This window comes from Panthera leo, chromosome D4 (genome assembly GCF_018350215.1).
Source record: "Panthera leo isolate Ple1 chromosome D4, P.leo_Ple1_pat1.1, whole genome shotgun sequence".
Taxonomy (NCBI): Eukaryota; Metazoa; Chordata; class Mammalia; order Carnivora; family Felidae; genus Panthera; species Panthera leo.
In genome coordinates, this window is record NC_056691.1 from 58797676 (window position 1) to 58858623 (window position 60948).

Here is a 60948-nt window from a genome sequence, read left to right on the forward strand (position 1 = left end):
CGTTTTACTTTTAGATTCCACTTAGCAAAATTGAGAGGAAGGTACAGAGAGTTCCCATATACTCCCTTTCCAACAAGATGTACAGCCTCTCTCAGTATCAACACCCTGCACCCGAATGATACATTTTTAACCAAGGATGAGCCTCCACTGGCACATCATTATTACCTAAAGTCCACAGTTTACATTAGGGTTCGCTCTTGGTGTTGCACATTCTGTGCATTTGGACAAATGTATAATGACATGCATCTACCATTAGAGTATCATACAGAGTTATCTTCATTGCCTTAAAAATCCTCTGTGCTCCGCCTATTCATCCCTCCTGATCTGCCCCCCACCCCCACAACCACTCATCTCTCTACTGCCTCCAGAGTTCTGCCTTTACCACAATGTCATATTGTTGGAATCATACACTGGGTAGCTTTTTCAGATTGGCTTCTTTCACTTAGTGATATGCACCAAAGTTTCCTCCTTGTCTTGATAGCTAATTTCTTTTTAGTGCCGAACACTATACCATTGTCTGGATGCACCACAGTTTACTTATCCATTCACCCACTCAAGGACATCTGTCTGGGTGGCTTTCCGGTTTGGGCAATTCTGAACAAAGCTGCTATAGACATCCATGTGCAGCGTTTTGTGTGGACGTAGGTTTTCAACTCCTTTGGGTAAATACCAAGGAGCTCGAATGCAGGATTGTACGGTAAGAGTATGTTTAGATTTGCAAGCAACTGCCAAACTGTCTTCCAAAGGGGCTGCACCATTTTCCATTCCCACCAGCAGTGTATGAGGCTTCCTGTTACCACATCCTCACCAGCATTTGTTGTGGTCAGTGTTCCAGATTTGGGCCATTTTAATGGGTGTGTGGTGGTATCTTGTTGTTGTTGTTTTTTAATTTTTTTTTAACGTTTATTTTTGAGACAGAGAGAGACAGAGCATGAACAGGGGAGGGGCTGAGAGAGAGGGAGACACAGAATCTGAAACGGGCTCCGGGCTCTGAGCTGTCAGCACAGAGCCTGATGCGGGGCTCGAACTCACGGACCGTGAGATCATGACCTGAGCCGAAGTTGGACACTTAAATAACTGAGCCACCCAGGCGCCCCTCTTGTTGTTGTTTTAACTTGCATTTCCCTGATGACCTATGACGTGGAGCATCTTCCCATATGCTTATTTGCCATCTGTCTGTCTTCTTTGTTGAGGCGTCTGTGAAGGTCTTTGGGCCATTTTTTAATTGGATTGGTTTTTTTTTTTCCTTATTGTTAAGTTTAAAGATTTTAAAGAGTTCTTTGTATATTTTGGATACAAGTCCTTTATCAGATATGTCTTTTGCAAATCGTTTCTCCCAGTCAGTGGCTGGTCTTGTCGTTTTAAAGAGCTCCATGGATCAAATAAGTGGACTCCAAGCACCCTTTGAGCTCTAATGGCCTAGAGAAGAGGTGGGGAAGGGAGTGCCTACTTTCTCTTCCCCAGCTGGGTTCAGAGGTCAAGAGTCCTTGCAAACTGGAATGGGCAGGTTTGGAATGGAATGGTACCTCAAAGGCCACTGCTGGTGATGGCCTCATTCATGCATTGCAGAGGCTTTGGGGATAGAACTGGCAATGTCCTAGTTACAGACTTCTCCTGTCTAGTCTCCTGGAAGAGGTCTTTCTGACTCTTTGTAGTGGATGTGTGATTTTGTTTGCAAGTTTGCTTGGGAGAACCACTCCTCCCCACCTCCATGAGGCTGTCAGTCATGATGGCTCCATCCTCCAACCCTGGCCCCCTGAGGCAGATGATCTCAAGATCACTCTGCTGTGACTTCAGCACAGTGATCAGTTCAGGAGTGGGCATGTGACCTCAAGTAACCAATTAGAATCCTTTCCTGGGATTGTTCTATAGTCCCTGGGACAAAGCAGGAGGGAGGCAGTGGGGTTCCTCCAAGAGACTGGGAGAGAGAGAGACAAGGCCCTGCACCACCGTCTGAACCCCCACATCAAGTCTTGCCTGGTTGCACACAGACTTCTACTTTTGAGAGCCAGTGAATTCCTTGATAGTCTTGAGTGAGTTAGACATCTCTTACTTTCAGGCAAGAGTCTTTTAAAACCCACTCAGGTTTGTACTGTGTAACTGAAGAACTGCGTTCTTCAGCTGAATGTAGTAATGATGCTCAGTCATCACCTCCTCTCGGAAGCCCTCCTTGATTTCCCCAGGCAGTCAGTCACTCCCTCTTTAATACTTCCCAAGTATCTTGTAAAAAAGATACATTGTGGAGCTGATCCCTCTATATTGCAATTTTACATAATATACATCTGCCTGTCTTCGGCGTAGGGACTAGATCTGATTTATCTCTGTTTACTCAGTGACCCAACCAAGAAAGTGCTTAGGCATTTATTAAGTGAATTATATCCAAATCTCACTACAACAAACAACTGGAATATTGCATCTAGTTAAGAGAAAATTCCCCTTGTAACTCTCACAGAAAAGTACTGTAGATTAGGAGTTGACAAACTTTTCTGCGTAAAGAGCCAAATTGTAAATATTTTAGGCTTTGCAGGCCACATAGTCTGTCACAACCACTCAACTCTGCCGTTGTAGCACAAAAGTGCCACAGACAGTGTGTAAATGAATGAACTTGATTCTGTTTCAATAAAACTTTGTCTATAGACACTGTCATTTTATATAACATTTGTGTGTCACAAAATATTCTCCTTCTTTTGATTTTTTTCCAGTCATTTCAAAATGTGGGAAACCATTCTTAGCCCGCAAGCCATACAGAAATAAGTAGCTGGCAGGGTTTGGCCCAAGGCCTCACTTTGCCGATTCCTGGCGTAGCCCGTTCCTGGGCATCTCCATCCGCAGGGAACACTAGGAGAGAGTTGCGTCTCCCTGACCATGCGTCCTAGAGCTGGAATCGTGGTCACCTCCCCTCACTATGTAGACTGGAGATTTGGAGCAACCTCTGTGTGATTCCCAGGCTGACAGCATGCCAGGGCAAGAGGGGCCTCCGGTGACCAGACGGCACCACCTCCTTACTATAAACCCAGGGAACGGAGCCCACTTAAGCCTGCCAACCTGCCCAAGGACAAACGCCCGTGTGGGTCTGGGTCCCGGGGGGCTAGGTCTGCTATCCTCTGGGAGGCTTCCCCAAACCACACAGAAGGGGCAAGAGGAGCTTTATTTCTTAAAGCCATAATCCTCCCTGTACTGGTTTCACAGTCACACCCTCTCATGTGTGTGGCTCTCGGCTGCACCCGCCTCCCCTCATCCCAAATTCTGCCAAGCTGTGATAGTGTGACAGTGGCCCTCCCCACTCACCAGTGAGGCTCCGGTCTCTGCTGCCTGCTGTGGACTTCACACTCCAGGTCCTTCCCACAAGCCTTGCTCTTGGAGCCAAGAAGGCACCTTTGTACAGGGTCTGTTTTGGAGGCCCAGATGGCTCCAAACGTGTCTTCTACATCTGCAGAAGATAACAGACGTGCATTTAAAAAAAAAAAAAAAAAAGAGGAATAAATACATATTTAATGATTTAGTTTAAGTAGCTGGGCAAATACTCATTTTCTTAAAATGTTAATACATAATTAACTGATAATAAAATTAATTGGGTAAAACATTCTAGAAATAATGCAGTACTTATTACATGAGGGAATATAACTCTGTCGAAAGAGGTTTAATTGTGCCAGAGACTGACAAGTCTGCAAAAGCAGAAGAAAGAAGGGGCTTTGTCCAGCCGCTGGAGGAGGCTCTGGGGGCGAGGCTCCCTGCCCCCCCTGCTGCAGGGGCTGAAAGTGAAGACTGCCGCCTGTAACGCGGCAACTTGACAGAGGATTCAGAGAGCACCCTGGTGTCCGCCCCAGCCTGGCCGGCATCCCTTTGCCACCACCAACTCCAAAACAAGAAAGAAAGAGAAGAAGAAACGCACCATATACATCTTTTTGTTAGATTATAGAAGAGAAAACTTTCAGGGACCTCATGAACTCATCCCTTCCACCGAAAAGTGCCAGATCCCGGACTGGAAAGGGAGGGGAGGCTGCCTGGCTGTTTCTCCTCTAGGAGGTCTGGGGTGTTTAGGGGAAGAAGATCTGGGCACAACATTCCACTACCAGATGCAGAAAGAAGTGAGCTCGTGGGGTGGGTGGGAGGGGGAGGGCTAGCAGAGGAGAGTGGGTGGGGGATCTTGGACTGGCTGGGACAAGTGGGCTTTCAGAGTGCTGGTAAGGGAGGAACAGGGCAAAGTCTACGAGGAAACAGCTAGGGTTTGGTCTGGCTGACACAGGACCCAGGAAGGGCATGGTGACAAGGGAGGCTGGGGGGCAGGCTGTGAGAGGGGGTCTCAGGTGCAGAAGAAAGCAGCCCGGCTCTGGCTACCATGCCCGGACAGCCTGCCGTGGCTCTGGATCCCACTGCAGGCCCTACGTTTTATTATTCATCTCTCTTGTGAATTCAGGTGGGGAAAGGTCTGCTGAGAGTCATGCCAGAATTCACAGGAGAAAGATTCTGTAATTTCTTTTAGCTCTGTGACTCTGGACAAAGTATTCAGTATTAATGCAGTTGACCATGACGTCTTCTGTGTGCGCGACTGACAGACCAAATTACCTTTCCTTATCTCCTGGGGAGAAAAAAGGACCATTTATTTGACATATTTCATAATCATTTCACCTGCTTGCCCCCTACAGAGAGCGCCGGTGACCCGGCTCCCTCCCTCCTGCACAATGCAGGAAGCATGTCGGCTAATAAAGCCCAGTTTCTAAAGAATGTTTTTAATCTTGAAACAGTGAGCGTGATTTTCAATTGTATTTTTAATTCTCTATCTACTTTTTTAAAACCCACGTTTCCATTCTCTCTAATTCTCATCTTAGTTCATCAGAGTCGGGAAGAAACTCGGACATCACAGGATCCTATCTTCTTGGCATTTGCCACGTGGAGAAGGTCGTGGGGAGCAAGCTCAGGATTCAGGCACAAGGGCTCTGTGCCCTTGGTGCCCACTTGGACACAATTCTCTAGGCGGCGGCTTGGAAATCCCCAGTTTGGGCAACTAGAAGGCCCCAAACACATTTTTTTTTTTTAATTGTGGTGAAATACACATAACAGAAAATTTACCATCTTAACTATTTTTAGGTGTGTAGTTAGTTCAGTGGCGTTAAGTTACTTTCATAGTGTTGTACAGCCATCACCGCCATCCGTCTCCAGAACTCTTTCCATCTTGCAAAATTGAAACTCTGTACCCATTAAATAATAATTCTCCAATAACCCTCCTCCTACAGCCCTGGCAACTGCCATTCCATTTTCTGTGTTTATGAATTTACCTACTCTAGGGACTTCATATAACTGGGATCATATAGTATTTGTCTTTTTGTGACTGGTTTATTTCACTTAGCATGTTCTCAAGGTCCATCCATGTTATATAGTTTGTGTCACAATTTTTTTTAAGGCTTCCTTTTTAAGGCTGAACAATATTCTTTGTGTGCATATACCACACTTAGTTTATCCATTCGTCCATTGAGGAACGCTTGGGTTAAGTCCCTATTTTGGCTATTGTGAATAAAGTTGCTATGAATAGAAACATCTCTTGAAGTCCCTGCTTTCAACTCTTTGGCGTATATACTCAAGAAGTGGGATTGCTGAATCATATGGTAATTCTGTTTTTAATTTTTTGAGCAGAACCAATATTTACTCACCACCTCTCTGGCCTTCTTCCACTCTTTGGGCTGGAGGTCAAGAGAGGCAGCCCATGAAAGTTTGAGAAATCAGCCCTCACTCAGTTTCCTGGGCCCGCCAGGCACCTTAGGGCTTGTCGAACAGAAGGGAAAACCAACCGTGGGGTGGTTTGCACCCACTTGCCAGATTGTGTACATGGCCTCTCAAGGCTTCCTTTGTGGATTTTAAGTCAGTGTTTCCTGGGGCTACTGAGACCCTGGCTCTGGACCCTGCCTTGGGAGTTGGCAAAGGCTACATTCACACATCACATAGAATAATGAGCACCAGGGACCTTTCACGCAGGGTGCCATTTAATACTCACCTTAACCTTGGGGTGTAGTTATGATCATTATCCCATTTTACAGATGAGAGCACTGATAGGTTAAATAAGGGCCCAAGTCCCCAGTTAGAAAATGGCAAGGCTCACACTCAAGCCCAGCTCTGGCCACATTCTTTCCGCTCCCTCCAGCTGCCTCTAGTGGTGTTGAGGTGCATTAGTGAGAAGTACAAATTTCATGCTGTAGAAAGGGCAGGGGTGGAGGGAGACTAAGTCTGTCCAAGGAACTTGGAGGCCACATTTTAGCAGGACCTTGAAGAGGAGGTTGATGTGGGAAGGTGGAGAAGGTGGAGAGAACTGTGGGGAGAATTCCTCGGATGGACACAAAGAAAAGTGATAGATCTTAAGTATGGTGGGGATTTATTTTTAATGCTAAGTGAATAGATTTTAAGATTATATCAATGGATTTGAAAGGTTTACAAAATGGATAATATTCTATGAAAATAAATATTTACAAGATTGACTCAGAAAGAGGTAGAAAGCATAAAGATGCCATTGAAGAAACTGGAAAAGTTTCACTTTCTGCATTGTATATTTCTGTAATATTTGAACTATATAATGAAAATATGTTACTTTTGGAAACTGAAAAATAAATATATAAAAATTAAATATACTATATTGGAAAATATGTATGATATATTATTAAGTACAAAAACCAGATTGCAAATTGGTATGTGGAGAATGGCCCCATTTATGTAAATAAATGTGAGAATGGGAGTGCATATTTGAAAGGATATACACCAAATTCTATCAATATTCATCCCTGGTAGAAGTAGAATTATGTAGGACTTTCTTTTTCTATTATTTATATTTTACCACTAAGGGAAAAATAATTAATTGGAAGAGGAAACCTAGATGACCTTGGATATTATGATACCTTTTTAGATACAACACCAAAAGCACAATCCATGAAAGAAAGAATTGACAAGCTGGACTTTATTAAAATCAAAAACTTCTGCTCTAGGGAAGACAATATCAAGAGACTTAGAGGACCAGCCACTGACTGGGGGAAACGATTTGCAAAAGACATATCTGATAAAGGACTTGCATCCAAAATATACAAAGAACTCTTTAAAATCTTTAAACTTAACAATAAGGAAAAAAAAACAATCCAATTAAAACATGGCCCAAAGACCTTCACAGACGCCTCAACAAAGAAGACAGACAGATGGCAAATAAGCATATGGGAAGATGCTCCACATCATAGGTCATCAGGGAAATGCAAGTTAAAACAACAAGAGGGGCGCCTGGGTGGCTCAGTCGGTTAAGTGTCCGACTTCGGCTCAGGTCATGATCTCACGATCTGTGAGTTCGAGCCCCGCGTCGGGCTCTGTGCTGACAGCTCAGAGCCCGGAGCCCGTTTCAGATTCTGTGTCTCCCTCTCTCTCTGCCCTTCCCCTGTTCATGCTTTGTCTCTCTGTCTCAAAAATAAATAAACGTTAAAAAAAAATTAAAAAAAAAACAACGAGATACCACCACACACCTATTAAAATGGCCCAAATCTGGAACACTGACCACAACAAATGCTGGTGAGGATGTGGTAACAGGAAGCCTCATACACTGCTGGTGGGAATGGAAAATGGTGCAGCCCCTTTGGAAGACAGTTTGGCAGTTGCTTGCAAATCTAAACATACTCTTACCGTACAATCCTGCATTCGAGCTCCTTGGTATTTACCCAAAGGAGTTGAAAACCTACGTCCACACAAAACGCTGCACGTGGATGTCTATAGCAGCTTTGTTCAGAATTGCCCAAACCGGAAAGCCACCCAGACAGATGTCCTTGAGTGGGTGAATGGATAAGTAAACTGTGGTGCATCCAGACAATGGTATAGTGTTCAGCACTAAAAAGAAATTAGCTATCAAGACAAGGAGGAAACTTTGGTGCATATCACTAAGTGAAAGAAGCCAATCTGAAAAAGCTACCCAGTGTATGATTCCAACAATATGACATTGTGGTAAAGGCAGAACTCTGGAGGCAGTAGAGAGATGAGTGGTTGTGGGGGTGGGGGGCAGATCAGGAGGGATGAATAGGCGGAGCACAGAGGATTTTTAAGGCAATGAAGATAACTGTATGATACTCTAATGGTAGATGCATGTCATTATACATTTGTCCAAACACACAGAATGTGCAACACCAAGAGCGAACCCTAATGTAAACTGTGGACTTTAGGTAATAATGATGTGTCAGTGGAGGCTCATCCTTGGTTGAAAGTGTACCATACTGGTGAATCATAGATAATGAGGGAGGTTTGTATGTGTGGGGTCAAGAGGTATATGGGAACTCTCTACTGTCCTTTCAATTTTGTTGTAAACCTAAAACTTCAAAAAATAATAATAAGTCTTGGGGCGCCTGGGTGGCTCAGTCAGTTAAGCGTCCTACTCTTGATTTTGGCTCAGGTCATGATCTCGCCATTCTTGAGATCGAGCCCTGTATTGGGCTCTGCACTGACAGTGTGGAGCCTGCTTGAGATTCTCTCTCTCTCTCTCTCTCTCTCGTTTGCTCTCTCGCTCTCTCTCTTGTTTGCTCTCTCGCTCTCTCTCTCAAAATAAATAAACTTAAAGAAAAAAAAGGATTCTCAGGAACCTGGGTGGTTCAGTTGGTTTAGTATCCAACTTAAGCTCAGGTCATGATCTCATAGTTAGTGAGTTCGAGCCCTGTATCGGGCTCTGCGTTGACAGTGCAGAGCCTGCTTCAGATCCTCTGTCTCCCTGTCTCTCTGCTCCTTCCCAGCTCACACTCTCTCAAAAATAAATAAACATTTATATATATATATATATATATATATATATGTATATATATATGTATATAAATAAACATTTATATATATATAAATATACATATTTATATATATGTATATATATGTATATATTTGTATATATATGTATATAAATAAACATATATATATATACATATTTATATATATATGTGTGTATATATATATATATATATATATATATGATTCTCTCTCTGCCCCTCTCCCCCACTTGTGTTCTCTTTCTAAAATAAAAACTAATTTTTAAATAATAGCAATAAAGTCTTAAAAAATAATTTGAAAAAGGAGCAAAAGTAAAGCTTGTTAAAGCAGTTCTCTTGCAAAAGGATGCAAGAAGTTCTCAGGATGAATCTTGTCAAAGTTTCATGTAACAGCTAATGCCTATGCTAGTTAACCTTTTCCAGAGCTCAGATAAAAACTAAAAGTTTTCCAATTAGTTTTACACACTTAGAATAACTCCAAACCAAGATTTGATTAAAAAAAAAAAAGAACACAAGATAAAGTGCATTTATCTAAAATCAAGAATCAACATCATACTTACACTCAATGACAAACACTAAGCTCTAGTCTAAAGGGATTCAGATTCGAGTCAGAATTAAGACAAGGGTTGTCAGTTAGGAATCAGCAATACTAGCTGCTATAACAAACAAAAACCCAAATCTCAAAGGCTTAACACAATAACAGTTTATTACTAATTCACACAAAGAACGATGAGGATTCCTGGTCAGCAGGCACCTCCCATGTTGCCTCCTGGGGACTGAAACTCTCTCTGCCTTCTGGCTCTGCCATTGCCTAACACCCCTGCTACAGCCTCTACTGGCAAACCAAAGAAAGACAGGAAAGAATCCTATGGGAAGTTTGATGGGCCCAGCAGAGAAGCCCAATACATCACTTTCACCCACAATCCAACAGCTAGGACCCAGCCACGACACCTCTAACAGCAAGAAGGCCTGGGAGGTATAGTCTACTTCTCTGCCCTGGAGAAAAAAGGAAACAGGTGATAAATACAGCTAAGAGTGCTTCACTCTTGCCTCCCCAATTTTTCTTTTTTTTAATGCTTATTTAGTTTTGAGAGAAAGAGAGAGAACATGAGTGCACAAGGGAGCAGGGAAGGGGGGGAGAGAGAGAGAGAGAGAGAGACAGAGAGAATCCCAAGCAACCACCCCACACTGTCAACACAGAGCCTGACATGGGGCTTGATCCCAAGAACCATGAGATCATGACCTAAGCTGAAATCAAGAATCAGATGCTTAATTGAATGAGCCACCCAGGTGCCCCTCCAAGACATTTTTTTACAAGTCACGGACACTTTCTGCACATTCTGATGTGTGACTACCACCTGAGCTCCAGTGATTATAAAGGCACCCCGATTTCAGAGATTTAAAATGTGAAAAACTTAGAAGTAATGAAATATATACTAGATGAAATTACAAGAAATGCTGTGTTTGTAATAGCTTATGGATGAGCACGGACTTTTCAGCAGTGACCCCAAAGGCAAAAAGCATAAAAGATAGGCTCAATTATATAAAAATGAAAAATCCCTCACATCAAAAAGAAAATTAAAAGCAGAAGGACCTACAGAGGGGTGGGAAGGGATATTTGTAATATGTGTGATAAAGAATTAGTAGGCTTACTATTTTAAGAGCCCTTACAAATCAATAGTGAAAAAGATGAACACTCCAAGATAAAAACGGACAAAGAACTTTAACAGGAAATTAAAGAAGAACTAAAAAATGGCTAAATATAAAACTATTCGGTAGTCAAAGAAATGCAAATCAAAATTCCAGTATGATGGCTTTTTTTTTTAACCACCAAATGGGCAAAGATCTGAAAATTGATAATGGTGTTTGCAAGATAAAGGTGTTTCAGCGCTGTGGCTGAGATCTTAAATCCACAATGCCTGCTGACCCAGCAGTGCCACTTCTGGAATCTATTGGGAGGGGAAGGGGCTTGGCATGAAGAGATCTTAAAGATATACATATGTATGAGGCTGCAAATCATGGGTTTTTTTTTTTTTTTTAGTTTTGTTGAAAATTATACGTGCACATAATTTTAAAATTTGAAGAATTCTACATGGTTTATTATGGAAATTAGCAATTCCCTGCAGCCCCACCCCACCCCCACTGCCAGCCTTCCCCCATCTCTTTCCCAGTCCCAGAAATGCTGCTTTCAGTTCTTTTGTTATTTACAGTATTTTCTCTAAATAACATTTGTTTGCTACTTCTTGATTTTTCAGGTTTGGGCATTACCTAATGATTTCTCATCATGGAAAGGGAGGATTTGGTCTCTCTCCAACCCCCTGCCCTTACACACACACCCCACAAAACATGCACATACCTCTTCCTGCGTCCATCATCAGCCTCCCAATACAGTGATTTGTAATTCTGATCAGATCAGTATTAGTTATTTGCCTAAGTATGATTGTGAATCTATGGTCATTTAATGAGGTGTAAAGGATACTATGTTTTTTCCTCTGGAATTAATAACTAACTTGTTCTTGTCATTGACTTAGTTTGCTAATATATCTCACCAATTTAACCACAAACTCTTTCTTTCAAAATGTTGGACATATTACTACTCCATCGTGTTCTGGCTTCCAATGATGTTTTTTGAAAAATCCAATGCCATTTTGAGCCATAATCCTTTGCCTACAATCTACTTGTTCTCTGCAAACATATAGGATCTTTCCTCTGTCCCCCCACCCCCTATTAACCCCAGTTCCCAGCTCTGAGACAACTGGCATGCCTGGTTCCCGGGCCACTTCCTGGTCTGTGGTATAAATCAGCTTCTTTTTCAAGTTCGGGATTTGGTTTCTTGGGCCTGTTAAATCCATCTACTTTCCAACTTCCGAAGTGCTGTGGCTGATGATCCCTCTATTGTTCTCTTCCTCTCGGGTTTTTTCCTTTTTAAATCATTCTACCAGAGTTTGGGGAAGAAAGAAGATTACGCCAAGGGTAGGCCTTTGGAGGCCTCCTTTGTGTGGAGGGTCCCCCATACACAGTGCCCTCAAGACCAGCTGTTGTTCAGCCAGAGGCAAATACCCTCAGAGCAAATTAATGACCTAAGTGTCCAACCTAAGAAACAATATAAGCAAGGAGATGCTACAAAACAAAATGGAATCAACAAAATAAAAACCAAAAATGCAATAGAGACCAGCAAAGGCAAGAGTCGATCCTCTGCATTGAGCAGACAGACACATCTTGGGAAAGACTGATCAAGGAAAAGAAACAGAAGTAACATCATAAATGAAAAGAATAACATGACTATAGTTAAAGAGGAGGTTTAAAAGATAAGATAAAGACAGCCAAATATCTGAAGATTTTGTCTTTTCATGTAGCTATATTCTCAAATAAGATTATAATTTTTTTTTAATTTTTTTAAGTTTATTTTTGAGACAGAGAGAGACAGAGCATGACCGGGACAGAGAGAGAGGAAGACACAGACTCTGAAACAGGCTCCAGGCTCTGAGCTGTCAGCACAGAGCCCGACGCAGGGCTCGAACTCACGGACCGCGAGATCATGACCTGGGCTGAAGTCGGACACTTAACCGACTGAGCCACCCAGGCGCCCCTCAAATAAGATTATAATTAAAATAAAAAAGATAAAAGAATGCTATCAAAGACATTAGGCCAACAAATTTGAAATCTTAGTAGAAATAAACTGCCACCAAAATTGGAAAAAATATTCTTAATAGTCCTAAAACTATGAAAGAAATTGAAACGATAATTAAAAACTTCCCTGCAAAGAAAACTCAAGGCCCAGATGGTTTTATAGGTGAATTCTACCAACACTTCAAGGAATAGATAATCCCAATCATATATGAATTCTTTCACAGAATAGAAAAATAAGGAATACTCCCAAATTTATTCTTTGAGGCCAGTATAATCTTCATACCAAAATTAGACAACTAAAGCATGAGAAAGGAAAATTACAGGCCAATGTAACTCATGAATGTAGATGTAGTGATCCTAAATAACATATTATTAAAATAAGACAACTGTGTATAAAAAAGATAACATACCATAACCAAGTTGAGTTTATCCCAGGGATACAAAAATAGGTTAATATTTGAACATCGATAAAGGTAATTTACCTTTATAAATTATATAAATATATAAAGGTAATAGCTTAAAGAAGAAAAACCATACAACCATCTAAATAGATGCAGAAAGGCATTTGGTGAAAGTATATACAGGTATATTTGGGAGATATTGTGGATTTGGTTCCAGACCACCACAATAAAGCCAATATCACAATAAAATGAGTCAAATTAATTCTTTGGTTTTCCAGTGCATATAAAAGTTGTGTTTACACTACACGGTAGTCTACTAAGTATGCAGTAACATTATGTCTAAAAAGATAATGCATATAACTTAATTTAAAAATACTTTATTTCTGGGGTGCCTGGGTGGCTCAGTCTGTTAAGTGTCTGACTTCGGCTCAGGTCATGATCTCTCAATTCATGGGTCCAAGCCCCGCATTGGGCTTTGTGCTGATGCTTCAAAGCCTGGAGCCTGCTTCAGATTCTGTCTCATCTCCACTTGCACACTGTCCCCCTCTCCCTCCCCGCCCCCTCTCTCAAATACAAATAAATATTTTTTAAAATTTTTAAATAGAAATACTTTATTGCTAAAAATGCTAACCATCATCTGACTTTCAGTAAGTCATTATCACTGATCACAGATCACGATAACAAATAAAATAGTAATAGAAAAGTTTGAAATATTGCAAGAATTACCAAAATGTGACACGAAGACACAAAGTGAGCAGATGTTGTTGGAAAATGGCACCAATAGACTTGCTTGACACAGGGTTGGGACAAACCTTCAATTTCTATGAAACACGGTATCTGTGAACTGCAATAAAGCTGTGTATTGCAATAGAGCAACGAAACAAGGTATGCCCGTACTGACCGATGATAAACCTCTAAGCAGATTTAAATAGAAGAAAATTTCCTTAATGTAAAAAAAAGAAAAGTAAAGGAAATATTACTTGATATGTAAACAATAGAAGCATTTCCTTTTTAAATATTTTATAATATTTTATTTCTAGGTAATCTCTACACCCAACGTGGGGCTCAAACCCAAAACCCTGAGATCAAGAGTCACATCCTCTACTGACTGAGCCAGTCAGGTACCCTGAAACATTTCCTTTAAAATCAGGAAAAGATAAGGATGCTCACTGTTACCTTTTTAATTCAACCTTATCTTTTTAAATTTATTTTTCTCAAATAAATTAATATATTTAATGGCAGAAGTTTTTAAATAAATTAATAAAATTTTAAAAATAAATCAATGGTATTATACATTTGAAAAGAAAGAGAGAAACTCATTATTTGGAAATGGTAGGATTGTCTATCTAGAAAACCCAAAGGAAGCTCTAGACCAATTGCTAGCTAGCAACATCACTAGATATAAAATCAATGGGCAAAAGTCAGTGACATTCCTTGTTATTGAAGAGAAACACAGATGGTAAGTAAACTTAGGAAAATATGTTCAACCTTCATAGCCATCTGGGAAATTCAGATTTAAACAAAAATACAGTATTTTATACTTACCAGGTTAGCAAGTATTTTTAAAAATCTGACACCACCAAATAGTGGACAAGAGATGGAGTAACCAGAACACCCACACATCGGTGGCGAGAGTCACTGGTATGACCACCGTGGGGAGCCAATGGCACCACCTGGCTAAGTTAAGTCCAAGATGCCCTGGATCCGGCGATTGTATACAAGGTGCCTGTATTCTATGCCAGGTACATGCTCCCGAAGATCTTCCAAATGCACACAAAGAGATATTTATAGGAATGCTTATGCCAATATTGTTTATAATGACAGAAAAAGAAATCTTAAATGTTTACTAACAAGGGAATAAATGAAATTGGTGCATTCATAAAAATGAAAACTGTAAGACTGAGTAAATAAGCAAGATATAGAAGGATATGATTCTACTGAAAATTGCAACATTCACCCCTCTGACTTTATTTTTCTCCTTTGCACCTCTGATTCTACCATATTATAGAATTCACCTATAATTCATAAATTTTGCTTCCCGTTTGGGGTACCCCACGGGAATATACACGCCATGAGAACAGTGATCTTGTCTGTTCTGTTGACTGATATTCCCAGGGCTTTGAGTGGTACCTAACATACAGCAGGTGCTCAATAAATATTTGTTGAGTGAACTTGTTGAATGAATGCTAGATGGTAGGAAACCACATATTCAAAGTTTAAAAGCATGCAAAACAATACAACTTAACGTTTGTGGATAAACACTCAATTCTGGCTTGGTTTACCTCTGTGACAAAGGTGGGGCACTGGATCAGGAAAGGAGTGCGAGGAACCTTCAAGTGTCCCTGTGAGGTTTTATCTTCTAAGCTGGGCTATGGAGATGGGAGTGTTTGTTATATGATGAGCAACAATTTTTGCATGATGGAAAAATTTCACATTACAACCTTTTTTTTTTTTAGTAATAGGAACAACAAACACCTGCAGTGGGTATTAGAGTTTCTAAGGGTTTTCCCACATGATCTCATGGGTCAAGTATGTAGAAGGGGCTTCCTATAAGCCAGCTCAGAGCAGGCTGGGGCCTGGGACTGGGGGTCTTCCAGATCTGCCTGGGGGAAACCCCAGCCTGAGAGAGAGGAAGGGGCCGCCCAGCACCACCTCCCCTACACGAGATGGGGAAGAGTGAGTGAGAACGGGGTGTTTTGTCTTGCACTGTCCTCACCTGGGAGCTGGGGACTGCCTCAGCAAAGGGGCTTTGCGTTCTCACCCCCGAGGCTGGAGGCCTGATGTGGGGTGTCTCTACGGGAGAAGAAATAACAGCCCTGTATTATCTCCTTCAGCGCTGTTGTAAGAACCAAAAATCAAGCAAAGAAAACCGCCCTGACAGTTAGAGACCAGAATCTCTGTGCAGTTTCCCATTTTCTCCTTCAATATGAAACCTTTGAATGTAAACATCATCCTGTGGTCTTCAAAATGATCATTTTTATTGGCTGAAGGATCATGAAGGACTCAGGTGTATTTACTAGATCATCCCCCTACTGTTCTAAATTGAGTGTGTTTACCTTTTCTTGAACTACAAACAACCCTGTGAGTAGCACCCTTACGTGTTCAAATTTTGCTTTGCTTTTTAAGAATTATTTCATTAGGATAAATAACTAGTCAAAGTGCGTAAGGGGCCCTTATGGTTCTGGGTGTGTTTTGTCAAAGTGCTGTTTCCCAAATGGTTGGCCCTGGTGACACGTAGGTGCATATAGAATCACTACGTCTTATGCCAAGAAGGGTCTACTCCGGCTACCGCATCGTTCGAAATGCACCAAATTTGAAAGATGGTGGAGCAGTTTGGGGGCAGCTGCCTGTGGCAGACGCAGAGATGCAGATCTTTGTGGAGACCCCGACGGGCAAGACCATCGCGCTCAAGGTTGAGCGCAGGGCCACCACTGAGGATGTCAAAGCCAACGTCCAAGGCAAAGAGGGCATCCCGCCTGACCAGCAGCATCTGATTTTTGTGGACAGACAACTGGAAGATGGCCGCGCTCTGGCAGACTGCACTACCCACAAAGAGTCCACCCTGCCCTTGGCGCGCCTGTGGGGTGGCATCGTCTCCGTCGTGAACATCATCTCCGGCGTCACCGTCATCTCTGCCAGCTGGCCCAGAAATGCAACTGCGACAAGAGGATCTGTCACAGGTCTTATGCTCACCTGCACCCCCGCGCTGCCTACTGCCTCAGGAAGTGCAGCCACCGACAACCTGCCGGCCCCCACCTCCCAGAAGAAGGTCAAACAAGGGCCTTCCATCGGCTCTTCCTTGGCCGGCAAGGTGGTCTCCTGCATGAGTCCCAAGGCCCTGGCGCCTCAGTTTCCCTTTCGTTGAAAAGCAACAGCAACAAATGCACCAAGTTCAAGGCTAGTCCTGACAAAAGATGAAAGGAGGCATGGGTATTTGTTTGCCGGGTTAAGAAATGCCCTACCTGGCAATATTGTAAATCCAGTTGACAGCTCTCTTAGCTGGACAGCTTCAAAATTATTTGTTTCTTGACGTACGTTTTGAAAGGTGGGAGAATTCAGACAAAATGAGCCTTTGATTGTAGTCACCATTTCATAAGGTATTTGCTTTGCACATTTAAAATGCTTGCGTGGGGCACCTGGGTGGCTCCGTTGGTTAAGCGTCCAATTCTCGATCGCGGCTCAGGTCGGGATCTCACGGTTGTGAGATCGAGCCCCACGTCAGGCACTGCCCTGACTGGGGAGCCTGCTTGAGATTCTCTCTCTGCGCAGCCCCCTCCCTGCCCCACACACTCCCTCTTTCTCTAAAATTGAATGAAGATGCTTACAAAATGCTCCCACACTGTGCTAGTTTTGCCACATCATCTCCACCATTTGGGCACTTTTATTTTAATTGTTTTTCCCTGAAACAAATAAATGTTCTTCTAACTACCAAATCTGCAGCTTCGGGCCTGTGAGACCCGTTTGTAAGGCAGGGAAGGAAGAGGCAATGCAATGTATGTGCCCCTCCTGGAACCAGCTAATAGCCATATGCTCCACTTACTAAGAATTTGCTCTCTGCCAGGCACTTTCTTGTGTTATCTCAGTTAACCTTTGATTCTCTTAGATTGGTACAATTTCCCCACTTTACAGATGAGGAAACAAAGACACAGTTCCTAGGGATATAGACATTATGGATGTAGCAGGTAGACTGAGAACAAGGATAGGACTGATGTTAAGAGGCAAGGGTCCTGCTCCCAGCTCTGTCCCCACCTCTAGCTTATCATTCAGCCCTTCTGGCCCTTGTCTCTGCCCAGGGGGAAGCTGAGGGCCAGGGATGGGCACCATCATTCGGGTTCTTCACATCCCATAGCTGGGTCCCCTGGACCCCTGGGAGGCCAAGTACTGCCTTTTCTTTCTCCGAATGGCACACGAGGGCAGTCACGATCTCCAGGCTCAGCCAAGCATGGACAGGCCACCCAGATCAGCCCGAAGTGGGTTGGCACATGCTGTGTTTACAGGGTTTTCATTGCTCACTCAGGAGCTCCAAAATTCAAGTTTGCCCTTTTCTTCATTCTCCAAACAGGTTTTGAACATGGACTGGACTCTGATGGTGCTGGCCTTGGGGCCAAGGAGCCCGCTGCACTCCGCCTTGTGACACCAGCGAGGGGCTTGGGTAGGTCACTTCTGCGGCCTCTGACCGCAGTTTCCTCATCTGTAAAATGACTGGCTCAGAGGGTTGTTGTGAGGCTTAAGTGAGGCGAAGTGTGTGACTGAGGCCCCGCAAGAGGCGCTCCGGGTGCTCTCTGGCTATGACTCATGTGCATGCTGGGGAGTTGGCCTGACACTGACACCCAAAACAGACCGGCGGGGGGGGGGGGGGGGGGGGGGGTAGTGTCAGACAGGGAGGGGAGGGGGTAAGCTTTCCCTGAGCCTCTGCGGGCGGGGTTCTGGGAGGTGCCGGAAGGGCTAGTGTTTGCACCAAAAGAAACTCAAGTTCTGTTGAGTGATCCAGCCGCTGTCTGCGGCCGGAACTTCCATTTAGAACCCGGACAGGGGACTTAGGGAGACTTCACACGCCCAGAGGGGACGCCCCCAGCACACCTTGGGGGACTCTGCCCACCCTCTCTGTCCAATGACAGACGCACTTCACTCATTCATTTGATAAATATGTATCGTGCATCTGATATGTGCAGGCACTGCTCTTGGTACTAGAGATATGTCAGTGAACAAATAAATCCCATGCTCTCAGAGCTTACATGCTGGTGGAGAATAGAGGGAAACTGGACGATAAACAAAAACTAAAGGTATCAGATTGGGGGTGAGTGCGAAGGGGATAAATAAGGCAGGATGAGGGACATAGGAAATGGTTGGTGGGATACGGTCAGGGAAGTCTGCAAAGGGCTGATCTGAGAGTGCGATCTGTAGGAAGTGAGGGTGCAGACTTTGGGGACGGGGAAGAGAGTGCCAGGCAGGGGTCCAGCAGGAGCAGGAGCCCTCTTGACAGCGTATAAGGCATCAAGGACTCCAGGGAAGTGGGAGAAGTGAGGGAGTGCAGGCAGAGGCAATTGTGTGGGCTCTGTGGACTGGGGTGGGGCTTCGGTGTGACCCCCCAGGGACACAGGAACCCTGGGCGGCTTCTCAGAGGAGTGCCACTATACTCTGGCTGCCCGTAAGAGGCCCCAGGCAGGGTCAGGTGGTCAGGAAGCCACCGCAGAGATGATGGAATTTGGACCAGGGTGGACGCAGTGGAGGCGATCCTACGTGGGCATAAAGGTAGAGCCAGAGTTTGTTGAGCCAGAATCTGCCCCCCAAGTCCCTCCTGGGGATGCAAGTTCCCCTGTGGCCTCACCAACTACCACCCAGGAGTCTCCTCATTCGCAGGTGATTGCAGAAATAAGACTTTAAAGACTTGCCCCCTCCCCTCCCAATAAAACTAAATGTAATCACTGGAAGGAAAACTCCACCCCCCAGGGCGCTGCTCCCTCCGGTGGAGGCAGAAGATTAGACGAGATTTGCAGGACTGGGTTGACTTCCAGTTTAGACGCTTTCCATAAATTAATTACAGAGGCAAAGCGGAGAGGGAGGCCCTGGGGCAGCTCCTCCCTGCTTCCCAGACAGCTGGGCTGCTGCCTGCGGGCTGGGAGCTGCTGGAACTCCTGATTTCGGGCCAAAGGTTCCTGCTGTCAGCCCTGCAGGTTAAGCATCTTAGTCTCCAGGAAGGACACAGAACACTGGGGCTTTGGTCTTTCTCCTGAGGGCAATGGGGAGCCATGGAAGGTGGCAGGCAGAGAAGGGACAGGACCAGATTTGCTTTCCAGAGGATACCCTCTGGCAACTCCAAGAAATTTAAGTGGAGGAAGAGAGGCTGGAGACCAGGAGGTCCAGGTGGGGCTCTGAGAGAGGCGGGGTGGGAAGGGAATGGGGGTCAACTAAAGGGGTAGGAGTTGCCACTAATACACATCCACCTTCCTGGGCTGTCCACAGTCAATCGTGGCTCTGCCCTTTGGGTGCCAACCTGACGCCCAGCTCGTCCAGGCCCTGGGCTCCTCTCAGGGTGTAGCCTGCAGCCTCTTGGGCCCCAAGTCAGGCCAGTAACTCATTTCTGAACAGTTTTAACTGAATATGAGCGTTCTACTTCTCCTGAGCTATTTATCCCTTCTCGTCCCAGATCAGGGTTTTCAGCCCAAACAGCAGCAGAGGAGACGGATTTCCAGAGGTGGTTTATGGGACTTCTGCTGAAATAGTTGAATGAACTCCACACAGAGCCTGTAGGGAGCTGACTCATCCCTCCGAGCTCCATGTTCCTCCTTGTCATTTATTTATTGTTGAGACAGAGACAGAGAGCGAGCAGGGGAGGGGCAGAGAGAGAGGGGGACACAGAATCTGAAGCAGGCTCCAGGCTCTGAACTGTCAGCACAAAACCTGATGTGGGGCTTGAACGCATGAACCGCAAGATCATGACCTGAGCCGAAGTCAGACACTTAACCGACTGAGCTACCCAGGTGGCCCCCCCACCCCCTTTTTTAGATCTCCTTGGCCTGTCTTAAATCAGGGTTAGGGCCTTGGTGCTCATCCAGGTAGAACATGACAACCTTGGCCTTCCAGCAGTGTGCCTGAGCTCCTCCCTCAGGTCCTGCTCACATCCTTTCCCTCCGCAGAACCTGCCTGTCCTGCTCTGCATCACAGGGCCAGGCCAGGCCGCCCCCTCCTCCAGGAAGCTATACTCGGCCCAGATCTCCTTGGATGGTGCTGACTGACCGTGTGCAGGGAATAGAAGCCCAGCTCCCTTGCCTGGGGTTTCAACGACCCTGAGATGTAGCTTACACTCCAGAGACAAACTACCACCAGAGCCCTCTGCATTAGGACAGAAATGGCACCATTTACCTTCCTCCCCTCCTTTCTCCTGTGTCCCCCTGCTTTCCAGGCTCATTCTGGGAATACTTCCTGGATAAATCACTTGCACATGGTCCCATCCGCAGCTAAGAGCCTGCTTCTGGGGAACAGACCGAAAAAACCTCCACGCTCTTAGTCCTGCTGTTTCCTTTTCTCAGACCATCCCCTCAGCAGCTGCTTCCTTACAAACTAGACCGATGCTGATGCTGGCCAGGTCCCACACAACCTCTCCTCCTGAAGGGAACCTTCCCAGTGGGGATGGCCCAGTTCTGAGGTCCCCAGGTGCCTGATGGCTAGCCCAGGCTCCTGGGAGGTGGCCCCCTCTCCCTGCCTCCACCCCGCTGCGGCCACTGTCCCGCTGCATGTGGAATTGTGCTACCCCTAACCTCACAGCCTCCCTGGGCCTCTGTGGCTCCATCGGTTTGAAGGGGGCTCTGGCCTCTGGTCCTGTGTGAGCACTGCTGTTGTTCAGGTCCTGGAGCCCTGCTCTCCCCCCGCCCCCAACTCCTTGGCCAGAGCTGAGCTTGGCCATCAAGAAAGCTCATTTAAGAATGAACCGTCCTTCCCTGATCACAGAACCAAATACTCTGGCTGTTACAGCTCATTACGAAGTCCCAGCCATACCCTGAGAAGGATTAAGGAACTGGCTCTGGTAAAAAAAAAAAAAAAAAAAAAAAAAAAAAATCCCTAGCAGAAATAAGGCGCCCCCACCACAGGGAGCCCTAGAAATCGGACTACAGTAATCTTTGGTAATCTTCTCCTGTTCTGTTCCCACTAAAGCACATTCCTGGTGTCTGCACAGCAGCTGGCTTGGCCGACCTCTGGGTGACAGGCCACCTGGCGGGCAGAGCAGTGGCCCGGGTGCTGGGCTGTGGACCCACAGGCAGCCGGGGGAGCCCTGTTAAGCTCAGGTCATCCTGTGGAGGGAACCTGAGTCTGGACAACAAGAGGCCTGGGCAGGTCTTTTCTCTGCCTGGAGATCGCGGGTGACTCAGGCAGGTCACTGTCCCCTGCTCACACTCAGTTTTCCCATGGGAGTGGTGTCTGTCCTCGCAGGGGTCCACTCACAGACAACATGTTTACTGAGTGGCCTCCCCAGCCGGGCGCTGGGCCTCGCAAAGGCTTGGACCCCACCCTGTACTTGCCCTGGTGTAGCAGCTCCTGGTGCGTGGGGAAGATGCACAGGTAAGTGGTGAGGGTCAGAGGGAAAAGTGGGGTGTGTGTGGTGGGGGTGCTAACACAAAGCCAGAGGCTTGCAGCCAACATCCTGGGTCTTAGGGAGGGGGTCTGGGCAGAAGCAGAAGCTCCGAGAGATGCACGGAGGCCATGGATAAATCAATAGCTGGGGAAGTGACAGAAGGAGCCATTGGGGTTGGCCAGTGGGTTGGGTCAGGGCAGTCATGGGTGCTGTGGTCAAATGCTTTGGTGTCACTCTGTCCTGGGCTTGAGGCCCTGCTCAAACTTGGTGAACTTGGGTAAGTCCTTCTTTTCTCTGAGTCTCAGGGTTTTTTGGTTTCTGGTTTTTGGTTTTTGGTTTTTTGTTCTTTTTTTTAGGAATAGTAACAGCGACCACTGTCAGGACTGTGTGGCAGGGAAGATCCCATAGCGTGAAGCCTGACAGAACTGGGCTCAGTCCTGGGTGGAGGTGGCTCCCCCATGCCCAAGTCTCCCAAGCCAGGGTCCCCTGCTTTCCAGAAGAGCCGGCCAAGGGGCTGAGAAAGGGAAACGTGGCTTCCTGTGCCAGATGCAGGACTGCAGCAGAGCTGAAAGTCCAGAGGTGATCCAGGTCTGCTGGGACAACTGGGTGACCCCCCCTATCCTTCCGTCTTCCCCGGTGAGTCTCCCAAAGGTCTCCTGAAAGCCTGTGGGGCAAGTCCTGCTAAGCCTCCCTTCTTTCCTCAAACAGGCCCCAGCACTCTGCCTGCAGATCAAACACTCACCCTATCCCTGGGGACATGCCTCACTGGGAAATAAAATTCAAACACATTTCCCAAAGGCCTGGGCTGGCCAAGGGGGACCAAGTAAACCCTCTGTTACCCTCTGTGGCTAGTGTTCAGGCCTGATGTTTGTAGCATCCGTTTCCAGCAATCAGATGGGAGCCCAGGCAGGGGCCAGAATGAAAGCCACACTGAACCTAGCTTGGTGTGCATCATCACGGAAGTTCTTTTTCCTCTCTGAGCCTCAGGTTCCATATCTGTGTAATGGGTGAGTAAGAGATCTCTGAGCTTCTCTCATAAGTCATTAAAACTATTGTGCTCTGTGGCCAGAGAGGTTCCAGGACCATGCAGCTGAACAGAGGGAGACTTCTGGGTCATGTGCTGTCAGGACGCAAGAGAGTGGAGAGGAGCAAACATCTCTGGGTGTCTGGAACCCCAGCCCCTAGTTTCCTACATGTGCTCCACCAACATGCCCCCCTCCAATCACAAATCAGAGAAAGGCACTCCCATCAGGGAGGAGATAATCAGATGATCTAAATTCAAATCCAGTTCTGCCCCTTACCCTTGAGCAAGTCACTTCTCTGATCTATGCCTCAGTTTCCTCATCTGTAACATGGGGCGTCCTAAAATCTACCTCGCTGGCCTTTCCAGGGATTAAATGAACTTGTGTGTGTGAAGTGCCTTGCGTGGACCAAACATTCACTAAGTAAAAGTTCCCTTTCCTTGGGGCCTCTTCCCCTCCTCCCATGTCATCATGTGGCCTCATCCTCCATTGCCTATGTTAGCGGCTTCTGCTTCTCTTCCCTTTTGCCACATGCCCATGCTTTCCAGCCTCCAGGCCTTTGCTCGTGGCATTTGTTCTACCAAAAGTGCCTTTTTTCCCTCCCTCTCTCTCTTCCATCCCAAATCTTCTTGCCTTCCTTGTTCAGCTCAAATGCCATCTCCTCCAGGAAAGCTCTCCTCCTGTGCCAGCTGACTAGAACACAGATAGTGTGGGCACCAGAAGGGGCAACTCCCTGCCCACAGTGGCCTCTGCCTTCTCCTGGGTCGGAATAAAACATGCAGAGCGTTGTTCTCCCCCACCCCGCAGTACACAAAAGTGACCACTAGGTGGTGATACAAGGACAGTGTCCCAGCGGGGATGAGCAGTGAGGGAGGCCACCCAGGCGCTGGGTGCATCATCTATTCGTTTCCTCCACAAATATTTTCTGAGTACCTGGCATGAGCGAGATTGCAGGACAACAGCAGTAAACAAAGCAACCAGGTCCTTGCTCTCAAGAAGCTTATGTTCTAATGGCAGGAGGTAAGAGAAAAAACACAAAATAAGGAACTTTATAAAGCAAGAGAAACATGGGACAGAGGTGAAGGCTAAAGAGAACATGCTGGACCCCACTTGTGTTCAGGCCTCTGAGTGAGCTTTTCTTCACTGAATAGCAGGATCTGTAACCAGAGTGTCACTTAGGATCTCAGAGAGTGGCCAAGCTGGAAGCTGCCCCAGCCCCTTGCTAATCAAAGTGTGTTCCATGGAACAGCATCAGCATTATTTGGGCGCTTGTAGGAAATGCATATCCTCAGGTCTCTCCCAGGTCTACCGAATTAGACTCTGCATTTTAACGAGATCCCGAGGTAACTTGTGCACGTGTTAAAGTGAAAAGCTTTGCTCCAGTCCAGAGCTGTAGGGGTGACCCACAGCCATGGGCCAAATCTGGTCACCTACTCTCATACAAGAAGGGTCTTGTTAAAAAAAAAAAAAAATCCAAGGACACCTGGCTGGCTCAGAAGAGCGTGAAACTCTTGACCTCGGGTCCTGAGTTCAAGCCCCATGTGGATGTAGAGATTACTTAAATACATTTTTTGAAAATCTAAAGAGTAATACTTTATGATGCATGAAAATTACATGTAATTCAAATTTAAATATCCATACATAGTTATTTTGTCTGTGGCTGCGTTCAGGCTATCATGGCAGAGCTAAGTAGAGCTGCAGAGACCATAGGGCCCACAAAGCCTAAAAGATATACTCTTGGGCTCTTTGCAGAAAAAGTTTCCCAATCCCTGCTCCAGTGCAACCTCCTCAAATGAGAAATCGGGGCTCAGAGAGAGGCAGTATCTTGTCAAGGCCTCAGAGGAGCCCTGCTCGTATTTCCACATGCCACTCGAGGCCCCGTTTGCACAGCATCTGGTTTGGGAAATTGAATTGCCCGCACCTTTTCTATGTTTGGAGTGATGGCCTGTTGGAAAGTTTTTTGTCTAAGATTTATGATGTACTCAAGACCTCGCAATGAGATTTCCATTTCAAATGAAGCCGGTATGGAGTCTAGAATGAGATGTGGGTACCCATAGGAGAACTGGGTGCCTTTTACTAGGGTGTGCATGACTGGTATTAGGCCTTTTCCTGAGAAAATGGGAACCCTGGGATCCTGAAAGGAGGAGAGGCTTTCAGGGGTCTCAGGGCAGAGAACAGGAAGCAGGCTTTCCTGCCCCTAGCCCCTCCCCCCCCTCACCACCCCAGCCAAGTGAGGGATTCCTGTACCCTGTGGGGTGCTCTGAGGCTTTGAGCTGAATGGCAGCTGAGCACCTATATCGAGCGAGTGAGCGACCAAGTAGTTCCCTGCTATCTCCAACTGCTGTTGTTGCTGGTAGGTGTGCAGACCCTAAGAGGGGGCAGCAGAGAGCAGTGGTCAAGGCCTGGGCTGTGTCTGGGGATGCAGTCCCAGTGGCTCTCCCCTGCTCAGCCCCAGCCATGGTTGCCACCGTCCTCGGGCTTGAGGGTAATCACAATACTTAGATTTAAATATCAGCTCAACCTCTTAGTCGCTGTGATATCTTGGGCAGGTTTCTTAACCTTTCTGAGCCTCAGTTTCCTCATCTGCAAAGTGGGAGCGATAACAGCACCCACAACAGAGAGTTGCTATGGAGATTAAAGGAGGTAAAACACAGGTAAGGACAGCCACAGACACACTGTTGCCTCACAGTGAATGTTAGCTCTAATAACATGTTGGAATAATATTACCCATCATTTGTTGAATGAACAGGGGGGCAGCACATAATTCCTAATCAGAGATTTAACCAGCATTTATGAGCACCTGCACTGTGCTCGGTACTCATGGGCACTTTTCTTTTCTTTTTAATGTTTATTTATTTTTGAGAGAGAAACAGAGTGTGAGCAGGGGAGGGGCAGAGAGAGAGGGAGACACAGAACCCAAAGCAGGCTCCCGGCTCTGAGCTGTCAGCACGGAGCCCGATGTGGGGCTCAAACTCGCGAACCGTGAGATCCTGACTGAGCCAAAGTCAGATGCTTAACCAACTGAGCCACCCAGGTGCCCCTCGTGGGCACTTTTCTATAGGTTACCTCTTGCAGCCCTTTACCACGGCCCAGGAGGCAGCCACACTCCCTGCCTCCCAGCAGGCAGCTGCTCCCCAGCTCTTCCATCTTCAGGTGTCTCTGGGTGCATGCCCCGGCCGTCACTCTGTGCTTGAGTGGGGGAGGTGGAAGGGGCTAGGTGCAAGGCCAACCCTGGGGTGCCGCAGTGGGCCCCCCCCACCTGGCTGGACTCTAGCCAGGCCTGGGGGCAACAGAGGGGAAGAGAGTGAGGCAGGCCCCCAGGACAGTTGGTCAGGACTCAGGAGGGTTACCGGGTTGGCTCAGGTTCAAGGTTGAAGATTCCAGAAGGCAGGGTGGGGACAAGTCTTAGAGATGGGGTAGAAGCCAGATGGCCAGAAAAGATCCCAAAGGCCGAGCAGACCCATCAGCTAGGGTGACCTAATCCAGACCCCTGAGTCCCCTATACCTCCTGACCAAGGGCAGGAGGGGTCCAGGGCCCGGAGCAGGGGAGGGAGTTGTAGGGGACAAGTGCCATTGCTACGGGGGTGAAGCTGGAGAGGCAGCAGTGCCTGACATGGGCATGACTTGGGCCCATTTTCTTCCCCTAAGAGGTGAGGATCGAAGTCAATCCCATTCGGTCAACATTTCCTGCGTACTTCCCAGGCTCGGCCCTGGGCTTGGTGCATACCAACCACCGTGACATCCAATGATTGGTCCCCCACTCTGGTTTGGAAACCAAGGACCAGACAGAAGTGCTTTGCCTGGCACCGCCTGGCTAGTTTGTGGCCAAGGCGTATATTCCGAGCCAGCCCTGTTCTCAAAAAGCCTCAGAAATGAAACAGGGCACGAGCACCTAACTCTCTGCTTGTAAAGGGGCCCTGAGATGGCGTCCCCACTGTGTTATGCTACTCCTGCTTACAGTACACTGAAACAAATAACCGCACAACAGAGCCCCTTTACCGCCTTACGTGGACTGGTCACAGAAGACTAGCTAGAGAGCTGAACAGGACGGTTTAGAAATAGACTCCAATAGGCGCACATCCAGTATGTGATAGTGGGGGAAAGACGGATCGCTTCGTTAAGAGTGTTGAACAACCTCAGGGGCGCCTGGGTGGCCCAGTCAGTTAAACATCCGACTTCGGCTCAGGTCGTGAGGTCGTGGGTTTGAGCATCTGGCTCTGTGCTGACCGCTCAGAGCCCGGAGCCTGTTTCGGATTCTGTGTCTCCCTCTCTCTCTGCCCCTCCCCCACTCACGCCCTGTCTCTCTCTCTCAAAAATAAAAACATTAAAAAAAATTAAAAGCGTTGAACAACGTGTCCAGTGTGCACGTTCAGCCCAGCAGCCTAGCTGAGGGCCCAGCCGACAGCCACCATTGATGAGCCGACATATGAGTGACTCCAGCCCAACCACCATCTGACTCCATGAAAGAGCCTGAAATAAGAAACTCTAGCTGAGCCCAGCCAACGTCCAGAACCGTAAGAGATGGTAATACGGCGATTGCTGTTGCTTTAAGCCATAATTCATGACGCAGCAATAGATACCCAATATGCCACGTGTGACCAAATGTAGAAGCCATAGGAATAAAGAATTTGCGCATTAAAAATAATCAATAAAATCAGGGGCACCTGGGTGGCTCAGTCGGTTCAGTGTCCAGCTCTTGATCTCTGCTCAAGTCACGATCTCACGTTTTGTAAGATCAAGCCCCGCATCGGGCTCTGTGCCGACAGTGCAAAGCCCGCTTGGGATTCTTTCTTTCTCCCTCTCTTTCTGCCTCTCCCCTGCTTTTTCTCTCAGTCTCTCTCTCTCTCTCAAAATAAATAAATAAACTTAATAATAATAATAATAACAATTAACAAAATCAAAAGACTAACACAAACTGGGACAAAGACCGTATTTGCAACTCATATTACAGACAGAGGGCTAATTTCCTTATTGGACAATACAGTGCCTGTAAATCACTCAGGGAAAGATGCCCAGCTTATCTGCATAGGCAAAGGATACAAATAGTTTATAGAAAAGGAAATGGCTTCAAATGTGTGGGAAAGTATCATTTTAAAAAATAACACCCTGGAGAGATAGGTGCTTTTGTACATTGCTGGTAGGAGGATATATTGAACAACTGTGAAAAGCATTTTATTAGAATCTGTCAAAAGTTATAGTGCATCTATTTTCTGACCCAGCAGTTTTGCTTCTAGGGATTTATCCTACAGCTGTATTTATACATGCACAAGATGACATCTGCCAAAGGTTGTGCCTTGTGGCATTGTGACAGCGAAAGGTGGGAAACAACCCAACTGTCCTTTAATAGGGGATTCTTCATTGTTTATGGTTCACTCCCGCAGTGCAGTACTCTGCATCAATAAAAAGAATGAGGCTTGACGTGTGCTCATGTGGAATGATCACCAAGCTCCACTGTTTGGTAAAAAACCAAGTGATGCAAAGTGTTTGCACGTGCGACCATTTCTGTGAAAGCATACGCGTGTTCTCGTAGACATTAAACACCTCTGGAAAGATGTGACTGCTTCTGGGGAGAGGAGAGACAGCTCCGCCTTATACCTTTGTGTGCCTTTGGGAATTTGCATCTTGTGCATTTGTGATCTATTCCAAAATTAAAGAAAACATTCATTTAAAAATAGTGCTTGAGTAACTGGTTAACCATCTGAGAACATTCAGGTGAGCCCCTCCTCAAACCATATGCAAATGTTCCAACACGTTCCAAAGGGATTCAAGAGTTTTTTTAATGTTTATTTATTTTTGAGAGAGAGAGTGCAAGCAGCAGAGGGGCCAGGAGAGAGGGAGACACAGAATCCAAAGCAGGCTCTGAGCTGTCAACACAGAGCCTGGACACAAGGGCTCGAACCCACAAACCGGGAGATCATGACCTGAGCCGAAGTCAGACGCTTAACCGACTGAGCCACCCGGGTTCCCCCAAATGGATTCAAGATTTAAATGTAAAAGTGAAATCATAAAAGCCCTACAAAAACTCCTTTTCTTACTATCATTTTGAACTTCGGTGTGCTCTCAATCTCAGTCTCCCTGACAGAACTGTGGCCCTGCCTCTCTGTTGCCCAGGTGTCCCCTAGGCTACATCCCATGCTGGTGACTCTAAAACTATGGCTCCAGCCCCCACCTCTCCCTGACCTTCAGACTCCACCTCCCTCCTGGGCTCTCCCAAGGGAGCTCTCCTGAATATAGCTACCTCTCTCTCCCCTCCCCAATCCTTACACCTCCTCCTGGATATCCATCAAAGTGACAGCCATCTCCAAGAGTCCCCCTAAGCCAATACCTTAGATGTAGCTCCCCACTCGCCCCCTTTACCTTCTGTTAGAGACTGAATGTTTGTGTCCCTCCACCCCATTTATATTTTGAAATCCTCATGCTCAATGTGATGGTATTAGGAGGTGAGGCCTTTGGGAGGATTAGGCCATGAGAGTGGAGCCCTCATGAATGGGATCAGTGCCCTTTTTTTAAAAAAAATTTTTTTTTTTTTTTAACGTTTATTCATCTTTGAGAGACAGAGACAGAGCATGAGCAGAGAAGGGGCAGAGAGAGGGAGACACAGAATCCGAAGCAGGCTCCAGGCTCTGAGCTGTCAGCCCAGAGCCCGACGTGGGGCTTGAACCCACAGACCGCGAGATCGTGACCTGAGCTGAAGTCGGACGCCCAACCGACTGAGCCACCCAGGCGCCCTGAGATCAGTGCCCTTTTAAGAAAGACCCCAGACAGCTCCATTGCCTCTCCCACCGAGTGAGGACGCGGCAAGAAGATGGCCATCTATGAATTAAGAAGCCCTCACCAGACAGTAAACCTGCCTGTGCCTTGACCTTGAGCTTCCAGCCTCTAGAACTGTATGAAATAAATGCCATTTAGGCCACCCAGTATATGGCATTTTGTTACAGCAGACCTAACAGATTAAGACACCCTCGCTACTCCCATCAGGCTGGCACAGTGGTTAACAGCCTGGGTCTGGAGTTGGGATGCTGGGTCTTGAATCCAAGCCCAGCCTCCTAGTAGCTGTATGACATTAAGCCAATGATGTCACCGTTCTTGCCCTCGGCTTCCTCATCTGTGAAGTGGGAGAGTAATGGTATGCCGCACAGGGTGTTGCAACGTTTAAATTAGTGATCTACCACGTCCAGTGACCGGAACTTAATAAGAACCCCACCGATATTAGCTACTTGTTACACAATTAGTTTTCCCCAGTGAAACCCTCTCCCGCTCAGATCCTTCCTCTCTCTGCCACTTCACTGGTTCCCCCCTCAGGGACCTTCAGCGGCTCTGTGTTCTGGCTCACACCCACCACCCACTAACACTGACTGAGTGTCAGCTGGGTGCTCTCCCTCGGGGGAGGGGGCCCGTTCAGGTGTCATGCCCCCTCCTTCCCCAGGTGCGCAGGCAGTGTCCCCGCCCATCCTGGTGTGGAGGAGGAGCTGGGCTCAGGTGCCATCATTGATTAACAGGCTGTGCTGTCACCCAGAGGGCCTGGTCTGCGGACAGAAAAACACCTTGTTGTGTCAATGTTTGAAGTGTTTTAGAAATTGTCCTTGGGGTGGCCTAGCAGTGCAGATAATGGTCTCTGGGGTAAGACATTCATTAATGTGTTACTTAGGGAGATGGTCAGGGATCCAGATGACGCAGGGGGCCAACTCTGGCCTTTCCGGTGATTTGCTGTGTGACCCCAAGCTGGACACGTGACCTCTCTGTGCCTGTCTCTGTTTCCTATCTGGGCCCTGAGGGGGCAGAAATGGATTCAGGTAAAACTGGGGGGGAAGAGACTGCCAGGCGGGGCTTTTGTCCTCTGGGTGCTCCTAGGCCCGGCGCCCCCCTCCACTTGTCCTAAGTCTGGCTTCTGCAGCTACAGTTCTGACCAACTAACTACCAGCCTCAGGGCACCAGGGTGTGGGTTTCCCTGGACGTGTTACTATTTGTCAGGCACCCGCCACATGTGTTACATGCTGTGGTAACATTGGCACACGTGGTTCATCTCTTCCACGAGCCATGAGGTAGCATGACTATTAACCCCATCTCACAGACGAGGAAGCTGAAGCACACAGAGGTTTAATGACTTGTGGCTAGTGGGTGGCAGAGCTGGGATTTAAGCCCAGGCTTCAGAGCCTGAGCTCCTCACCTCTCCCCTCCACAGCCTCAGTATGCGATGGACACCTAACACGGCCCAGGCGCCATGCAAACGGTGCTTGTTTAATGGTCACAGTAACCCTCAAAGGTAAGTGCTTGTTACCCCATTTTGTAGCTGAAGAAACTGAGGCTTAGAAAGATGATGTGAGCTGACCAAGAGGACTCAGCTTGCCAGTCAGCAGTTGTCCGGCCTGCCAGGTGGCCCATGACCAATTAAACTCCCCCTCACAACTGTGGATTTCCTATGGGGAAATGCATCAGGTTTTAAAGAGGCCATGCCTGGACTCACACCGCCCTGGTCCAGCCTCCCGAGTATAGAAGACACAGGCCTGGATCAGAGCTCATCTGTGACCAAAGGCCTCTGCCTGGAACAGTGTGACCATAATGGAAGAGACCTAGCAAGGACAGTCAGGCTCTGGGAATCAGGATGGTCCCTGACTGCATCTCCCTCTCGGGACAGACACACTCCGACAGCTATAGGCATCCTGACAGACATCCACACACACTCACACAGGACTCTCCCCTGGATGCCCCTTTACCCACCCCAACTCCCAACTCCAGACACACCTTCCAGTCCCTGGGCCTCCGCAGCAGTGAGTGCTCAGAGGGAGGCCCTGGGGACCAAGCCCCAAGGCCCGCCAGAACAAGTCCCAGTTCCACCAGGGCTTGGTCATGCACACACAACTTCACGAGGCTCATACTTGGGGGCCCCACAGCTACACCCCATAAAAAGTCACACTGTCACTGCCACTCCCTGAACACTCACAGCCCCCACTGGCGGCCCACCGGGTCCCTTCCCCCACCCCTGCTCGCTGTGCAATCTCCTCCACCTCACCCCTCCTGAGTCCTCTACCCCCACTCCTCCTACCTCCCTGTATCTCCCTCCCCCGCCCGCCCAGGCCCCGCCCCGCCCCGCCCCGCCCCCTCCGAGGCCCCGCCCCGTCTCTCGTCAAGTCCCGCTTCCGTCCGGCGGTCCGGCGGTCGGGCGGTCCCGGTCAGCGTCGCGCGGCTGCTAGGTGGATGAACCCAGTGAGACTCATGAAGGTGTTCGTCACCCGCAGGATCCCCCCCGAGGGCTGGGCCGCTCTCGCCCGCGCCGCAGAGTAAGAACCCCTCGCCCCCGCGGCACGCAGAGTCCCCGGGCCGGAGCTGGGGGTGGTGTCGGGGAAGGGGCTGCGGAGCCCGGGACACCCCCCCCCCCCCACTGGATCTCCAGCACCCCGCACCCAGGGTGACTCAGCGTCTCTAGGCGCGCCCGGGCGGGCTTGGGGCGGCCTCCTGACCCCCCCACTTGTATTTGGTGCGGAGGACCGGGGGCGAGGGGGGTGGGGCAGGGGCCAGGGGGAGCTAGGACCCTGCGCTTGCCGGACTTCCCAAGCTGTGCCGGGCAGGTCCGGTCGTGGAGTTTGGGGAGGCTTAAAGAAAGTTCTCTACGGCCTAGCCTTGTCTGAGCCTGTTGCAGTGACGCTGGACCCTGCAATTCCCATGCACGTGCAGTGCGGGTGAAGGGAAAGGCCTGGGGAGAGGGGAGGCCGCCTGTGACGCAAGATCCAGGCTTTTGAAACTTTACCCTACCAGGGTCAGGGACCTTAGCAGTCACTGGCCTGGTCTCTTTGGACAGTTGGCACGGGCCTTTCCTGACCCTTAAATTGAAGATTGCATGCCAGTTTTTCAGGTGTTTCCTATGCATAAACTCAATCCTTGCAATACTGTGGAGTTGGTACTGTAATTCCTGTTTTACAGATAAGAAAACTGGGAGAGGTTAAGTGCCTCACCCAAAGTCACACTGCTCTGGTGCGGTGAGCTGGGATTTGAACTCAGCTCTGCCTTACTGTACTCCGTCATACAGGTCTGCCCTGCCAGTGTCAGGCAGGGAGAAGGTGGGACCCAGTGACATGTGAAAATGAGATTTATTTATTTTGTTCAGTGCAACAAAAGCTTTGCTGGGGACCTGTCAAGGACCCAGCACTGAGCAGGAAGGGGGGGAGGCAGAAGCAACAATGGTGGTAATGGCCGTAGACTGCACAGCTCAGCACTGGGTGCCATGCCCATGGAGAGGAGGGTGAAGGGTGGGCTATGCCAGGGCTTGGCCTGGCAGCAGGGTGTTCTGGGAGGTGCCAGCAGCCCTCCCGTGTCTTGCCATACTTGATGGCTGCACCGAATTAAATGGCAAGGACTGGGAGGCTGGGTAGCACCACTGGGAACACATCCACGGCCCACGAGCTGCCGTGGGAGTGTGCCCTAAAACCCCTCCGCGCTGCATCGCTTTGCTCTTGTCCTTCCTGGCAGAGTACAAGTAGGAGACTTTTCCGCTGCATGGATTCCCAGGACAGGACGTTCAAGCCTCACGTGGTGCCGGCCCACCCCACCCCCGCCTCGCCAAGAGGCCGGTGAGGGTGATAAAGCTCTTCCCTGCTTTGAGCTGAGAGCTGTCCCCGTGACTTTCTCCTTTCAGTCTAGGCTCTTGTCAGCCCTCGGTGGCCTCTACTCTGTGACAGCCCTTTACCCTCAGCCACCCTTTGGAGACAGTTCTGAGGGCGCCACACACCTGACCCTGACTCTCCTCGGCCAGCCCCAGGCAGCCCGAGGCCAGAGTGAGCAGAAGGCTCTTTGAAAGGGAGCCGCAGCCCTGGGAGGCCTTTGGGAGCCTGGGGGCCTCTGGGGGCTCCCCTGCTTCTGAGAGGCCTTTCTTTGGTCTTCAGCTGCCAGGTGGAGCACTGGGACTCGGATGAGCCAATCCCCGACAAGGAGCTGGAGCGAGGTGTGGCCGGGGCCCACGGCCTACTCTGTCTCCTCACTGACCGCGTGGACAAGAGGCTCCTGGATGCCGCAGGTGTGTGCACTCTGGGGAGGATTCCAAGGGTGTGTTGGCCCCGCAGGGCACCCGATCTGCTGCGGCTGGCTTCCCACACAGGTCTGCAGCCACCTCTCTGAGTTCTGAAGGCATTCGCTGCTGTGCTAGGCCAGAGGGAACCGTTGTGTGTGGCTCCCTCTGGCCCAGGCATTGCTCCTCTCCTGGCTGGGACTCAGGGCCCTCATCTAGCCCTGCCACAGCCTTGCTTTACGATCTCGAGAAAGGCCCTGTCCCTTCTGGGCTCATTTGTATCCTGTGGGAGGTACCATCTCAGTGCCAAGCTCCAGCAGGTGCCCAGGATGTGTTAACCCCAGACACAGGTCTCAGCCCTGGGCCAGGTAAATGTCAGCCTATGTAGTTGTTTTGAGGAAAGGTTCAGACTCAGAGGCTGTTGGATGGGAGGAGGCCCTCACGAATCGGTGCTGAGTCAGTCCGTGCCCCAGCTTTTCCCTGCAGCTCTCTGGTGCCCTGCCCTGTGGAGAGGGTGTGAGAGGGTCACACCGCAGCCACTTCTCAGTGGATGCCTCAGAAGTGTCCACAGCAGGGCCCAGGTGTGGTCAGTGGAGACTGGAGGATTCACTGGGGGAACAGTCCAGTGGGTAAGAGTGGAGGCCTTCATGTCAGAAGCCCCTGGGTAAACCCCAGCTCTGCCACGTGGCAGCTTGTGACTGGGGCAGGCCGCTTCACGTCCCTGAGCCACCACTGAGCAGTCAAGGAGGATTGTCAAATCTGTTGAGTAAGACTGTTCAGAATTTTAAGTAAGGAACCGAGATGTCAGCCTTTCCTCTTATCCTAAGAAAATAATAATAAGCAGATGGCCCTGTGATATCTCCAGTGTTGTGGCTTTGAATCCCGTGAGGAAAGATACAGATGATGCTTTTTCTGCACAACAGGAGCCAATCTCAAAGTCATCAGCACAATGTCCGTGGGCGTTGACCACCTGGCTTTGGATGAAATCAAGAAGCGGTAAACGCAGCTTGCACATTTGGCGGGGGCCGGGGTGAGGGCTGACCCCCAGAGCCGGAAGGGGAGCAGAATATTTATTTGCTCATATCCTTCCAACCCTTCGGTGGGGATATGAGGTGGCCGACGATAAAATCTGTGCACGGAGCACGGGTCAGTTACGATAAGCCCGAATGGTCAGGAACGGCAGGTAACATCCGCGAGGTAGCACCCTTTCTTACTCAGCGTGGTTTTTGACCCTCACAACAACCCCTTGCAGTAGAAGAGGCTGGTATTCTTCCTTCCCTCTTGAGACGAGGAGATTCGGAAAGGCCAAGTAGTCATCTGCCCCAGACTCCGGGCCCTGATCTTCCATCTTCGTGTCCCTCCCCCAGTGGGAGACCAGGGGAAGGAGGGCTGACCGTTCCTGAGGGCGCGTTTACGACTCGGAGCTTCCCGGTGGGCAGCACAGAAAGGGAGCAGAGCAGCAATTTGGAGATGCCCCAGAGGTAGAAACTGCTGAAGGTGCTTGAGGCCTGTGTTGCCACCAGATCTTTGCTTCATAGTGGCATCCGCGTGGGCTACACCCCAGATGTCCTGACAGACGCCACGGCAGAACTCGCCGTCTCCCTGCTGCTCACCACCTGTCGCCGCTTGCCAGAAGCCATCGAGGAAGTGAGGAAGTGAGTGAACCCCTAAGGGGAAAGTTGGCTCTGCTCAGGAGCTGGTTCCTAAGCACCCAGTGTCACCCAGGCCCCGATGTGGTCCCCGCCCCCAGCCGTGTCCCATCTACCGGGGGGGGAACAGACTCGGCCAACACCCTGAAGTACAGGGCAGAGCTGAAGAGAAATGTGGGGGAATCGTGGCACGGAAGGGAAATCGTGAGAGGGGAGGATAAGGGAGGGACAGATCAGCTGTGCCTGGTTGGCGAGGAATAGGGGCAGGGGTGTGGATCAGAGGCTTCACACAAGAAGTGGCGTCCTCTTGAGCACTTAGAGGGACAGGTCTACCATCCTTGCTCGTGATGCAGGACTCCCAAAAGCTCTGAAGCTGGAGGTTATTTCATAAGCCTTTTGGTAGCAAAACCTGACTGGACATGACAGGAGGCTGTTAATGATTTTTATTTTTCTCACTCAGTGTAAACATTCATGTTTTTATTTTTTTTTAATTTTTTTAAAGTTTATTTATTGTGAGAGAGAGAGAGCACAAGCAGTGGAGGGGCAGAGAGGGAGAGAGAAAATCCTAAGCAGGCTCCACACTGTCAGCGCAGGGCCGGACGCAGGGCTTGGTCTCACGAATCATGAGATCACGACCTGAGCTGAAATCCAGGGTCAGACGCTTAACCGACTGAGCCACCCAGGTGCCACAACACTCATCATGTTTTGCTGCAGATACACCGATGTGTTTGATCGTGAGCTGAGGGTGTTGTGTAGAATGTTGCACACGCACCAGACAGCCTTTCTGAAAACTGAAAGTTCAAAACCCTGGCCTGAAGGTTTCGGGTCAGGGACTTGTGTCTGCGTGTCCAGAGTTGGGGTAGGCATTCCAGCTGCAGGGAGGCCAGCAGGCATGCAGATGCAGGGCCCCAGGGGTGCAGCTGGGGCGGAGGCAGCAGGCGGCTGAGGAGACACAGTGCTTGCACGTCCCGCTCACATCCTGCTCACATCCTGCTCACCCTACTATCCAGGGAGTCGGCATCTTATCAGAAGTGGCTCAAGGCAGGCGCCATCCCCCTGTACACCCAGGGCAAGGGCGGGGAGCAGCTATGGCTTTACTTTGTGTTGCTTCCCTGGGGTGCTGAGAATTCTGGTTTTGGAATCCCAGCTCCCGAATTTGCAACCTGCTGCTTCTACCTCTGCCCTGGCTGGATGACCTTGGGGCACCCTTTCTGGTCTCAGTTTCTCCATCTGAAAAATGGGACAAGGACTTCTAAGACCCCTTCCAGGCCTTGGATTCTGTGTCCCCAGTGGCTTTATCTTTTTTAAAAAATTTTTCATGTTTATTTAGTTTTGAGAGAGAGAGCATGCACGCACACAAGTATACAAGCAGGGGAGGGGCAGAGGGAGGGGAAGACACAGAATTGGAAGCAGGCTCCAGGCTCTGGGCTGTCAGTGTAGAGCCCGATGTGGGGCTCGAACCCACGAACTGTGAGATCATGACCTGAGCTGAAGCCGGACGCTTAACCGACTGAGCCACCCAGGTGCCCCACCCCCAGTGGCTTTAAAGAAAGAGTCTTTTCGGCTGCTTATCCAAAGTGCTGAGTGGCTATGGGTGTAATTCATGCTACTGTGTGTCCTTTGACCTGGAGAGAAGGATCTTCTCCCCCTGGGGGTTCTGGGTCTGTGAGTTCGCAGTGAGCCCTCATCTTTGCCCAAGGCGGGGTCCTCTTACCCACCCCTCCTCTCCTCACAGCGGTGGCTGGACCTCGTGGAAGCCCCTGTGGATGTGTGGCTATGGACTCACGCAGAGCACTGTCGGCATCATCGGGCTGGGGCGCATAGGTGAGGTTCCCACCTACCCACTTGTCCACTCCAGCAACCTTGGCTTGGTTTGAGTCTTTGGCGCCCTGTGTCTAGAAGTTGACAGTCCTTTGGAAAGGGTGGCCATAACTGGCTGTTCCCAGCGCACTTTGCATTCAGAAGGAACATCTAATGAACAGACACAGATTTGTAAAACACAGGCAAAAACAAAAAACAGAAGAAACAAAAACAGGAGTTTGTTAAGAACTCGCTAGGTGATAGAAGCAAGCTGTAAGCGTCAGGCTTCTATACAATGACAGCTCCATGCAGAACAGACGAAGGCGACAATGACGACGACGGCGGGGTTGGGGCCTCTAGGAGGGTTTCTTGTGGGACAGCTCGCACTCCCCCAGGCCTGTCTGGAAGGCATTTGACTCATAAAGTTTTAACTCAGGAACCAGACGGTCCAGTGGGCCGAGCTTTACCTGTGAGTCTGCAGACGCGACAGAGCTGTTTTCTTCCAGTGGCTCCTGCTTGGAGAAATCTGGCATGAAGGCTTGTGCTCAGCCAGACAGGCAGCTGTCACTGGTTCTCTGGCATCTGCCTGGCACAGAGGTGAGGGTGAGGATGGAGTTGGAAGAACCCACCAACTTTGGGGCACTTTCTGATTCTGAAAATCCAGCAGCCCAAGTAGCAGCTCATGTAAAGATGTCTTAAAGATTTGGGGCGATTTGGCAGTTGGGCGGTGCCACCGAGAAGTCATAAGAGGTCTTGGGCTATGTTAACAGAAGCAGGGGTCCAGAGGAAGGGAGGGGACCGCTCAGGCCACTCCTGGGATGCCAGGTCCAGTTCTCAGGGAAGGTTAGCAGGGGACCAGGACCATGTGAGGACAGCATAAGCCAGCCACAGCCTCAGAGGAGCTGTGGGGCTGCCTCCAGATCTCTGTCCCCCTGGGGGCAGTGTGGGCTGGCTGGGGGCTGGTTCACGGGGCAGGACCAGTTCATGTGGGGAGCTGATGAAAGGGCCAACCTCCCAGGGGCTCCCTGGCCCTGGAGCTGTTGGGTGCTGCTCCTGCCCTCTCAGGGGTTGGGGACAAGCCAGGACACTCTTTGCCTCCAGGTCAGGCCATCGCTCGACGTCTGAAGCCATTCGGCATCCAGAAATTTCTATACACAGGGCGCCAGCCCCGGCCTCAGGAAGCAGCAGAATTCCAGGCCGAGTTTGGTAAGTATAGCCTTGGTTTCCATAGGAGCCCTATCTGCACCCATCTGGGGGCGGGGGGGGGGGGGGTCTGTCTGTTCCTGTAGTGGCAGCATTTTGGGGGCAGAGTGTGGGAGCTCCAGGCGTGTCTAGGACCTGTGGTGTCCCTCAGGTGCTATCTGATCTGCTTGCCTCTGGACACAGGCCTGGTGAGAGAGCACAGGGACTTATCCGGGCCACACAGTGAGTTCTCTTCATGCCAGAACTCTCCAGGAACACTTTCAGAGTTCCTTGTCACCACTGGCCATGTCTGGGCCGAGCAGCAGGATGGTGACAGATGTAAGGAATTGCTGGGAACTCTCACTCACGTTTTCTTAATAAACTGGTGAGCCCCGTCCCCCAGCCTGTGTCCGGTGGATGCAGCCCCTTGGCAGGTACATAGCTCGGTGAACAGAGGGCAGTTGGATTTTAGCCATTCCTCACCCCCTTGGCACACTGGGCCTTGAAGGTGGTAAAAGCCAGAGGCACCCAGGTCCCACTGTGTGACCTCGACAAGCTCCTGCCCCTCTCTGGCCTCACTTTCCCCATCTGTGAGACCAGGGGCTGGATGAATGCTGTAATACACCAGGATCCCACCAGTGGCTGTCGACTTTATACAGTTATCAGAGGTGTTCAGGTAGAGACAAGGCCTTCAGGAAGCTTCTTGGGAGTTCCCAATTCTGGAGAAGGAAGCGAGGACCAGTTCTGGTCTCCCACCCTTCTGCCGTCTCCACCCTGGGACCCAGCGTCTGATGGAGCCCTGCTCTCCCCCAGTGTCCACCCCCAAGCTGGCCGCCGAGTCCGATTTCATCATTGTGGCCTGCTCCTTAACGCCTGCAACCAAGGGACTCTGCAACAAGGACTTCTTCCAGCAGATGAAAAAGACAGCCGTGTTTGTCAACATCAGCAGGTATGCCGGGGCCGTCTAACCTCCCTGGGGCGCCGAGCGAGCCTGGAGAGGGGCTGCCCCTGCTGCTGTGATCCAAGGTTTTCCTCCCCGTAGGCTGTCGATGAGACCACAGGTGCGGCTTGCCACTCCATGAACCAACCCACCAGCCACTCAGAAGTAAGTAAAGGCCACAAGAGAGTGCCCCAGGCTGGGAGGAAGAACAGCATGCTGGTCGGAGCAGGCCTGGCATGCCTGGTTCCCAGCAGCACCCCGAGCCTTGCTCAGGGCTGGGCACAGGTGGTGTTGGTTCAGAGAGTGGAGGCCTGATAGCGGCGAGGAACTAGGTACCCTTGGGCAGCCCGTGTTCTCTACCACAAAGAGTTGGACGTAACGATCTTAACAGCCCTTCAGAGGCTGATCGCCCACAACACGGAGCCTAGGTCTGCCCGTCTGAGGCAGTGATGGTTTGAACCTTTGTGCTTGGGAACATAGACCCAGACCCAGTTTATTGTGGTTCGTCACAGTGTCCCCAGGGTGCCTTCAGGCTACTGGGCATGTGGGGGCAGACCTTCCCTCTCTGTCACTCCATCCCCTTCCCAGATGGTGCCCTTTGAACCTGCTTAAGTCAGGGGCGCCTGGGTGGCTCGGTCGGTTAAGCGTCCGACTTCGGCTCAGGTCATGATCTCACGGTCCGTGAGTTTGAGCCCCGCGTCGGGCTCTGTGCTGACAGCTCAGAGCCTGGAGCCTGTTTCAGATTCTGTGTCTCCCTCTCTCTCTGCCCCTCCCCTGCTCATGCTCTGTCTCTATCTGTCTCAAAAATAAATAAACGTTAAAAAAAAAAATTTTTTTTTTAAATGAACCCGCTTAAGTCAGTTTGGAGGCAAATAAAGGCAAAGGGAGGGCTTTCGTGAGGCCCCCCTCAGGGCTCCCCACTGCAGAGGCCCCTGTAATTCTTAACGTTCAGCCACAAAGGAGGTGACCTGGAGGGGAGCGGGACCTGCAGGAACACAGGGCTCATGCTGATGGCTGACAGCGTCCCAGCTTCCATTCACTGAGCACCTGCACGTACCCAATACCACGCGAGGGGCTGCGTTCTTTCTTACTGCACGGACACTGCTTCGTGTGCAGTCTAAGCATCTAGCCTACAATTTCTTTACTTCGGTGGCCCAGTCACGGGGGGAAGGCTGCCCGCATGGGTGGATGTAGTGAGGAGTATCCTTGCGTCTCTGCCTGCAGTAGGCATGTGCCCACCAGCATGCTGCAGTGGTTCTCAGCAGGCGCTCCGGGGGCCAGCCAGATCACAAACACCTGGACGGGGCCCCACAGGAACGCCGATGCCGGGCCCTGTCCCTGCAGCGGTGGGTCAGTACGCACACCTGGGGATGGCTGTGCTCTCCCTGTCTTCCAGAGGAGCGTGACACGCTTGCCCGAGGTCACACGGCTGCAAAGGGATAGGCCTGGGCCTCTCAGTAGTACTGCAGAGACTTACTGTAAGGAAGTGTCTTGTCAGGCTTCCTCCTTTAAACGTCGGTGCCGAGGGTGCCTGGTCAGTGGGAAAATGTGTCCTGTGGGTGGTTCTGCCATAAAGGAGGCCTGGGTGGAGGAAGCTCCGGGGCACCCACGTCACCACTGTCATTCACAGGGGAGACGTGGTGAACCAGGACGACCTGTATCAGGCCTTGGCTGGCGGGCAGATTGCCGCTGCTGGACTGGATGTGACGACCCCAGAACCGCTGCCGACAAACCACCCTCTCCTGACTCTGAAGAACTGTGGTGAGAACGGCGATTTCCCGATGCGAAGTCACGTAGGACCCCAGGAGAGATAGGGGTGGTCTGGAGGTGCTGCGTGCAAAGCCGCCGTGAGCAGTACTGAGCGCAGAGGGACACGCCCCGGACCACGTGTTTTATGCTGCTGGTGACACTGGCGCATAGTGACGAGGGGAGGGCCTCTTGGGCATGTGCATCTAGGTCTCTGTCCCTAAAGGAGTGAGTCTAGGTGGTGGGGTGGGGGGTGGACTTGTTGAAAAGAAGGGTGTGACTGCGTGTCTTCCATCCATAGCTTGCGTGGGTAAGACCCGTTACTATACACTGCCGTGACCAGTGCAAGGGTGAGAAACTGAAAGCGTAATTGCAATTCTGATATTTGTAACTCATGCCAGTCTCTCGGCTCCAAACCTACCCTTGGATATTCTGCTTTCGTGATGCGGCGGCTGGAACGCCACACACCCCGTTTCTGCTGGGCCTGCCAGCCGGGAGGTGGCAGGACCTGTCTTCCTCCTGCCTTCCCGCGTGTCTGTCTCTGCTAGCAGCACGTGGCAATGCTTCCTGGCCAGCAGCAGCCGTCCTTGCGGTGGCCAGCGAATCTGGCTTGCAGTCTTCCCAGCATCGGCTTAGCCGCTGCACTGCCTCAGAGACGCAGGCCACAGAGGTTGAGTGGCAGGGCTAGAGGGGCCCTTCCTTCAGCGTCCTAAGTTTTACACGGTCCCACCCTCTCCCTGTCACCCCGCCCAGGGAGGTCAAGGCTTCTGCAGGTTGCCATCTGGGATACCTTAGTGCGGTGGTTCTTAAATCTCTACATTCCTCAGTCACCTGAAGGGACTGACCGAGCACAGGGTGCTGGGCCAAGGGCTTCTGCTCCAGGAGGTCTGGGGTGGGGCTTGAAAATACGCGCTTCTCATGTGCTCCCACACCAGTGCTCCTTTGAATGGAGGCTCAAAACAGGAGTTAAGGATTTTTAAAAGTTACATTGCACACACATCTAAAATGTGAAAGACACATGTGTGCGTTTTGATAAAAGTCCATCTTCTGCTTGTCCTTCATCTCAGTCAACTAGTGCATAAGCTCAGCCCATGCAACATTCCTTTCCGAGCCTTTGAAAACTCGACAGGAGTTGGTGCAATGATCTCTAGAAACATAAAAGAGAAGATTTCAGCTGGGCTTTCTCCATGTCCGTCTCCTTGATTTTTGCTGACCATAGGGTTTTCTACATGTTCCATGATCTCTCCAGTCCTCTTGAAAAATCTGATCTCCACTTACATTAGCTTGAGTTAGATTTTGCTTTCTAAGAACCAAAATAATCCAATCCTGCATACCCGCTGAAGTCTTTAGAGATCTCATGTTACTTTTGTTCCTTAGCCTTGATCCTTCACCCTTCCCCATCTTGCTTGTTGTTTCTGTGTATCAGTATCTTTAAAAGTCAAATTGAATTGTGGGTGTATATTAAAAAAAAAATGGGAACCACGCTTTGAGAACTGCTGCCTCAGTGTTCTCTTTTTAGCCTCTCCAGTTCCCTTATACCTGGTTAACATTCTTTATAGTAGGTTCTGTCCAGGTAGCTGGCGTGGATTCTGTCTCCAGACTAATACAGAACCGTGGGGTCTAAGCCAGTCCCTGTCCTTTATTTACATTCTGGAATGGGAACCCAAAGAGAAGGTTCTTAGCTGCTTCCCCACAGGGAATGCTCTCATTATCGTAGCCCTTGGAAACCTGGCCCCGGCATCCACTCCAGGCTAAAAGGAGGAACGTTGGCTGTCATATCTGGGCTGTTGCCCACAGCTGAGACTGTCCCATCCCCGCAAGGCCCGGGAGTTCAGTTCAGTGCCCTGGGTGCTGCTTTTGAAAGGCATTCTTTGAGGACAAGTGACCTCACTTGCTCTGCAGTGGGTGGGGCCAGAGGGAGCCGGTCTGTCCACCGTTTCCTCTTCTAGTTAGTTGTGTACATGAGAAACTGTGTGGCACCACGTTCAGGGGCACGGGTGTGGATGGCCAGTGCTGAAACCCCCAAGCTGAATTGGCACCTCGTTTCACCATCTGATATCTGAAGGGCTGGGTCTGGATAGGCTCCAAGACCCCTTCTGGGTTCAACATCCTCAAATTTAGGATACACATTTCTTGCCACCCTCGCATCTGGGTTTCTGTAGCCTCGAGTCCCTATACCGTTACTCCGACAGCCCCACGGGAGTGCAGCACGTGAGAGTAGGCAAATCAAAGACCACTAAGGCAGGTCCTCTCTAGTCTTCTCACTGGCAACCCCTGGTAGGGAAAGCAGAGCCCGCTTTAAGGCTCTTGAAACACCCTTCTTACCTCCCTCTCTTCTGCTCCTTTCCAGTGATCCTACCCCACATTGGCAGTGCCACCTACGGAACCCGAAACACCATGTCCCTGTTGGCAGCTAACAACTTGCTGGCTGGACTGAGAGGGGAGCCGATGCCCAGTGAACTCAAGCTGTAGCCAGACAGGAGTCCCGGAGGGTCAGGAGGCCAGCGGTGCCCTTGGAGTCTGTCAGTGGGCGTAGGCTTCATTTGGGCCCACAGGACGGGAGCCAAGGGAGAAAGTCTGATCTGTTCCGATCCTGCGGAATGAAGACCAGGGCTGACACACGGGCTTGCCACTTTCGTGATTGGAATCGTCTGAGCCAAAAGTATGTGATCCTATTAAATGATGGTCTGAGACATTGTGTGGTCCTGTAACTGGGAGAAGCTAACCAGAGCACCTGCTTCCCTTTCTAAAATCAGGACATCTAGTGACCTGTGGGTTCAGCCCCGCCCCCAGCCCTCACCACCCCCACCCCCCCCCCCCACCGCCACATGTGAGTTATTAGAACCTTTCCACAACACCTTACCCCTCATCTCCTGCTCAGCTCCTTTGCTTGTCCCTCACTGAGGGTGGGACAGCCAGAGCCCAGCGGTGATCATGGCACTTCAGGCCGATACCTAGACCATCAAAGCCAATATACATGGCAAGGAGAACTGGGTGAGGTCACAGCACTCTAAATTTAGGGTCAAGAATAATTGGAGGTAGGTGCATTTAATTTTTATTTTAAAATGAGTGTCAGCACCTTCACACTTTGCTCCCTTTGTCCATCTCCCCCCGCCATCCCCACCCCCAGGTGGATGCCCTTTTTCTGATCACCACCTTGCTTATTCCTCCTGAGGCCAGGCCCCCTGCATGGCCACAGCCCCGCTCCTGCTGAAGGAATCAGGTTCCGGCTCTTCCCAGCCAAGCCAAACTGGCACACGGAGCTTTCACCCTGGGAGGCAGGTAAGGGAGCGGCAGAAAGCACAGGATTAAGCAGGCTGGCTAAGAGGAGGACAGGGTGTGCGGAGAACAAAGCCTCACGCATGTCCTCGCCTCCAAGACGGACAGAGTGCAGGGAGCGCAGAGGGACTGAACTGAGGGGAGTGACCGATAATTGTGAGTGACCGCGTGAGGAGTGTTTGGTAGGAGGTTTGGGTTTTTTATTTAAAAAGTACCGGTCAAGGCAGCGTTAGCAGAGAAAGCCATACTACTTCCCTGTCTTGTGTCAACCTTAATAACCTAAGTGAAGAAAAAGAACACGTTTAGTTAGAGGCATGTATGTGACAAATTTTTTATTTCAAAATCTCAAATTTTGACCAGCATAGCACCACTGACAGGGGTGCCCTGAAAGAACTTTATGATTTGATCACCAGAAATGATTACGCCAGGCTCTAATTAAGGCTAACCAATCAAAATCCAGGTACCCAATACCAGTTATAATTCAGGTAGAAACTTCGGATCATAGGAACCCTGAGACTGGTTTTACAGGGAACCTCTGAATTATTTTCTAAGTTCTACAGCATGTATGAGGACACTGGCCCAAAAGCTTGCTTCTCACACATAGAAACCGACTAAGAGGTAGATGAGAGATTCCAGATTCCATCTAGCAGTGGAGAGACAGGGCTCCAGCCGCTGTGTCAGAGACAGGCCCTAAAGCAAAGTCCACTTAAGCCTGAGCTGAGGTGAGGGCGCAGCCTCCTGGCACCTCCTCCTCAAGCTGGAAGGGAAAGGAGGCTGGCACTGCTCTCCCCATTGCTACCGGTTCCTCTCCCTGGGCCTAGGCAGGGCCTCTCTTGTGCTCCACCTTGACCTACCTGCCTCCCAAGGTTAATGTCCTCACAAGACACCGGTCCCCACGTCAAGTAGAGGGGTAGATGTAGAGCCTCCTCACATCAAGACCGCTGACAAAAGCCACACACACGTGATCCCCTATCCTCCGACGGTCTCTTTCCCACATCTGGAAAGGAGAGGAATCACAGAAGTTTCTCTTTTGGCTTTTCTCCCTGGGGCTCAGTTCACAGGTCGATGCTGAGCCCGACTCTGAACGTTAGGATTTTATCCACAGACAGGTGTGTAACTGCACACCCTAGATTCAGAGGAGAAAACCCATGCCGATTGTTTCAGGCTACACGTACTTAGCTTGCTAAACAAAGGAAGGATTTCTCTCGATTATGCACAATGGTTTGGTGTCTCTAAAAGAGCTGTGTAAAAACTGAACTCCTGTTCGTGCATGAATTACACTGACTTCATGAGCTCTACAGAGGCACGTCCCCCTCGAGGCATAGAAGCCAGGGCTCGACCTAACACAGGTGCCAGCGGCAGCCCTGACAGCACAGGAGGGGCTGGGAAAGCGAGGCCCTGGGGCCCAGAGAGGCCCCGGGCAGTGGCCCAGATGTCTCCTCAGTGTCTGGTGCTGCTTGGTGACTGCCATGCTCTGGGCTGCCCAGCTCTCTTACAGAGTCTGGAAAAGAGTTATCTGGGAACACTGCTACGTTTGGATTTTAAACATTCAGTATTGGGTGGGGGAAACAACAGTAAAAGCTCAGGTCTACACTTTAAAACTACAGTATATAAAAGTAATAAAACCCACGGTGGAGGGGGTTAACATCATTTTTGGTTAGTCTGCAACAAAAACAGTAACGTAGGCCTGGGAAAGATGCCACACGGGGCAAGAGAGTGTGAAGAAGCGAAGCAGAGAATGGGCTTGTCGCTGGGTGAGATGTGTCAGGCTGGCCCGGCCCCCGAAGCCTGGATGGAGCGCAGGGTAAATGCGCCATGAAAGATCCCACAAAACAGGACTCCACACCATTAAAACAAAGACAAACACCAGCTCTTTTCTGACTTCCAAACATGGAGCTGTAACATATGTGACACAAGTTGGTTAAGACCCCACTAAAACAGCACATACAGAAACAATACCTCACTTGTCACTCCCTACAAGTACATACTCCATTTACAGCTCTGCTTTGAAAAGCAGGAAAAATTGTTCAAACATCTATCCAGCAGTGATGTTTTCAAAAGTATGTACACCTAACGGTCCGGAGAACGCTCGCTCTGGACCCAGTGTCAGCACCATCAAAGTGCAGTGTCTGTGACTGCAAATGAGACGGAAATTTAAAATACAGTACTTTCTGAGGCCTAGGACTAGCTCATGATACACTTTAAAGCATTCGTGGCGGACAGGCGTGTCCTCAAGGGCCTTCCTTTCAGACAGGCACGAGATCGCCACTGGTTACACATAAGTGCATTTTGCATCACCGTACAGATATATAATATTCCCCTCAGAGGATATAGGAAATTTAATTAAATGCTTCACAGAGTTTTACAAAAATTGCTAAAAAAATTTTTTTGCACTTCAATTCTTAATTTTTAAATGTGCCACTTTTCACACCATCAATTACAAACTACTTTCTGACTGAATTACTCAACCCTAAGGAAGAACTTGGTTTCAGGGACCACGTCCCTCTCCAAAAGTGTGCATTTCGTTCGGAAATGCAGCAGCACGCGTGCTACACGTACTCGCTCCCCACGTACCAGCCACAGGAATCTGCGGAGCCACTGGGCGGCCTGAAGCCTCCGCCCCGACGGCGTGAACCACCAACCAGAGGAGATGATGGCCTCGGTCCCGCGGCTGGCGTCGGCGTGATCTCAGGAGGTCGGGGTTAGAGCAAAGTGCTGGGCAGGTTGCTGCTCTGCCAGCGCAGGCAGGTGGTCTTTGAATGTTTATACAGGTGGCTGGACTGACTGAACCTCTTGCCGCACTTGAGGCAGGCGTAGGGTTTTTCACCTGTGTGAACACGGATGTGCTTCTTGCAATCTGTCAAGGTCAGAAAAGTCTTGCAGCAGATTTTGCAGGCGTACTTGCGAGCCCCCTCTACGACCAAGACGTTGTGCTCTGACAAGGCCTTCTTGCACTTTGACAGAACGTCAGCAGATGCCCTGGTCAGCTGTGGAGGGCCAGGCTGCGAAGGATGGCCGTTCTCAAAGGAGGACGTGGCCGCATTCATCATTAGCTGGGAACCGGCAGAGTTTTCTGGGATCTGGGAGCTCCTGACAGAAGTTACAACCGGCATTTTGGGAGCTATGCGTCGGTAGTACGGAAAGTTACTGGCTCCTCCTCTTGGGGAGCCCATCATGACCCTGGAGAAGGAGGAGTGGAGGCCCAAACCGGACCTGGAAAAATCCATCCCAAACTGTTCTCCTCCTTGGTAGCCTGAAGTCTGCACACATGGCAGGCCCATCACTTCCTGCATAGGCCTGACGAAGTGGGAGTCCGCAGGCTCACTGAATGGGTTCTCCACGTGAGAGCCAGGGGCCGAGGAGGGCCCGCCAGCAGGCCCAGCCTCTGGACTCAACAAATAAGGGGCCTCGCCCTCCAACCTGCAGTCACTGGTGGTGTTTGGGATGTTATCATCATTGTTCTGATTTGCACTAAAGTTACTGCCTCTGCTCTTGTTAAGAAAATTCGAGATGCTAAAAGTCGATTTATGTTCTAGGTTATTTGTGACTTCCAAAATATGGATGTCACCTACCCTGTCAGTGCTAGACTGGGGATCCGAGAAACTCCGATCGCTACTTTCAGGGCTGAGGTCTATCTTCTCGGCACTGACCACAACCCCTTCCACTTCCACAGATTCGCTGCCTTCTGCTTGTGAGGTCACGTCACTCACTTCATCCTGAGGCTCAGGAGAGCTCAGGGGCTCAGATTTAACCACCACTCTCATGTGTTCCTTGTCACCAAGGCCAACCTCAGGATTTTCACACTGAAAACCACTTTTCTCGGTCGCGGCTTCCTGCTCAAAACTGGTCTCCACCTGAGTTGCACGAGAGGCCATAGACAACTGGGCCATGTTGCTGGCACTGTTGTCAGACTGGCTGGGCACCTGGGCATCTTCTTGAGCACCGAAAGACTGGTCAAACATGATGGCACTATCTTCCTGGTTGTCGGTCATTCCGTCAGCCTTAGGGTTATCCACCATTTTCAGGGAGTCTGGTGAGAAGAACTCCTCCCGAGAGTGGACCCCTGACGGCCCGTTCTCTGGCGTAACGTCAGCGATGGCGGCCTCCTCCATGGTGGGTCGGAGGCGCTGTCTGGCCCGCTCCTCTGCAGACTGCTTGCGTTTATGAAGGCGTCTTATGGGGAAGGGTGTCCGCTGGTCCAGGTTGCTGCGCATCGACGAGCTCAGGGGGGCTGGCTGCTCCTCGCCACTCTGGCTGGAATTGAGGGCCGAGCTCACGATGCTCAGCCCCAGCTGCTGCAGCATAAAGGAGCGCTGCATGCGGGCACTCTGCTCCTGGACGCGCTCACTGGGGGGAGACATGGGCAGCGTCCTTGTCGTTAAGTAATGTTTACATGCCTTAACGACAGAGTTCAAATGCAGGTGAGAGGCTGCCAATAAGACATCCATAACGTTGCTCTCCCCCAGCATGAGGGTGGAGGTGTACATCATGTCAATCAGTGCAGCAAAGGCCTCCGCTGTCACTACCTCGCTATCCAGCTGGATCATGTTCATGGTCTGATCTCCCTCTGCCACGGAGAACAGGGCTCGGAAATGCGTGCTGCATGCTGCCAGTACAGAGCGGTGGGCTTTAAAATGTCTATTCCCCACTACAATGACACAGTCACAGAGCTGACCGTGAAGTCTCTGGTAGTTCAGTTGCTGGAAGATCTGTTCAAAGTGTCCAGGAAAATCCATGATCCTACAGAAAAAAAAACAAAGAAAGAGTTAAGACTTAGAAAAGCTGAAATCAAAGTCAGAGCACAGAGGGTGTGATGAAAAGAGATGTGCATGGCCCAGCTTGGGCCTTTTAAAGCTTTTGATATTTCTGATCATGGGCACACAGACTAAAAACCTGTCCAATGAGGAGCAAATGCCCATTCAGCTAACGGTCCTGGACACATGTACACGTGGGACCAGCTACTGGCTATTTATAGGCTCCCCTTCACTCTTCATAGGACTGACCCTTGTAACACTTAAGACCCAGTGTGTAAGTGACGGAATATCTATCCGGCAGAAGTTAATTCGAATTCTGCATTCCCTAAGGACAAAGAATAAGCTCCCAAGAAATTCCAGTCTTTCAGCAATCTTAAGGAAGTCAAGGGGCAAATCGGTATGAGTGGGTAAGATTTCCAGCTATAGACGGTGATAGATCACACACATGCATTTACCCCCACTCACTGCTGAAACCCCATTAAACGGACACTAAAGTTTTTGGATTTGCTGTTTAAATTTTTTTTTTTTTTAATTTTTGTTTATTCTTGAGAGAGACCGAGACAGAGAACAGGGGAGAGGCAGAGAGAGGGGGGAACACAGAATCTGAAGCAGGCCCCAGGCTCTGAGCTGTCAGCACAGAGCCCGACGCAGGGCTCAGATGCTTAACCAACTGAGCCACCCAGGCACCCCTGGATTTGCTGTTTAAAAGGTATAAACCCACAAGGACAAGAAGAATGGGAAAGAAGTATCAGTGGCATTTTGGAAGCTGGTAAGCAGAAAAATGAATGAGCGCTGACTCAACAAGCCCAGAGAGCTAAATCCTAAACTAGCAATGGACAAAACAACCTGACTTCTATATAAGCCCCCTACCTCCCCAAAGGCTCAGGAACTGGCTTCACGAGTGCCAGGGGAAGCAGACTGAAGGGGATGCCAAGACAGGAGGACTGGCTGGAAGTCTAGTCAATAAAAAAAATCATACACTGGAAGTTCTAGGGAGAGCTTTTAGATGCTGAGCTTAGGGACCCACCCACCTCCTACCCTTGACTGTGCCAGGGAAGCAAAGAGGAAGGGTCTATCTGTTTTTTACTTCTATAGCGACAGGCTGGTTGCTGATTTTTCCACCAAACATGACTATACATAAAGTGGGTTGAGATCATTTAAAAATAGGAAATGAGAGTGGAAAGAAAGCCAGAGCGCTCCTTAGTGATAATACAGGTACACTGGGCAACAAAGTGAGCCTGTCAACATAAGGGCACCCCAAGCCTATTTTATACTTCATGTTTTTTATAAAAACTAGTCACTTTAAGTAAGGCAATGTATACAACAGATTGTATTTTCCAAGATGGCTGGCCACATGAAGCTCTCCCGTCTTGCATGCTTTCTTACAATGTGACACTGACCCTCCTCTCATCAAGAGGTGGGGTCTGTGTTCACTCCCCCTGAAGCCAGGCAAGTCTATGACTATGGCAGAAATTGCACTGTGTGACTTGTGAGCTGGGTCACAAAAGGCAACATAGCTTTCCCCTGTTCTTTCTGGCTTGCTCTTGGAACCCAGCCGCCATGCTGCGAAGAAGCCTAGCTAAAGTCTAGCAGGTTGGCACCTGCTCCCACAGTGAGGATGCCTTCAAAGTGACTTCAGCCCCAGAGCTGAGCCCAGCCAATCTCTAGAACTGTCAGAGATAATAAAATGATTTTTGTTGTTTCAAGCCAGTGAGTTTGCAGAGTGAATTGTTACATGGCAACAAATAACTGGAACAATGTGAAACTTGTTAACATCTCACAAATCAACATTCAAATCCTAGCTCAAGAAACTTTTTTTTTTTTTTTGTCTGCCTACTTTGGGGGAAATCACTTTTTCATCCATTCTTAGTGCATATGGTGCAGATCAGACTGCCCTAAACCTCTGAGTTCCAAGAGTGGACAGATAATCCAGGGAGATCTGGCCACTCCCCATGACTTACAGGTATGTGACTCAAGCCATGCCAATTAGAGTCGCCCTGGCATTCTCTGAACTCAGCTTGCAAGTCATAAGGTAGATGTAAGTCTAGCACTGATGGTGGCCATTTTTGCCTGTCTGAGAAGGAAGCCAACACCAAAAACAATGTCCTGATCACATTAAGACCCTGGGAACCAGCCGTGACTGTAGGGGGCATCACCCTAGGGCTTCCTACTTCGTAAGCCAATGAATTCCCCCTCTATCTTAACCTAGTTTATGTTGGATAGTTAAACATGAGGTTTAAATCATAATTTCGAAAAACCTAAATAACATGGCTATCTGAAAACATTTTTGGATCTAGAAGGGGTATTTTAAAAATTCAGTCTGGGAGACATAAAAGTTGTTACTCTCAGCTCTGATAGAAGAGAATCATGAATCAAGATCATGGTTATTCAAAGCTCTCAGGCAGCTCTAGCAAACTCAAGAGGCCCAGTGTAAAAGTGATAAAAAGAGCTCATGCTGAGAAGGTAGTGTTTTAGCAAAAGCTGACTGTCTGAAGCCTTGAAACCAAGGAAAACAGCTTCAGGCCTCTAAAAGATTTTAAAATGTGACAATATGAGTCTATATAGTTGGAGGAGATACAGCAAGTGATCTACCAATTTGTAACTGACGGACAGCAAGTGTACAGCACGGTATTTGTTATCTGCAGGAACAGATTTTTAGTAATTTCCAAACTAAATATCATTAAGAAAATACACTTACACCACTGCTTGTTACATTAACATGAATAGTCAAGAGCTGACTGTTTTCTCAATAGATTTACTTTCCTAATAATGCTTTACTTAGACTAATAAAAAAGTTCATTTGTGTTCTAGGAGAACAAACCCATTAATAGCACATTTTAAACTATTTGACTTCTGTATTGACCTACCTGCATGCTTTTCGATAATATACTTAGTTCATAAAGCAAAGTACACCCACACTCAGATATCATCTGCCACCCTATCAAGGGACCTGCTGCCTGTGCGCCAGGCAGGACCTGCACACAAGTTGCCACCTGCAGGAAGTGTCTTGACATTCTAAGGAATTCTTAACTGTTCAATATCCCTAATCTGGAAAAATAACCAAACAGAACTTGTCCTCCACTTTTAAAGATGATACAGACAAAAATAAATGTAAGAGAAAAAAACTAGGCAAGGTCCCAGACAAGCGGTCTAGGATTTTGACAGGGCTCCAAGTCCTGGCGTCCTAGAACATTCAACCCGCTTCCACTTGATTTGACTAAGTGGAAGTAGGGAAAGGCTAGGGACCAGGTGGGCACACAGGTGCCCAGGGTTAACCCCAGAACCCAATCTGTCATCAGGACTGATTTCATAATCTGTTTCTGCTCTTTCGGGGCTGGTTTGGGAACTGGACAGGTCAGGTCTATTAAAAAGCGCATCTATCAATGACCAGAAGTGAGCATGACTGGGGAACTCAAGCTAAAGCCAGAGCCCTCACCATCTTACCCTACCCCCCAGCTCTCCCTGCTCTGCCACCTTGTTTTCCAGTTCACAGTTCCTGGGGATTAGCTGACCTAGAACTTCATGATTCCGTTTGAGTAAGAAAAGGTATTCATGCCCTACTTACATGCCTAGCACAAACTCAAAATGCTCTTTCTACTAAGACAGCTTTTTGAGGGCAGGGACTGCATTTTCTCCCTCCCAAAGTGCCTGATGTACAGCACCATAAATTATCTTTTGAATGAGCTCTGACTGTATATAGATAAAATATGACACTGTATTACCCAACAGCCATTTTCCTGAGAGTCTGGTCTCTAAAATCAGCCAAAAACCAGAAAGTCTCAGAATATCCAAAATAAAGATCAAAGCCTGCGTATGAAAGATTTCCTCATAGGAAAGTCCCTCAAGAGCTCACATACATAGTCTTTTGTTTTAAATAAGCAAAATTCAAGTTTTTCTAGTTTCCTAATGATTGAAGACGAGCAACAGCAATTCTAGAATGAGGGCAAGCGGCGGCTGCACATTGACAGCTGCAAAAAAAGACAGCTGACCCACTAAGGGACAAAAGAGGTCCGGCAACTTGGAGACATGTCCTCGAGGGGCTATACAACCTGAGATCACAATAGCCCGTGAAGGCACTTGTGTATTTGGTATACAGATTCATTCATCCAGTGTTTTGAAGTGTTTGCTTCGTTCAAGGTTAAGTGCTGTGGAGGTCTGTATGGCATAGTCCTAACTGTCAAAGGTGCTTGGTGGAAACAAGACATATACAAATAACCATATAACAAAGCAGAAAGCATTAAGTGCCACCAGAGAGATAACTGTGCTTGGTAATTCGGAGAAGGCAAAGGTTATTTCCAGCTTCTTGGTGGCCCTGACAACAGAGCTAGGCACAGGTCTGCATTTGGATAAAATGAGATGCAAAATGCATTCCAGATGGAGGTAAAAGTGGAAGAGGTTTGAGGTGGGGGGAAGCAGTGTATCTATTCTGGCTGGAGAGTAAGTAGGTAAGGCTAGTATGGCAAGTATTAGATCGTGAATGCTCAAAACTGATGTTAATGATCACCACACATGGTCCGAAAAGTTAAAAAAGAGGCATACAATTTTGAACCAAAGACTATCATCACTTTTCAGGTGACTTTTGTAAAAAATTGTTTGTTTGTTTGTTTGTTTTGAGAAAGAAAGAGCATGCTGGCATGCAAGAGTGCAGGGAGGGGCAGAGGGAGAGAAGTTTTTTTCTTTTCTTTCTTCTTCTTCCTTTTTTTTTTTTTTTGAGAGAGAGAATCTTAAGCAGGCTCCATGCCCAGAGAGGAGCCCAGACACGGACGGACTCCATCTCTTGACCCTGAGATCATGACCTGAGCTGAAATCAAGAGTCAGATGCTCAACTGAGCCAGCCAGGCACCCAAAAATATTTTAATTGTTTTTTAAAGCTTGAGCACAGTACCAGTCAGGGTTCTTGGTTGTAGCAACAGAAACTGTTTCTAGCTAACCTAAGCATAAAAGTAAGCTGCTGAAAGAGTTGATGGGAAGGCTGGACACCTGAGCTGGAACTGGGCAGCAGGATCAATCTGGCCAGGATGCTGTGTGTGCGCTGAACGCAGCCACTACTACAAAATGCAGGCTCTACAGGGGACTGGATCTCCCCTTGCCTTCATTATTGTTAGTTTCAATTCTTGAACACACGTCTTTTTAAATATTATGTGAGATGAAATGAAAAGTACACTTGAAGTCATTGTGCTGCATACTGCCACGCAATGTTGTCTGAAGGAAAAATACTCGTGCAACTTTCAAATTGTAAGCTGAACTAATTGCTTTTTTCATGGAACACCATTGTAACTTGGGAGAACAATGACTGACAAACTACAGTTCTCAGACTTGAGTATTTGCCACTCATTCTCTTGAAAATGAATGAAATGAGCCTGTCATTTCAAAGAAAACAGTATTTATTGCCTATGATAAAATTTGAGCTTTCAGGTAAGAATTAGAATTTTGGAAAATTTGTATTGGTCACCATGAGTTTGACAGCTTCCCAATGCTCAAACCCAATGAGATCATTGGTGGTACTAATGGAATGTGATTTTTTAAATATTGTATACTAAATGTATCAATATTTGGAAGATCTGCATAACTCAGTGAATCAGTGTTTCCCAAATGACCAATGTTATAAACCGTGATGTTAAAAAATAAGGTATGGATAAAGAAATGCGTTCACAGTGCAAGACACAAACTAATGTATTTCAGTGTAACAGAATACGAACTTTGTTGATACAGTTTCAGTTGACACATTGCAACTAACCAACCACTTAAGAAAATACCATTTGCTGAGTTTTGTTATAGTATCAGAAAAGACTATCCAAAGTTATCTGAAAAAGCTACTAAAATACTCCTCCCTTTTCCAAATACATATCTGTGATGCTGGATTTTTCTTGGTATACTTTAATCAAGATGATATCACAACAGGGGTGCCTGGGTGGCTCAGTCAGTTAAACATCTGACTTTGGCTCAGGTCATGATCTCATGGTTCGTGAGTTCGAGCCCCGCGTCAGGCTCTGTGCTGACAACTCAGAGCCTGGAGCCTGCTTCAGATTCTGTGTCTCCCTCTCTTTCTGCCCCTCCCCCACTCGTGTTCTGTCTGTCTGTCTCTCTCAAAAATAAATAAACATTAAAACATTAAAAAAAATTTTTTTTAATGTTTTCATTTATTTTTGAGACAGGGAGAGACAGAGCATGAGCAGGGGAGGAGTAGAGAGAGAGGGAGACACAGAATCTGAAGCAGGCTCCAGGCTCTGAGCTGTCAGCACAGAACCCGACACGGGGCTCGAACTCATGGAGTGTGAGATCATGACCTGAGCCGAAGTCGGACGCTCAACTGACTGAGCCACCCAGGCGCCCCAAAATTTTTTTAAAAAAAGAGTGTATCATAACAAGTTGAATACAAAAGCAGGAATGAGAATACACCTGTGTTCTTTTAAAGTAGACATTAAAGAGATTACAAAAAGAATGTATATCAATACCACCCTGGTGCCCACAACTTGGTTTCAAATACCATTTTCCAAGGGCACCTGGGTAGCTCAGTCAGTTGAGCGTCCAGCTTTGGCCCAGGTCATGATCTCGTAGCTCGTGAGTTCGAGCCCCACGTCAGGCTCTGTGCTGAGAGCTCGGAGCCTGGAGCCTGCTTCAGATTCTGTGCCTCCCTCTCTCTCTGCCCTTCCCCTGCTCATGGTGTCTCTCTCTCTCTCTCTCTCTCTCTCTCTCTCTCTCTCACACACACACACACACACACACACACAAATAAACATTTTTAAAAAATTCAAATACCATTTTCTAACAAAAGGAACTAGTGCTCTTTGGAAAAATGGCTGATTCTAGGACTGAGGCAGAAAATACACAAGCCTGCAGTATCTTACAGTGTCAGAAAGTAAGGAAATGCTTCAAACAAACAAACACGATAATGTATGTGAATGGGACTCAGGACCAACAGGAGAAAGAACTCCCAAAGGCCAAAGGTGGAACAATTTAGCAAAAAGATAAAACAGTACTGGACTATACCCCAAATGTATACAATAAATATCCATAGGTCCATACTGATATACACAAACACATAAATACTGGGGAGAGAAGAGTCAAATCTCCTGTGCAGAAGAATTCCAAGTAGTTTATGTAGATTCTCGGCCCTCAAAGAGATGGAGGGGTGGAGCCCCTTGATGTGAGCTCTGCACGGTGACTTCCTTCCAGGGCACAGGACAGCATGCCTATTTTATTACAATGAAGTCAGTACTCCCACACAATTCCTAATATGTTTGAGCTGCACGAAAGATAAATCAAAGCCTTTAGCAAATATGTGTATAACTAATCAAATGAAAGGCACCCCCCACAACTGGACCCTGAGATCAAACGTCACTGCTCAGTGATGAAAATGCTGTAAACAACTCTAAGGGCAGCAGTTTGCTCAAACAGCTGGTCTTCTAGCATATGAGAAGTTCGCTTCATACTTAGACAAAAGGTGCAGTGTCATGTCCCATTCCGTCCCACCTGCTACACTAGCAAAATCTGGCTCTAGTAGACAATGTCCATATTTGAGAAATGGTAAGTACAGCAAAAGAAAAACCTACGCTTCAAACTGACAGAGGAGGACAGTATTGATTCAAATATCTTAAATTTTTCTTTTCCCTTTCTAAGGAAAAGATGAGGCAGATTCAAGATTCTGTGTCAGCCCTACAACAAACTTTGTCATATCTCACTGTACAGAAGATATTTTTAAGTCTTACCCACACTGAAGAACTCTAGTATAATTCATACTCAGTACTTTTAATATTAAAACATTTACATGCATTTTGTATCAAAGTGGTTTTTAAAAATGACTTCAACTTCTCGTGACAGTCTTACAACAAAGTCTCTTTTGAGAGCACTGACCTCTAAATTTAGGAAACACCCTACTCTAAGATGTTTTTCTTCCAAATCTTATCACGTTCAGAATTTTGCTAGAAATACCTCAATTAACCAGAATAGAGCTTGCCAGCATCCCCAGCTAACTATGTCTTAACACAATTTTTAGGAGAAAAAAGGCAAATCAAAAAAAAAAAAAAACAAGTTGATTTCAGAACTCTTAAAAAGTCCTGGTTCATTTATTCAGTAAAACGCACGGGCCCAGAATAGGTCCCCAACCAGCTAGTCTTACCTGGCAGGTCACCAAGCTGTCAGTGGTGGCCAGGCCAGTCTTCCCAAGTTTGCTAAGATTTCCAGTGAGGGTTAGAGCAACAGTGGGAAGGAAGCCTTCCTTTGGTTTAGTGGCTGTTCTTAACATTCTTTCCTCTTTCTCCACCTGGTTTCTTCCCTCCACCTCTGCTCTTTTGGCTTGAGGCCAACCACCCTCTCTGTGGAAATCTTAAGACTTTGGCAAATGACGAGCAAATTCTCCAGAAGACTACTAGGCGTCCAGCACACCTTTTTAATTATCTAAGGCACAACAGTCCATACAAGGATAACAAATCATCAATGATAAAGGCAAAGCATCCTCTACAGATCCCAATGTAAGTAACATCTTCTACTTACTATAACTGAAAAGTATATTAACATATTTTGTAAGAAGTTTTGTTTCAATTCTCGAAGGTGAGGGGTTTCTTCTATTCATTCAAATTACCCAGAACCCGAGCCTTTTACTTAGTAATCAAGGCTTTACTGTTTTTTTCCCTAAAAAATTTCCTCCGAATAAATTTAGGATTTGTCTCCTATAAAGGACTTAGCTTCTTACAGTACCCTCCAGCAGGCCAGAATGCGGGCTTTTTTTTTTCTTTTTTTGTAAGGTAAAAACCTAACTCTCCACCCCTCCTTAATTCACTGCCTGATGTTAGCATTTATGTACGAAGCTGTCCTCCAAACAAGGGGAAGAGGGGCAACAGCAGTTCTTACCACTGCACCAGCCCCCCCCCCCCCCCCCCCCCCCCCAGCTCCCAACATGAAGCCTGGAAGTAATGGGTATTCAGTAAATGCCCATAATCAGTTTAGTCCTTCGATAACCAGCGGGGACATTCCAAAAGACTAGCTCCACCCCTCCAGGGTCAACCGCCGGTCCCCGATTCCAGAACGCCTTGGCCTTGCTCTGGTGAAAGGAAACCTCGACGCTCACAGACCCAGGAAGGGGGCATCGAAGCCACCCGACCCCAACCCGTAGGGCGGCAGATCCTCTGCTAACCCGCCAGGCTATAGGTCCTAGGCCTTTCCCACCCCATCCCAGTAACCAACGTCGCCTGCCCGCAGAGTCGTGGGGGCAAGAGCCCCCGCCCCACCCGGCAGACAGACAGCCTGGCGTCGGGACCTGGGGGACGCCTGCGCAGAAGGACCCGCCTCCCACCCGCCTGGCCCCTCCGCTCCGGAGGGTAACAATACCCCTTCAGAAAGACAGGCAGGGTAGGCGGGGGTCACCGGTACGCGTCTGCGCGCGCCCCGACGCCTAGGCTCGAGCGGACTCGCGCCGACAGCCCAGCCCTCCAGGAGCTCAACGGTCTCCACGTGAGCGCGCCCGCGAGCCCCACTACCGCTGGTGCTGACAGGGTCGCCTCACCTGAGCCGGGCTCCGCCCCCCTGCTCGCTGGAGGAGGCGGTGACCCTTCTCCGATCCGACCTGACAGTGTCGGAGGAGGCGGGAACGTCCAGCCCGGCGTCTCCGCGATGGGATTTCCTCCCCCTTCCGCCCACCCCGCCTCTCGTCCCCCAGCTCCTTCAGTCCTTTCGCCGCCGCACTCTGAGAACACCACGGCAGCGGTGGACAGTAAACGGAAGTGACGCCCGCGAGGGAGCCTACTCCGCTCCATTCCTCCTCCCTCCGACCGAGCTGCAGCCAATCAGAATGGGAGGGGGCGGGGCCGGAGCAGAAGTGCAGCCAGCCGGCGCGCGGAATCCGAAGGAATTTACTCGGCCCCCCGGAACACCGACCAATCGACGGCCCCAGGAGCTCGCTGTGTTTACTACCGACTGAATCCGTGAGCGCTAGTGACCAATCACCATTTTCCTTACAACACGTAAAACTGTTATCAAACGCCTTTTAAGGCGGGATTTAGCACTAAGCGGCTCTAGGTTTGGACTGTAGAAAAGAGACTTTGTGCTGCAGCCAATCGAGAGCCGCTGTGGTGGAGGTGAGCGGGTTTTCCGCCTAATCGTGCCAATCACAGTCGCGGCTCTCTGAGGTCTGCGCGAGCTACGGGGCGAGCCCGCCGGGACGGTGTCCCACCATTGGCTGGACCCGAAGAATTTCTCCGCTCTCGCGGCGGCGCGCCCTTCCGTGACCCCCGGCTCCCTCTCCGAAGTGAGTGCTCTTCCCGGAGTTCACACACACCCGCAGCGGGCCGGAGGTTGAGTTCCCATCTTGTAGACTTGGGGAAAAATAAAATAACATTCCAAGAGTCTGTGTGGGTTGAATGAAGCCAAATCCAGGCTAAAAACGCTGCACACCAAAAATACTGTCTGTCCGACAGCAGTTGGGTGCGGTGCGGCCCCACGTCCAGTCCCGGCGGCGGCGTCTCCTAGCGCGGGCGCCCGAGGAGTCCGGCAGGGGTCCCGGGCCCGACTCGCCCTTCGCGCTGCCGTACTCAGTGCTCTAGGTCGCATCAGCCTGCCGCCGCCAAAACCCACGTGGAAGGCTCGCGGGTGTACGTGAGACGCTGTCAGAAAAGAGCAGGCTCCGGGGCGGATCCCGAGCTCCCAGGTGCATGCTCGGATGGAGAACCGAGCAGCCTCCCAGGGGCACCGGGCCCTGGGCTGGAAGGAAGCCTTCCTTCTCGGGTGAAGAGGAGACCAGCGAGCCCGTGAGGGGCCTTCCGGCGGGAGCTGTCCAGGAGCTCTGCGTGGCTCCGGAGACCAAGGCAGGCAGGGGATCGCCGCTGGGTTTTTTGGGGTGGGGGTAGGGAGAGATCTAAAATGGAACACCCCACTTCTTCAGAACTTAATACCCAAATATCATTACAGCCGATCCATCCATTCCGACGTTACAGGTTGGAAAAGTTGCCCTTTGGATTTATTTCTTTAAGGCCTCAATGAAATCTGATGGTAAATTCTGTTAAGATTACCTGACGTTTTATAGCCCTTACACATATTTAACTGCAGATTCGGCGGTAAAACTGTATATATGGAATTCATATTCCATGTGAATGTGAATTCATATTCCATGTGAATGTGAGGCAATGTGAGAGTTCCTTTCATATACATGATCCTTACAAAAATGTTGTGAGCTAGGTATCTCAGATTTACAAACTGGGAAAAAGTTTAAAAGATTTATATATTCATTACTTACGAAAGTGTGAAAAGGCCCCTTCCTATATTGTTGCTGGGAATATCATTGATGCTCTCTTTGAAGATAACTCAGTAGTATCTCTCAAAATTTTAAATATTCATTCATTCCCTTTTAGCTGGCACTTTTTTCTAGAAATGATTCTGAAATACACAAAGTTAGAAATATATATAAGAGGTTTTTGATTACAAATTTGTTAGTAGAAGAAAAAAAGGAAACAATCTGAATGTGCATCTACAGAGGATTACAAAAAATTGATGTGTATATATTACTGTTCCTTTATCTCTGATCCCAATACATATAAAACAAAATTAATAAAAACCTGCATGTGGAGGTACAGGAAAGCTTGTAAATGTATGGCTAAGTACCAAAGGATACTATCAAACTGTTCACAGTAGTTACTTAAGTAAATGGAGTAGATGATAAGGAAATGTTTTAAGAGGGCCTTCTTGATTTTTAGTCTGTATATACTTATGTGTTAATTTAACTTTTA

The 60948-nt window shown here is 48.8% G+C and overlaps 2 protein-coding genes across 8 annotated transcripts; one reads left to right on the forward strand and one right to left on the reverse strand.

Annotated features, from left to right (window-relative positions):
* The first annotated feature begins 31998 nt into the window (after positions 1 to 31998).
* GRHPR (glyoxylate and hydroxypyruvate reductase) lies at positions 31999 to 58594 on the forward strand. Of its 5 annotated transcripts, XR_006195804.1 has the most exons (12): positions 31999 to 32160; positions 33760 to 33890; positions 34805 to 34877; positions 35420 to 35536; positions 37266 to 37354; positions 38432 to 38536; positions 39326 to 39461; positions 41083 to 41213; positions 43549 to 43860; positions 44374 to 44480; positions 57563 to 57702; positions 58430 to 58594. XR_006195804.1 is itself a non-coding variant. In XM_042912603.1 (9 exons), exons 1-9 carry the CDS (start codon positions 32078 to 32080, stop codon positions 43668 to 43670), a joined length of 987 nt encoding a protein of 328 aa, XP_042768537.1. In that variant the 5' UTR covers positions 31999 to 32077; the 3' UTR covers positions 43671 to 43891. The 5 variants fall into 5 exon arrangements, 1 of the variants encoding a protein (XP_042768537.1); XR_006195802.1 differs by lacking the exon at positions 58430 to 58594 and having other exon boundaries at positions 57533 to 57608; XR_006195805.1 differs by lacking the exons at positions 57563 to 57702; positions 58430 to 58594 and adding an exon at positions 50787 to 50871.
* Positions 44795 to 58816, reverse strand: ZBTB5 (zinc finger and BTB domain containing 5). Of its 3 annotated transcripts, none has more exons than XM_042912599.1 (3): positions 58734 to 58816; positions 47052 to 49217; positions 44795 to 45474 (listed from the first exon to the last, which is right to left on the reverse strand). In XM_042912599.1, exon 2 carries the CDS (start codon positions 49211 to 49213, stop codon positions 47180 to 47182), a length of 2034 nt encoding a protein of 677 aa, XP_042768533.1. In that variant the 5' UTR covers positions 49214 to 49217; positions 58734 to 58816; the 3' UTR covers positions 44795 to 45474; positions 47052 to 47179. The 3 variants fall into 3 exon arrangements, with proteins under 3 accessions (XP_042768533.1, XP_042768536.1, XP_042768535.1); XM_042912602.1 differs by lacking the exon at positions 58734 to 58816 and adding an exon at positions 58559 to 58588; XM_042912601.1 differs by lacking the exon at positions 58734 to 58816 and adding an exon at positions 57351 to 57538.
* Positions 58817 to 60948: the final 2132 nt, after the last annotated feature.

Excerpts from the sequence above, each read along its gene's own strand:
- ZBTB5 (XM_042912599.1), bottom strand. The coding sequence starts at position 49,213 with ATGGATTTTCCTGGACACTTTGAACAGATCTTCCAGCAACTGAACTAC.
- GRHPR (XM_042912603.1), top strand. The coding sequence starts at position 32,078 with ATGAACCCAGTGAGACTCATGAAGGTGTTCGTCACCCGCAGGATCCCC. Across the intron at positions 34,878-35,419 it reads TTGGATGAAATCAAGAAGCG|TGGCATCCGCGTGGGCTACA; the intron begins GTAAACGCAGCT and ends TTTGCTTCATAG. Across the intron at positions 37,355-38,431 it reads CATCGGGCTGGGGCGCATAG|GTCAGGCCATCGCTCGACGT; the intron begins GTGAGGTTCCCA and ends CTTTGCCTCCAG.